General features: G+C 52.9%; 3 protein-coding genes across 10 annotated transcripts in view; 2 read left to right on the forward strand and 1 right to left on the reverse strand.

Moving 5' to 3' along the window:
• The window catches only part of C28H2orf78 (chromosome 28 C2orf78 homolog), an 8,764-nt gene extending 2,365 nt beyond the window's left edge, over nt 1–6,399 (reverse strand). Inside the window, exons 1-2 of one of the 2 annotated variants that reach the window (XM_075911011.2) lie at nt 5,582–6,399; nt 1,475–2,272 (exon numbers count right to left, since the gene is read on the reverse strand). In XM_075911011.2, the coding sequence (XP_075767126.2) occupies nt 1,475–2,192 (718 nt within the window). In that variant the 5' untranslated portion in view covers nt 2,193–2,272; nt 5,582–6,399. Of the gene's footprint in view, nt 1–1,474; nt 2,273–3,514; nt 3,633–5,581 lie in introns of those variants that run through there. The other variant, XM_089773851.1, reaches the window with a different exon arrangement.
• Nucleotides 6,400–14,077: 7,678 nt separating this feature from the next.
• DUSP11 (dual specificity phosphatase 11) lies at nt 14,078–27,513 on the forward strand. Of its 2 annotated transcripts, none has more exons than XM_075910652.2 (10): nt 14,078–14,305; nt 16,042–16,117; nt 17,835–17,966; nt 19,622–19,745; nt 21,627–21,687; nt 22,198–22,244; nt 22,993–23,068; nt 23,419–23,544; nt 23,959–24,003; nt 25,185–27,513. In XM_075910652.2, exons 1-10 carry the CDS (start codon nt 14,238–14,240, stop codon nt 25,447–25,449), a joined length of 1,020 nt encoding a protein of 339 aa, XP_075766767.1. In that variant the 5' UTR covers nt 14,078–14,237; the 3' UTR covers nt 25,450–27,513. The 2 variants fall into 2 exon arrangements, with proteins under 2 accessions (XP_075766767.1, XP_014432042.3); XM_014576556.4 differs by lacking the exon at nt 14,078–14,305 and adding an exon at nt 14,936–15,068.
• Nucleotides 27,514–30,296: 2,783 nt separating this feature from the next.
• On the forward strand, nt 30,297–52,068 carry STAMBP (STAM binding protein). 6 transcript variants are annotated; one of them, XM_075910632.2, is made up of 11 exons: nt 30,297–30,479; nt 31,733–31,801; nt 32,547–32,762; nt 39,214–39,289; nt 41,352–41,447; nt 42,700–43,060; nt 44,565–44,710; nt 45,767–45,904; nt 47,262–47,374; nt 49,115–49,214; nt 50,069–52,068. In XM_075910632.2, exons 3-11 carry the CDS (start codon nt 32,560–32,562, stop codon nt 50,123–50,125), a joined length of 1,290 nt encoding a protein of 429 aa, XP_075766747.2. In that variant the 5' UTR covers nt 30,297–30,479; nt 31,733–31,801; nt 32,547–32,559; the 3' UTR covers nt 50,126–52,068. The 6 variants fall into 6 exon arrangements, with proteins under 6 accessions (XP_075766747.2, XP_075766745.2, XP_075766746.2 ...); XM_075910630.2 differs by having other exon boundaries at nt 30,298–30,479; nt 31,575–31,801; XM_075910631.2 differs by having other exon boundaries at nt 30,298–30,479; nt 31,578–31,801.
• The last annotated feature ends 16,664 nt before the right edge of the window (nt 52,069–68,732 follow it).

The raw sequence follows: 68,732 nt of genomic DNA on the forward strand, positions 1-68,732 counted from the left end.
GAAAACCTGAAGTAAAAAATGAAATGTTTCATTTGTTCTGAATTTTTTTACCAGACAAAACCGTTCAGCAAATTGGACATGAATTCATTAGTTATTTTGGTTGCCTCGAATCTGCATTTTTCACCTGAAAAGTTTCAACCAAAAATTTATACCTGATGACGGTCTTACAATGAGCTGGCTAGTGCCCTCTGGTAGATATACTCAGAACGGCCAAAACGTGTGCCATAGCCTCCATACTGCTAAACAGCTAGTAGACATGTGCTCTAGCAGTGGCATTCTGCAGGAGCAGGAGGATCTGTGTTCTGTGTCCGCTGTTGCCAACAACTGTGAAGTTTCTAGTTGGTTAGAAAGTAGAAGGGCTTCCCTTTCTGCTGTTAAAAACCCCTTTGAGGCACTGTCAGCTCAGGGCATTTGAGGCTGGATCGCTTCAAACATAGCACGAGTGAAGCCACGAGGCTGTGTCTACACTGGCATGAATTTCCGGAAATGCTTAAAACAGAATAGTTTTCGTTATAAGTATTTCCGGAAAAAGAAAAAGCAGGCTGCTTTTCCGGAAAAGCCCTTTTTCCGAAAAGCGTCTGTGGCCAATGTAGACGCTTTTTTCCGGAAAAGACTACTGGGCTGTCTACACTGGCCCTTTTCCGGAACAGTGTTCCGGAATAAGGACTTATGCCCGAGCGGGAGCAGAATAGTTTTTCCGGAATAGCGGCTGATTTTGTACAGTAGAGCATCGTTGCTTTTCCGGAAATTCAAGGGCCAGTGTAGACAGCTCGCAGCTTATTCCAGAAAAGCAACTGATTTTCTGGAATAAGTGGCCCAGTGTAGACACAGCCTTAGGTGTGAAACCATATTCAAACCTGATTGCCTGGCACACTCTCAACTTCTGAAGCATCTTGCCCATTGTCCAGCCAAGTGAGGTTTTTCAGCCTGAATGATCCTTAACCCACTTTTAAACCAGGCTTCAAAACCGGTTTAGGGACCACAGGTCCCAGCCCTGTGTGAATGGCGTCATTGCTCAGGATCGGATCTGAAGCCCAAGGAAGCCAGTGGTAAATCTCCCCGTAAATTCAACAACCTTTAGTTCAGGTCTCGAGACAATGGAGCAATTGAAGTGTGCAAGATTCACCACCCACAGGGGCTGGGGCATCACCCCATTGGGTGGAAGTACATTATAGTAGCAGACATGGGTTACCATTATAAATACTTCCAAGAATCTCTAATACTCCCTCCATGGATTCATTCATAGGCTAATCCAAAACCCACGGAAATACTCCCCTCGATTTCAGTTTGCTTTCGATTAGATCCTCCTATTTCATCATGAATCCTACCAGCAAATGGTCCATTCTCCCTACACCTTGGAGGAAGGTGCCACCTGCTGATACTATGCTAAGGAGTGTGCATTGTGCATATGCCAAAGACAGGGACACAGACAGAAAAGGCATCTGGATGTTCCTTCCCTCGGCTCATTGCTCACCTTTGAAACCTGGTTCGGTGGCCTGGGAATCCCTGGACTGGGCTGAAACCGGATAGTACAGACTGGCAGAAGAGGACGGGCGGGTGCCCATCGGCTGGATGGCTTTCAGGACCAGCACCATTTCACTCGGGGTGTTTGTCGGCACTTTAATGACTCTGCCTCTCTGCACGATGGAGCCGGTCTCTCCTGACCCCTGACCTCTCAGGTCACGGTTGTAAAGGTAAGTTCCTCTCCAGTCCTGCAAAGAAACTTGCTGGCCAGCGCCTTGGCTTTGGGGGCCCTGCACGGACGGAGGTGGGGCTTGAATCTGCATGAAGCGGGCATTTGCAGGAGGCTGCACACGCCCGTACAGGTGGGCCACAGGGCTGACTCTGCTGGCATGGTTAAATTGAGGGGGAGCAGAGGGAGCAGGGTTCGTCACTTCCTGGGCTAGGAGTGTTACCGGGAAGCGTGCAGAGATGGCTGCCGTCCCATAGGAATGACCCTTCACGCCCCATCCATAGATGGCGGGGTACGGAGCAGCGGAGCTGGAGAGCTGTATCTGTGCCCTAGCTCCACGCACATCTGGCCACAGGCCCGTTTCTGGAGGCTGATATGCAAGAGCATTGGTGTTTCCTGGGTTATCTTGAACGGGCTGGCTTGAGCCGGAAGATACGAGCCAAGCTGAGCCTGAGGCTGGTACAGGTGGCCTGGGGAAGTTATGAAGGCTTTCTCCCATTGAAGGACTATCTATCACTTTGGGGAAGCTCAGATGATCAGGATCTAGGTCTTCCGATACTAGAGCGGCGTGGCAGTTCTCTGCATAGAAAAACAAAGAGATGGGTCTCACCTCGCCCCGGTTCCCATAGCAACCACTAACCTTAGACAAGGGCCTGGAAACCTATCCTAAACTCTTCCTTGAGAACTGGAGACCCTTCAGGAGCAACCACAAACCTACATCCCAACCTGCTGTTCAATCCAGGGGAGGGGCTGTTCACTGGGCCCAGCCATCCGTTCGCCAGACATGCCTGGGGCTTCTCTCCCTCCCCAAAGACAGTGACGTCCCTGCAAATTGACAGGGGTGTCACTGAGAGCAGAATTTGGTTCCCAGCCAATAATCCCATTGTTGTCATAAAATGGTTTGCCACAGTTTATATAGGTCAGGAGAGAATTTTGCATCCATGTCACAGTGTTTCTGCCCTCACCGCCAGTCAGAGTCCCCTGCTGTGGTCTGTGTGGGTCTCTCATGTGGCCACAAAGAAGAGATCAGCGGGAAGTCGAGACTGCCTCTGCTTTCACAATGTCAGGGCATCTCAGGAGCAGGGACAGGGGTCGGAACTTCTCTTAACACCGTCAGGCTGTATGTCTCTCTCACACTTGGGACCCACAACCCATCCCTGGCACTGGCTGCTTTCCACTAGTCCTACTCCCTGTACTCACCCCTTTGTAAGCTGGCAACATGAAAACCCTAAGCAACCTCATCCCCGGATCTTTGGTAGCCTTTGTGCTTCCTTCACTTCATCCCCACCACCGACTACTTTCACGTATCCAGAACCCCTGGCTCAACTGATGACGGTCTTACAATGAGCTGGCTAGTGCCCTCTGGTAGATAAACTCAGAATGGCCAAAACGTGTGCCATAGCCTCCATACTGCTAAACAGCTAGTAGACATGTGCTCAATGGCTGTTAGCCAGGGTGGGCCGGGATGGGGTCCCTGGCCTCTGTTTGCCAGAAGCTGGGAATAGGTGATGATTCCCTGCTCTGTTCCTTCCCTTTAGGGCACCAGGTGTTGGTCCCTGTCGGAAGACAGGACACTGGGCTTGGATGGATCTTTGGTCTGACCCAATATGGCCACTCGTATGTCCTTAGACTCTTCCCCAGCATGTCCTTCCTAGCACCGTGCCTAGCTTCACCTCTCCAGCTCGGACAAGGGAGAGTGGTGCTACGGAAGCAGCTGGACCATTCCATGTGAGCATGAGGGAGCTGTACTTACAAACACACCCCGCTACCTATGGATCATGGGGATAAACTCTGGCCCTCTGGACAATACCTCTCCCCTACCTGCCATGACCGAGGGGAAAAGACTAGCACTGTATCGATTTCAATGTTCTTGGAGGGACCAACTCCTTCACAGTCAGCCAGAGCACACTTCCGGTAGAGAATGCTCCGTTACATTGTGAGGATACAAATTTGTTTAGTGGTAGCCCCACGGTAACCCTGAAGATTCTAATATGTCACTGACTGGGAGGAAGGAGAAGTGCAGAGAATGCTACAGTGCAGGGTGATGTTATAATGTGGAGCCTGTTTTCCTGGGGGAAGAGGTGAGGGGTTGCCGCCAGGAAGGCAAAAGTGAATTAGTCAAGATGGAAAATGATCCAGCCCTTGAGAAAAGCTTCAGCAAGACCACATGACTCAGCTTCATAGTGCTATACCCACCCCATGGTGCCATGGCTTCATTTTGCTATTGCAATTCAAGCTAGTTTTAATCTAGCTAGCTCAAAACTAGCCCGGGTGTCTACATGCACAGCAATCACGCCTCCTAAGTGTAGACGTACCCCAGATGGAGAAATTTCAAGCAGTGTCGCCAACCTGAAGCATCCAAAAATCATCAGGTAAGCCCTCCTCCCTAAAAAGTCTCTGGGCTGGCTAAAAAATCAGCAGATTTCGCAAATAATACATGGTCGCACTGCAATCAAGAGTCAAATTCCCATTGACTTCAATTGAGAATCTTCTTCATTTGCCGTCTGACTTTGGAACCATTTGGTTCCATGATATTAAGCTTTTCCTTGTAACTAAAAGAACTAGAATCATTGTCTAGACTACAGGGTCTTGTCAACAAAAGTGGACTTTTGCTGACAAAACTATACCTGCTGCCGCTGAGTTCTGTCGACATAATGTCGACAGAACTCAGCAGTTTTGTTGATGGCTGTAAACCTCATTCTACGAGGAATAACGCCTTTTGTCGACAGAGTTCTGTCGACAGAAGGCGTTATTGCATCTACACTGTCCTTTGCGTCTATACTCTCATGTCGACAAAGCAGCTTGCTTTGTCGCCAGAACTGGATGTAGTGTAGACGCTCTTTGTCGACAAAAGCTTTGTCGACAGTATCTGTCGGCAAAACTTCTGTCGACAAAAGCCTGTAGTCTAGACGTAGCCATATAGACAGACAGACAGACAGACAGACAGATAGATATGATGTTGACAGAGAATGTTGCAAAGGCCAGGACTTTAAAAGAGTTTAAAAAAAGCTAGATAAATTCATGGAGGATCAGTCTACCAATGGCTATTATCCAGGATGGGTGGGAGATTCTGTTGCATTCGCGCCAGATTCTGTTGCTTTAAAAAACACACCACAGTATTGCAAAACCTCTGATCATATTGAGAGGCTCCCGGCCTGAGTGAGCACTCAAGGATTTCAACGGTTCCTGTGGATTCTCAGCTCTCCGGAACACTGGACAACTTCTATTTAGGTGCCTCACTTGAGGCTTCTGAGTTGGAACCTACTGGCCAATAAATACCTCTGCTCCCTTCTCGCATTCAAACTTTCTCATCAGTGATCTGGACGTAAATATAAAATCCCTGAAAAAATTAGCCAACGATGGGCTGAGCGGTGAGCAGCGATGAGTGGGAGACCAGGCAGTCAGAGTGAGCGGGCCACTTGGCAAGCTGAGCCCAGCCATCCAAAGGCATTGGGATGCGTGCAGCCAAATGCAGAGTTATTCTCTGCGAGCAAGGCAGGCAGGCCGTGCCTCAGGATGGGGCGCTGTGTCCTGGAAAGGATTGAAGAATCATAATGGACCAGCCACTTTCCAGGAACTCTTCAGTGTGATGCTGTGGCAAGAAGAGGTGCTTTTCCCTCTGTATCTAGCACTGGAGAGATTGATACCAGGACGCTGCTCCACAGGGCCATCCCTAAGGAGACATGGGGTCCAGAGCAACCCCCCAGTGCCTCAGGCCTGGGGTCTGTCCAGCTCAGTTCCACACCCCACTCTTCCCAAAGTTCAAGGCTGCTCCTGTCTGGGGTTTTGCTTTGGCTCAGATGAGCCAGAGGTGAGGGTTGAATTCTCCTATAGGTCAGGAGTGTTTGGACCAGCCCCCCATCTCTCATGGGCACCCTCGTTTCTTACCATGGCTGGGAGGAGCTGAGCTGCTCCAAACCTCCTGCCACCCCAGATGCCTCTTCTGGAAGGTAAATGCCTTTTCTTTGTCTTCCAAGAGGCATGGCTGCTGGGGGACTGCCCTCTGTCCTTTCTCTTGTCTCTACTCTCTCCTGGTGATCTCCAAACCCATCCGGTCTTTTCCCTCCTCTGCTCATCCCAGCTGTCTCCCCTCTCTTCACCATCCTGCCCCCTTGTCTCTCTCCCTTCCGTCTCCCTGGCACCCAGTACATCACCCTGCCTTGGCCTCCTTACGCCATCCCTGGGCTCTGTCTAATCCACCCATTGCCCCTGGACTGTCCCTCGCTATCGGGCAGGGAGCAAAGAGGCCTAGATGAAGTGCACCAGTGGCTCCGGGGCTGGAGCTAGCTCATGGACGTGTTCTTGGATTTTCACTCCCTGCTGTGCCTTTGCCCCCTCGGCATGTGGAAGAGCAAGAAGCGGCCCCTGTCCTCTGTATCCCGCACCCCGGCGTGGAGCGAGCTCTGACGCTGCGACCCACTTGCGCTCTCTAGACCCAACTGTCACAACATGTCCCACACCAGGTTCCACAACCCGCCCTGGTTTCCCTCTGCTCTAATCCCTCAGTCCCTGTTCTGTCCAGTAAGCCATCCCTGCTGGGCATAGCCCTGCCTCTAGCTGTCTCTGCTGGGGAGGGGTTACATCCCCCAGCCCCTTTCGTCCACTGATCCCCATTTCCCTCAGGCCGGGGCCCTCACAATGGTTTCCCCTGGGATGTGAACTCTCGTTTCTTTCTCACACTCAGCAAACATAATGGGGCTTTCCCCTGCCCCCCCTCCTCCCTCCGATTCCACCTGAGGTGAGGGCCATGGGCTAGGCTAGGGCTGAAGCAATGGCACCTTCCCCACCCTACACCAATGGGCTGTTCCTCTCTGTCCCTTTGAATGCAACTGCTGTTTCCCAACTGCCATGGAACCGTCCACTGTCCCTTCAGCGGGACATTATTCGGCTGCTGTCGTCACCCAGTCTGGTTCCCGCAAAGGCCACCCCGTCCTTGCCGAGGGACTCACCGTTCCTCTTCATTGCACTGGAAGGTGCGTGCACAGTGGGGAGCAGGAGCGGTCAGGAAGGCCCGGCTCGGGGAAGGCAATCCCCCATTACTAACGCCCATCCCTTCCTAAGGACTGGAGTTCCTTCCCCCAGAGAGGTCTCCTGAACGCCACAGCATCATCTGGAAGGAAGGTCCCAACTATGGCATCATTTTCCTCTGCTCCAGTTGGATGTTCTCCTTCCCTAAGACGTTCGCCCTCCTCGACAGCACAGACGCAGTCTGACCGGAGGTGGGGCCACTCTACTGTGTCCCAGGAAGTGTCACCTGTGTACCCCTCTGCCTCCCTTAGGTCTTGCAGTTCAGCCACTCTGGTCTCCAAAGCCCATATACGTGGTCCCAGAGGGCCAGGAGCCAGCCCCTTGCACTGAATGAACACATAAGCCACCTGCCCATAGGGCAGGTAATCAGACATGCTACATTGGGTGCAATAAACAAGATAGCCCCCACTCTGCTGATGGGCTTCTGCCTGCATTCTCTTTTGATCCTTTCTTGATTTTTTTTTTGTTTCGGTTTGAAGAAGTTTAAAGAATGTGAAATGTATCTAGCCCCCTCAAACTCTGCCTGTTTGCCCATCTTTTGTTTCTTATCTTTAGACTGGGGAACCTGAGAATGCATTTGGGACCATAGAATCATAGAACACTAGAACCGGAAGGGACCTCGAGAGGTCATTGAGTCCAGTCCCCTGCCCTCAAAGCAGGACCCAGTACCTAGACCAGGGGTGGCCAACCCACGCTCACAAGCTGCATTGCGGCTCCTGACGGAACCAGGACGGAACCCAGAATCGCTCAGGTCAGTCGTTGTCATGGCTGGGCCGCTGTGAGCCGCATGCGTGCTCACGGCCCGCGCCATTCCGCTCACGGCCCCCAGCGCACTATGCGGTATCCTGCACGTGCAGGCCGGGTCGCACACAGCCTGCACGTACTAGCAGCCGGCTGCTGAGCACAGGCTGCGGCAGCGGCAGTGGCTCCGGGTGCGGCGGCAGCACCAGCAGTGGCACCAGCGGTGGCTCCGGGACCTGGGCATAAGGTTAGTGTGTGAGGGGGATTGGGTTAGAGCGGGGAGGGGAGGTGTCTGGCTCTGGGGAAGGGGGGGGAGAAAGGTGGGGGAGGTGTGCATGGTGTGCCAGCTGCTCAGCGCACGCACCCTAGCACCTGGAGGGAGACGCCCGGCTGTAGTGGCGGCTCTGGGACCTGAGAATTAGATGGGCGGGGAGGGAGATTGGTATAGAGGGGGGCCGGCGCCTGGTTCTGTGCGGGGGAGGATTGGATTAGGGGCTGTGTATGCCTGGCTTTGGGGAAGAGGAGAGAGATTGAGTTGAGGGGGTGTGCCTGGCTCTGGGGAAGGGGAGGAGGATTGGGTTAGAGCGGGAGGGTTCCTGGGAAGGGGAGGGGAAGAGCAGCCAACACTTCCTGAGACCCCGGATCCCCAGATACTGACCCCAGCTTTCTCTGTCCCCTCCTCCTGGCCAGACCCCCCAACGAGTGCCCTGCCCCAGCACCCACCAGCACCCTGCCACAGCACCCTGTCCCCTGCCGCCACCAGCACAGTTGGGGCCACATTAGTGAGGCTTGGGGGGGGGTTGGAGTGGGGTTTTTTGCATATCACTTGTGTGGCCCCGACTGACTTTTCTGTGGGTCAGTGACCCCTGACTCAAAACAGGCTCCCCGCCCCTCTCAGAAATAAAGACAACGCTGAAACGTTTTGTGTTTGACATAATATTTTATTTAAAAATGAAGCCTGGCCAACAAACCCCCAATTGGGGCCAAACTCCCATCTGGCCACAGCATCGTAACACTCCTGCACCCGCCCCAGACTCCAAACTCAGCCCATCATACACTGGAACCCCCTGTCCTGAGCCTCTCACATCCCCAAAGTCCCGCACCCCCACATCCTCAGTCTTTTGCCACCACACTCCTGCACCATCCATACGCTGCAAATCTGTGTCCTGGGCTCATCATAGTCCCTGCCCTGAGCCCCTCATGCACCCCAGCCCAAACTCCTGCACCCTCATAGCCACAAGCCTGTGGGTTGCTCAGCACCCCAACCCTCCACCTGACCCCAACTCTCGAGCCTGGAGCCCCCTTCCCGAGCCAGCATCCTCTTCTCTACTTCCTCCTGCACCCAAATTCCCTCCAAAAGCTTGCACCTCTCACCCCTTCTCAGCGCTTTTTTTTTTTTTTTTTTTTGCTCAACAACTTTGCCCTGGCTCGTCATGCTGTCTTCACTGCTCTTGTGGCTCTTCGTCTGGAACGGGTTGGCCATCGCTGACCTAGACCATCTGTGATAGATGTCTGTCTAACCTGTTCTTAAATATCTCCAGACCTGGAGATTCCACAACCACACTAGCTAGTTTATTCCAGTATTTAATCACCCTGAAATCTAATGATCCTTAGTTCACTTTTAATGGCAACCCCTGTGTGACGTTAATCACCCTGCCTCTGCTCATGAACAACCGCCCTGCTGCAAAGGCCCTGCTGCTCCCAGCTTCCAAATTCATCCCAGCTACACTCAGGCTGGGTTGCAGTTAACATTGGGGTTGCCAAATGGTTTAACCAAAAATACTGAACACCCCTCCCAAAAAAAACACCAGGAAAAAAATTCAATTGAGAAAAAAAGGGGGGAGACCAAAGTTGTTGAGCAAAAACAATAAATAAATTAAAAAAATCAGCATGGCCCCTTAAGAAGAGGCCATCTTGTTTTTCTGTTCCAGCCACAAGACAGCTCCCCTGCGGAACCAGGGGCGGGGGTCTGGTGTGGGGCCCGGTTGCTGAGCCGGTGTCATAGGGTTGCCAGGTGTCTGGTATTTTCGCCTCCTGGCAGGGAAAAAGAATCAGAAACTATCGGACATTTTAGGTGTCCGGTATTTTCTGAAATTTTTTTTACCAGACAGCAGGCGAAAATACTGGACTGTCCAGGTCAATACCGAACACCTGGCAACCCTAGTTAACATTGCTGGAGCCAAGCTCCTAGCCCTGAATATTCACGGTGCTCGAGCATCTCCAGCCCATATCACTCGTGGCCTATGGCCCTGGGGGATTGTGGGTAACAATGGACATTGAAGCACAGCCTGGAGGATTATGGGTAACAGACAAGTGGTTGCTGAGGCTAGGCTGAGCTAGAGGGATTGTGGGTGTAACCCTTCGCCAGATAGCACCAGCAGCAGCCAGGGCTGAGTTCAATAGCTAGGGGTTCCTCTCCATCTGTCCAACACAGAACCCCCACCCAGTAACCTGGGAAATTCACACAACACCCTGAGCGCCTCTGGGAGGCAATGCTTCCTCACTCACACACAGAGTCTGAGTGTAGAGAAAAGAAGTAATGTGGCATTAATTTGGGAAAACACAGCAGCCAACGTTCAGAACCAAAACCATGAGTAAATGTCCCAGCTCAAGTGAGCTGGGCAAAGGCCTTTTCCTCTCAAGCTCTCAAGTCCAGCAATGTAAATGTCCCCTTCACAGGTCCATTCCTTCTCTGCACCCCACTCATAGTTGCTGCCCTTGGTCAGGACAGACCCAGAGTTCAGAGGTGCATTCACAAAGTTCACCTCCCATCCTGATTGTGGGGTGGAGTAGGAAGCATCTCACCCACACCTCTTGCTAGCACCACTCCTCACGCTGTCACCATCTTCTGCTGGATTTGGCTCTGGGCCCAACCTAGTGATTTCATCTCTTAATCCAAAACACAGTCCAGCCACAAGAGATTCCAGCATCTACTGGAGTATGCAAAAAAGACTCTTTATGGAGCCTTTCTTAACACATCATTGAAATAGTGAGGAAAAACAGGTTGAACCACTCTTATAGTTAATACCTTAAGGACATGCACCCAGCTGATCCCCGCCCCATCTTAATCTATAGGGCTCTGCAAGACACATCTCCGTCCATCCAGGTGTATTTACACTGATAGGGTTTCTCCTTTGAACGGAGTTAAACACAGTCTGACATTTCTGCATTCCCAATAACTGCAAGCATTGGTGGTCAGATCTTACAATTCCTGCAGTTAGTGTTAACACAGTTTGTGACCCCCCCCACAACAGCCCAATTGGTTACAATGGGCATAACCCCTTCTAACAGCTGAATATCTAGCAGGCCTAAGCAAATTGAGTGAACTGTATTACATAAACCACATCCAGAATTTATTTCCCATTCCAGCTGGCTGCAAAGGCAGCATGATTCAGACCTAGGCCAGGGGGATTGTGGGTAACAGCAAGGGGGAAACTAGGGCTTGACCTGGAGGATTCTGGGTAACAGACAAGAAGGCATTGAGGCCAGGCTGGGCCCCCAAGGCATTGTGGGTAATGAGAAAGGGGGGGCCTTGGGCAGGACGGGGATTGCCAGCAAGTTAAGGGAATGTGGACTGTATAAATGGATGGTAAGACGGATAGAAAGATGGCTAAAAGGCCTGGCCCAGCAAGTAGTGATCAACGGCTCGATGTCAGGATGGCGGTCAGTTTCTAGCGGAGTGCCCCAAGGTTCGGTTCTAGGACCTGTTTTATTCAATATCTTTATTAATGATCTGGATGAGGGGATTGATTGCACCCTCAGCAAATTTGCGGATGATGCCAAGCTAGGGGGAGAGGTACGCCTGAGGGCAGAGATAGGGTGCAGAGTGACTTAGACAAATTGGAGGATTGGGCCACAAGAAATCTGATGGGGTATGTCTACACTACCCTCCTAGTTCGAACTAGCGGGGTAGTGTAGACATACCCATGAGGTTTAACAAAGACAAGTGCAGAGTCCTGCACTTGGCACGGAAGAATCCCAAGCATTGTTATAGACTGGGGACCAACCAACTAAGTAGTAGTTCTGCAGAAAAGGACCTGGGGGTTACAGTGGATGAGAAGTTGGATATGAGTCAACAGTGTGCCCTTGGGGCTAATGGCATAAAAGGCTCCATTAGGAGGAGCATTGCCAGCGGATCCAGAGATGTCATTATTCCCCTTTATTCGGCTTTGGTGAGGCCACATCTGGAGTATTGTGTCCAGTTCTGGCCCCCCACTACAAAAAGGATGTGGACGCATTGGAGAGGGTCCAGCGGAGGGCAACCAAAATGATTAGGGGGCTGGAGCACATGACCTATGAGGAGAGACTGAGGGAGTTGGGTTTGTTCAGTCTGCAGAAGCGAAGAGTGAGGGGGGATTTGAGAGCAGCCTTCAACTTCCTGAAGGGAGGTTCCAAAGAGGATGGAGAGAGGCTGTTCTCAGTGGTGACTGATGGCAGAACAAGGAGCAATGGTCTCAAGTTGTGGTGGGGGAGGTCCAGGTTGGATATTAGGAAAAACTATTTCCCTAGGCGGGTGGGGAAGCACTGGGATGGGTTCCCTAGGGAGGGGTGGAATCTCCATCCCTAGAGGTGTTTAAGTTTCAGCGGGTATGTCTACACCACAAAGTTAATTCGAACTAACAGACGTTAGTTCGAATTAACTTTGATAGGCGCTACACAGGCAAACCGCTAGTTCGAACTTAATTCGAACTAGCGGAGCACTTAATTCGAACTAGGTAAACCTCATTCCACAAGGACTAACTCCTAGTTCGAATTAAGTAGTTCGAATTAAGGGCTGTGTAGCCACTTAATTCGAACTAGTGGGAGGCTAGCCCTCCGCAGCTTTCCCTGGTGGCCACTCTGGGCACCACCAGGGAAACTCGTCTGCCCCCCTCCCGGCCCCGGACCGCTTAAAGGGGCATGGGCTGGCTACGGTGCCCGTGCCAGGTGCAAGCCTGCCAGCACCCAGCCAGCAGACCCTGCACCTGGCACGGCACGAACCAGCCACCTGCTGCCACCCAGCCCCTCCGCCTCTTCCCGGGACCAGGCTGGTGGTTCCCGGGAGCCTGCCCAGGTCCACAAGAGGCGGGCGCCCACCTGGTCTAGTGCAGAGATCGTGGACCTCATCCACGACCTCCGCACTAGGCATAGGAAATTGGCCGTCTAGGGCAGGATAGCTGCCAGCCTGTTCACCCAGGAGCAGGTTTGCATGAAAATCAGGGTGGTCCAGTGAGACCCCCCGACCCTGAGCCCTGAGCTTAGAATGGCTGTACTGGGTCAGACCAAAGGTCCATCTAGCCCAGTAGCCTGTCTGCCGACAGCAGCCAATACTAGGGACCCTGGAGGGGATGGACCAAAGACAATGACCAATCCATTTGTCTCATGCCATCCATCTCCAGCCTTCCACAAACAGAAGCCAGGGACACCATTTCTACCCCCTGGCTAATAGCACTCCATGGACCCAACCTCCATGAATTTATCTAACTTCTCTTTAAACTCTGTTATAGTTCTAGCCTTCACAGCCTCCTGCAGCCAGGAGTTCCACAGGTTGACTATTTGCTTTGTGAAGAAGAACTTTCTGTTATTAGTTTGAAGCCTGCTACCCATTCATTTCATTTGGTGTCCTCTAGTCCTTCTATTATGGGAAGTAATGAAGAACTTTTTTGTATGCACCCTCTCCACCCCACTCATGCTTTTATAGACCTCTATCATATCCCCCCTCAGTCTCCTCTTTTCTAAGCTGAAAAGTCCCAGTCTATGTAGCCTCTCTTCATATGGGACCTGTTCCAAACCCCTGATCATTTTAGTTGCCCTCCCCTCTCCCAGCCTCTCTCTTCCCCTCTCCCACCTCCTTTTCCCAGTCTCCCCGAGTTTTGTTCAATAAAGAGAGTTTCTATTTTTGAACACACGTGTCCTTTATTTTGTACATCAGGAAGGGGGGGGCTAGGGAGGGGTAAGTGGAAGGAGGTGAGGGAGGAATGGGGTATGAACTCCCAATGGGGAGGACTGGGGTGGTTCTGTGGGCTCCTTGGGGTGGAAGCTCTCCTGCAACCCCCCGATTGACCTCCCCCCCGGATGACAGCCTGCGGCAAGTGCAGCCGGGCTGATGTCCGAGTGCTGTGATGTGCCGAGTGTGGGCACTCAGGGCACTCCAAGCCAGGACTGATTTGCAAGCGGGGAACCCCTGAGAACTGTGTGTCCGGGGTGGGGGTCGGGTCCCTTTAAGCACAGCCCTCGGCTAGCCTGAGACAGCAGCTCCACGCTCTAAGTCCTAACCTGATGCCCTGCCGGCACTGCTTCCGGCCAGCCTTAACCCCGGTTCAGGGTCCACTCAGTGTGGACATGCTAGTTCGAATGAGCAAAATGCTAATTTGAACTAGTTTTTAGGTCTAGATGCGCTAGTTCGAATGAGCTCAGTTCGAGTTAGCGCTGTAGTGTAGACAGACCCAGCTTGACACAGCCCCGGCCGGGTTGGTTTAGTTGGGATTGGTCCTGCCTAGAGCAGGGGGCTGGACTTGATGACTCCTAAGGGGCGGGTCGGAGGGGCGGGGCTCCCCAAGGGGCGGGGCTAGCTGAATGGCTGGGCAAAGGCCGGAGGCGGGAGGGGGGCGGCTGTGATGTCAGAATGGGCGGGGCGCGCGGCCGTGCGCGTGGCGGGGTCACGTCCCCGGCGTGAGGTCGCGGGGCCGGAAGCGCCGGGCGGTTCGGCGGCGGTCGCGAGCTGGCGGGGGCTTGGGCGTCGCGGCCCGGCCTGGGTCTCGGGCGGGCGGCGCTGAGCGGCGGGGCCGGGCCGGGCATGCGCGGGGCGCGCCGGGGCGCAGCCGCTGCCATGCCGGGGGGCAGCAAGACCCGCCTGCCCGACAGGTGAGCCCCGCCCCCGCGCCTGGAGCCCCGCCCCCGCCTGCTCGGAAATACCCCCCCCCCCCGCCCAGGGGCGCGTGGTGGCCTCCTCCTGTGGGCGCGTCCCCGTCCTCCCCCCCCCCCCGCCTCCTCCTGTGGGCGCGTCCCCGTCCTCCCCCCCCCCGCCTCCTCCTGTGGGCGCGTCCCCGTCCTCCCCCCCCCCGCCGCCTCCTCCTGTGGGCGCGTCCCCGTCCTCCCCCCCCCCCCCGCCGCCTCCTCCTGTGGGCGCGTCCCCGTCCTCCCCCCCCCCCGCCGCCTCCTCCTGTGGGCGCGTCCCCGTCCTCCCCCCCCCCGCGCCTCCTCCTGTGGGCGCGTCCCCGTCCTCCCCCCCCCCGCCGCCTCCTCCTCCTGTGGGCGCGTCCCCGTCCTCCCCCCCCCGCCGCCTGCTCCTGTGGGCGCGTCCCCGTCCTCCTCCCCCCCCCCCGCCTGCTCCTGTGGGCGCGTCCCCGTCCTCCCCCTCCCCCGCCTGCTTCTGTGGGCCCGTCCCTCCCCCCCCCCCCGCCTCCTCCTGTGGGCCCGTCCCACAGGTCCTGGCCATCCGCTTTGCAGGTGGGATCCGGGACCAGAAAACCTTGTTCCCTGAAACCACTGAGCTGGGAGCTGTTGGGATCGGGCCTGTTATGCGGGGGGGGGGCGGGTACGTGCGTGTCCGTCTGTCCGTCCCCTCCTTGCTCTTCAGCTGCGTCCTCCCTGCCTGTTATCCGGCAGGGATGCGAAAGGTTAACCCGTAAGCTCTTAATCCGTGATACTGACCCGTTCTGGTTAACCTGTAACTGGTGGGAGCTGGAGCCACGGGGCAGGGGGCTCTTCCAGCCCTGTGGGGGGGCCATGGTGGACAGGGGCTGCTCCAGTTATCTGTAGAAGTCCCTGTCCTCTGCAGGCCTGGGCGCCCCACAGGCGCTGGACTAGATTGTCCATCTTGCCTACGCTCCCTTTTGTGCCCACGAAAGGTCATGATACCATCTACATGTTTTGTTAGCCTGTAAAGTGCTACCAGAACATTTATTGTTTTACAATGTTTGCAGAATGTCTGGGACTGATTGTAGAAGGCTGGACATGCGATAGTAATGGAGCCTTTGTCCTTATGTTTCTTTTGGGAGGGTCTCTGTGAACTGTATGAAATCATTGGGCTGATTGTGCTCTGAAACCAGGACATCTATAGTTTCACTTCCACATTTATCATAGGCAAGGCTCAACAATTAGTGTAATTTGTTGCCTTTGGCGAGTAGATTACAAGCTGCGCAGCACTGCTGGCGAGCCCTGATCTTAGGTAACTCTGCCTTCAATGCAAAACAGTGCCTAAGTGGTTTGCCTTTCTGATGGCTACTTTACTACTTGTACATCTGTCCAGAACACTGAGGGGGGACTGAAAGAAATGTGACTTTGCGGGTTTTAGTTTGTGCCCTTGGCAATAAACTGATTTTGCAATATACAGTAATGGTGTTACAATTTGCAACACTAATATCAATAGCTGGGTGTAAATAATGTTTAATGGGACTAAATCAGTTGATGTTAACTGATCTGAATTTGTTGACACAGAGAAATTGGGATTTGGTAATAAATCTGTATTAGTTTGCAATAAGCCTTGCCAGCAGGAAGTAAATAAAGCCCTGTCAAAAAGAGACATAGGATGAAGACAGACTGTAAAAAGCAAGACTCTATGGGACGTCATGGTCTTAATCATATCATCTCTCTTTTAGATGGACTGACTACCTCCCTCTTGGACAAAGAATGCCTGGTACTAGGTTCATCGCCTTCAAAGTTCCTTTAAAAAAGGTAAATATGGCCTCTTTGGGGATCTTTTTGGATCTGCAGTTTTTAACCATATCAGAAAACATGGATTTAGTGATGTCACCGCTGGGATTTTTTTTCCCAAAGATGTTAGGGTTGGTTGTGTTGCGGGGAGAACTTTATTTCAAGGAAGATATCTGAAAATTAAAGTGATTCAGACCAGGTCTACACCACAGAATTCTGTCAGTTGGGGATCACACCCCATCACAAACAGAGCTGGCCAGCAGAAGCCTCTAGTGTAAATGCAATTATACCAACTACACTTCTGTGGTATAGCTTGTTACACTTGTGTGGGGCAGTTTTGATGCCATTACAAAGAGTTTTGCAAATACAGCTGAACCCACACAAGGAGTGCTTTGCCCATTTGGAGTGCTGTTACTCCCATATTAGTAAAGTGCTCCTGGTGTAGCCATGGCCTAAATTTAATTTATGTTAAGAGAAAGATTTGGAAGATAGAACTTTAGGGGATATAAAATAAAAGCCTGAGGGGACCACAAACCTTAAACTTCAGAAGATGTAAGCACAGAGTTAAAGCTACTGCAGTGTCCTTTGTATTGCAACCATTGTTCTTTGAGTGACAGTTTGTGGAGGTTTCTCATCAAGTTTGTTAAACATGAGTGGCCAGTTATTTAGCAGTAGTAGCCATAGGTGATTTTATATGGTATGTTTAGGCACAGCAGGGCTGGGGTTTTTTGGTATCCTGCTATAAAGTAATGTGAATTCCGTGTGTCTTTTGGATGAGCGTCAGAGAGCTTCTTGTAACAAATCTGGCATAAATGTGGCAATCTTCATAAAAGCAAATTGTGCAGCCATTATTGTAGTTGGAGTTTGGGTATTAAAAATAGGCCACGGCTGATGACATATCTGCTGTGTGTTAAATTTAGCCATTTATCGGTATGGTGCTGAAAGATCTTTCTCCATTATAAGGACAAGTTTCTAATCGCTCCTTTTGAGTGTGCAGAACTGTCTAGGTCTGTAATCCAGTCTGACCCACCTGGAGTACCCAACTACTAAGGTGTTTTGTCCCCTTTATATCAATATAAACAGTAGCTGCTATTTATCAGAAGTATTGGATGATTTTGCTCCCTTGTTGCCTCCCTTGCGTAGCATCTTGATTGCTATAGAGATGAAAATCTCAGCATGTGCAAAAAATAATTTCTTTACCATGCTTGCAGATTTAAAAATGTGTAAGACAATAAGCTTGTGAATACTGGCAGATGATCCTGTGACTGGCCCAAGTAGTAGCATTTAAAGGTGAACCTTCACCTCTTTAGATGCATTTCTCTGCCAGTTGTGTATCCTCTTGGAATTACTACCAGATGTGTCTACATGTAGAGAGCCCCAGTCCCCATAACATGTGGGATTCAGTTCTTGGAACACAGCTGAGTCTGGTTCTCTAACAGTGGGGAGAAGATTCATTCAATAGATGAAGACATCAAGGCTCATCAGTAGTTAATGTATCTGCTAATACCTGAGGTCTCTTCCTGTCTGGTACCTACATTCTGACACCATGTACCTTTTTAGGGGCTTCACCATTGTGCTGTGGGTTGGTGGATGATTTAAGTCTTTATTCTGGTGATCCCTGGAGTGTGTGGTAACTCTCTCCCAAAGTTGCTGTGAGATTTTATGGTTGTAAAGTGCCTTGAGAGAGGCTGCCACAATTGTGCGGTGTATACTATTCAGTATTGCTATTTCTTGCCAGAGTTTTGAATGGAGACTTGCCCCAAAAGACAGATTTTCTCCTTATGACCTCCTTAAGAAAATTAGAGAACAGAAAGAAGAACTTGGCATGATCATTGATCTGACATACACAACACGCTATTATGGACCAGAGGTAAGTTAGGCTGTAAAAACTATCCTACCTCCCACTATGTCTATTCCCTTGCTGGTTTCCTGTGGGACAACGAACATGTTGCGTATCCCTTCTGTGCATTGGATTTCCCCCTGCTCAGAGGCACTGGGAAGATTAATCCATTGAAAATTGTGAGATTCCGAAACTGAGGAAGGGACAAGATTGTGCTTTTGTGGCTCTGAAAGCAGGATCAGGGCCTAAGAATCCACACTACGCCCAAATCAATGAAGCAGTCCTCAAATTTCTCTGTATATGGTGCACTCTGTAAATGACCACATATTACCGTGTTTTGTCATTTAACTTTCACAGCACTGCTAAACAAGCTTTCAAAATTCAGTTGAAATTATTATTTATTGGTGGCATTAATTAAAATACTGCTCCAGCCCTTCTCCTACATGCACTTTATGTTTGTAAAAGGTAGATGTGTAAGACTCCTGGGACAAACAATAGCAAAGGAATATGTTGGTCAAAAATATTTTTGACCTCCGCCCTATAGTGACAGTTGTAAGTGGGCTATCAGAGCTAGTATTTTGATATTCGTTCATGAATCACAGTTACTAAACGTGGCATGTAATGTCTCCATAGTGTAAAACTACTCTAGTTCATAACTCTTTAAGGTGTGTATTTTTACAGCCCTTACATGAGTTTTGGTTCACTGTTAGAATTAGTTCAGGAAAATTTTACTCCATACATTTATACATAATTGTATTTAAGCGCTTCTAAGAGACACATGGTATATCTGACTACATAGTGCTGTTATAACATACCCAAGTTACCATAAAATCTCGAGTATAATGCACTTTTTTTTTCTGGGTCAAAGTCAGGGTGCGCATTATACATAGCTGTTATTTTTTAAAGTTTTATTTTGACTCCCACACAAGGCGAGAAGCCGGTGGTGCCTCCAGGCTGTAGTGCCCTGGCTCCTTCAAGCTGCGCCCGGGGGCCCCTGTGGCAGGCTGGGAGTGGAGAGCGAGCTGCAGAGTGCGTTGCCCCCTGGGCGCAGCAGGGCATGGGAGGAGAAGGCGGTGAGGCACTCTGCTGAGGGGCCACCAACTTCCCTGGCCCGGGTTGTCCTGGCCGGGCCATCCCCTTACTCTTAGCTGCAGCTACCAATGATGGCCGGGTCCAGGCTGTGGGTCTGGCGGAGCCTCCACTTGGAGAGGCTCTCGGAGGACGTAGCTGTGCCTGGGGACCCCCGCGGCTGGCGCACGCCGGGCGTGGCGCACAGGCAGCTGTCTGGGGGGGGCCCCTGCGGCAGGCGCAAGCTCGGTGTGGTGCATGGGCAGCCCAGGGCCGGCTCCAGGAAGCAGGCGAGGCTGGGCTTGGTGCTGGCGGACCTGTTGGCAGGAGTGTGGATCTATAGGTGCGCATTATATATAGGAGTTCAGTTTTTTCCATGATTCTGACATTGGAAAGCTAGGGTGCGCATTATATATAGGTGTGCATTATACTCGCGATTTTACGGTATTGCGGAGGACTTCTCTTACCAGACTAAAATTACAGAGTCACCCTTTCGGGTTTAGTTTTGGAACTATAAAGCAGTGCTTTTTGTAAAGCATGTGGACCCTTTCAGTGAGGGAAACGTTTTGTTTTATGCTCCATATGAAAATGTGCTCGATTTTCCTTGTTTTTTGTAGGAGCTACCAAAGACACTGTGCTACTCCAAGATCTTGACAGTTGGACATGAAGTACCAGATAACGAAACTATTTTTAAATTCAAATGTGCTGTAAAAGAGTTTTTACGGGAGAACAGAGATAACGGTGAGCATAAATTGCTTCTGATTCTTACCTGATTCTCTTGATTGCAAACTCCATTGTAATAAATCTTTTGAGCTAAAATGAATTCAACTTAGATTTCAATGTGCTAGAGAAATGTTCTGGTATTCTTTTACACAATTAGTTCCCTGCATTGGGTAACCAGTGTAAATGTTGTCTCCTCTTGGTGCATGAAGATCCAAAGAGGGTGTCAAGGAAGCAATGCCTATTGCCATTGGTAGCAGCAGTAACATTGGATTCATGGTTAAGTGGACACTAGGGATGGGAACAAGTAGTCAACTACCTGATAAGCAGGAGCTTATGAGGTAGCACTATCGACTACTCGATCTGTCCCCCCTCCCCTCATCCCCCTTGCCGCTCTGCACTCTTAAAGGGACAGAAAGGAGCTGGCTCGCAAAGACGCTGACTCAGTCTCTAATCTCCTGCTGGATCTCAGGACAACATACCCCCCTCCCCCGCTCCCCTGGTGAGCAGCCAGTCCAGAGGGGCTCAGCACAAGTCCCCCACCCTCCTCCCACATCCTCTCTCCGCTGCCACTCTGCGTTCTTAAAGGGATAGAGCATCTGGTCTGCACAAGCCCCCCTCTATCTCCCTGCTGCCACTCTGCATTCTGAAAGGGACAGAGCAGCGGCAGTAGGTCCCTAGGTCTCTAAGCACAAGGCCCTCCCTCCCCCCATTCCCCCATTGTCGCTCTGCACTCTTAAAGTGAGAGGGACCCTTGGGATGGGCTGCCACTTCTTTGTCCCTTAAAGAATTCAGAGTGGCAGTGGAGGGGGGCGGGATGGGGGGTCTTGTGCTGAGACACCCATGGGACTAGCTGCTGCTGCTCTGTCCTGTTCAGAAGGCAGAGTGGTAGTGGGGAAGGGGTTGTCCCGAGATCCAGAGGGGGACCAGAGTCTGAGCCAGCATCTTTGCGTACCAGCTCCTCTCTGTCTCTTTAAGAGTGCAGAGCGGCAGTGCGGGAATTGGGAGGACTTGTGCTGAGCCCCGGAAGTGAGCGCTGTAACTGCCCTTCCTTAACGGTTAATCAAGTAGTCGATGGAAATTCCATCGACTGCTTGACTAGCAAATTAATCGCTACTCCACATCCTTAGTGGACCGTGTGCTGTGCATTAGTACAGGCAAGAACAGTGAGGTTTCATCTAGTAGTAAACAAATTTTTGGACAAATTTGTAGGTTCCGGCAATTTGAAACGACCGTCAAACTCACAAATTGCTTTGTGTAGTCACAAAATGGTTAGAGGACATGGTGGAGCTGCTGCCACTTTAATATTAAACTATTGTGCTAGCACACTTAGATGGGGTGTGGCACACCCAGGTTCGAATCCCAGCTGTTCAGCAAATTTGAAATGGACTGTTTAGATACACCAATCATTTTTTAAAATGTCAGATTCAGTTCAACATAAACTAAGGTCTGTTCAGTTTTTTGGTACTGCTGTCAAACCAAAAAATCAATTGGTTGCCCAGCTCTAATTTAATTTCTAAAGCATCACTATCACTGCAGATCTGCATATGAGCCTTATGTTAAGCATTAACCCGGATTTATGCTCATAGAACCCTCCTGGAGGGTTGTTCTTTATACTGTCGTTGTTTCTTGTATGATGGGCCCATGTTTTCTTTTAAACAAGATTTGTGACTGAATCGTGACCTTCCTGGCTTTTATAAGCAAGTGAATAATCAGGGATAAGTAGCCATGAATGTGAGCTTGTCTTTAAGCACTGTTGTAGACATGTTAATTTATGTTGGTGTAATCTGTGAATGACTAAAAATGTAATCAGATATGCTTCCTTCTACTTTCTGGTGCATGCGGCCTGCCTAAAAGCAAACCCAGGGTTTTTAATATAAACTTGAATTTCCTGTCTCATAGATAAACTCATTGGAGTTCACTGCACTCATGGCTTAAATCGAACTGGTTACCTTGTTTGTAGGTGAGTCATCTTAAACTCTTGTAGCTAAATGGGAATTTCTCTGGAATCACAAAGGATGGGAAAACTATTTATCCAATGTCTGCCTCTCTGTAGTTAATCCTGGACTAACATAAAGTGCACCCGTATGTCAAGGGCCCAGTGACCCTATAAAGTTCTGGATTTCTTGAACATCCATAATGGAGAGTTCTCTGGACAGATTAGTATAAATATACTTATAGACATGTAGGATTTTTTGTGCATGGTTCTTGGTATTGTTAGAATTTTACCTCTGTCATAAAAGCTGTGAGTATTTCATTAGCCCACGAGCAGGGAAACTTTTTTGGGTTGGGAGCCGCTGACCTACAGGAAAATCAGTCAGGGGGGTGCATACATGTGAGAAGCACCAAAAAAAAAAAAAAAGCTCTAGCCCATCATGGCCTGTAAATACACATGCTAAGAAAAGCATCCAGAGAGAGAAAGGTTTGTCTTTCATTCTCAAGCATTATTCCTGTATAATGTTGCTCTGTTCAGGTACCTAATTGATGTTGAAGGCATGGACCCCAATGTCGCGATAGAGTGTAAGTATAAGGAGATTACCTGTTTTTCCTGTTTCTTTTATGGGGCGAAACAGTGGCTTATGTTCAAAAGGTGCAAGGCTCTAGGAGAGGTAGGAGGTTGGCGCTCTGACCAGAGTGCACAGGGAGAACTTTTAAGAAGTTTTGTAAGATAGGGAGAGCAGATGGATATGTGGAAATGAGGGCAAAGAGGAAGAGGTCTATTATGACAATGGATTGATTTTTGCCACTGTGCTCATGAAATCCATCTTAAGCCAGACTGACTTCCGTGAATCTCTGGGTTGGATAGCCAGGTGACTTATGGGTGAGTGTGCCTTATAAATTGGGTAGTGTTCTATTCCATTGCCACTCCATCTCACTATATCCTTATAAACAAGAGAAGACTTGCTCAACCCTGTGCGTCCTTCATGCAACCATGAGTTGTCATCCAGGGGACACTAGAAATGGAGTTACACCTTGATGATTTAAATGATCACTCTTCATTCTAGTCTGCATCTCTCTTCGGTGCCTTAAATAACATCTTCCTAATATCCTCCCTTCCAGTATCTCCGTGCTTAACCTGTGCTCAAATGACCCTAACGAAATGACTGGTAGTGAGTTGGAAGTGTTAAAATCATTCTCAAAATTCTTTATTGCTGCTAATGCAGTGTGTGCCTTCAGTGCTTTGCCAACATACGATCTGTCCCTGAGAGACCCTCATGTAAAATGTGTGTTAATGGTGCCTTGCAACTTAACTCTGCCCCCTTCGTAGTGTTCAACAGGTCACGAGGACATTCTATAGAGAGGAAGAACTATATTGAGGACCTTCAGAAGGGCCCCATCAGAATGTAAGTCATTGCTTCTATATTTCAACGTTATGTATTAGTATCTGGGTGCTAAAATGAAGAATGGCTCACATCAGCTATGGAATGGACCCGAGTAGCCTTTTTGAGCCTGTTTGCTGATGAGGAAGGATGGATCAGTGGATAGGGAGAGGAACGGGAGGCCAGGAGATCTGGTCTCTATTCCAGATTCTGGTGGTGACCTTGGACTAGTCATTTGGCCTTCCAGTAGATCAGTTCCCCCATCTTTAAAATGGGATCGTGTGTATTTGTTACTGAGACTGAAAAGAGCATTGAAACTTCCCTTAATGTTTCTGTATAACCGAACTGAGCAAATGGAATCTTTTTTGCTTAAGGAACCACGATGCAGATGGACGAGCATTTGACTTGATGAAAGGACAAAGCAGCACTGCACCAAATGTAGATTTCCAAGTAGCTGCCCATCATCCGTATGCAGAACAGCTCCCCCAGGCAGACAGCAGGTCAGTATTTAGTTTTTTTGTCTCAAACATCAGGTACGGCTGAGAGGGTTAGATCAAAGGGAAAGGTATCTGTGAAAGTGACCAAGGCGGATAGGAGCACAGGACCGCAAGCCGGGCTTTCGTGTCTGAATCTTAGACAAAAAGAGTTTTAGGACCAGGAACTGGGTTTAGACTCAGCTGCTTAGACTGGTTCAGCCATAGTATGGACAAGGACTATAGATCAGGTTTTCTTCTGTGGCAGTTATTTAAACTTATAGGCACTGTGCCGGGATACATTGTGGGAGGAGAAGAATAAATTAATGTAGGAGGAAACACAATAGTTTTACTACTCTGATACTTGAGCATGAAGAACGGCCTACCCTAAGATTCAGACTTCAGCGACTTATAAGGCTGTAATTCTTTTCCTTCTCTTAGGCTCTTCCCTTCTTGGCGAGGAAAGAGAGGAAAAAGGGAACACAGGTAAATAGCTTCCTCTTCACTCGTGGGTTGTAGACATTTGCACTTTTTCCTGTCCAGTGTCATATTAATGACCTGATACCACATTTGCAGCTCCCACCTGTTAAGTGATCCTCACTAGTCCGTCCTTCATGGCAGAGGGTCTAAAGGTGAACTCCCACTTCCTAAAGTGTAATGCATTATTGGGAGGAATTTACTTCTTCCTTAGTTTGTGATTTGGGAGTTTCAAACAAATCTGGTTGGCTTTTGTAAACTGAAGGAGATAAAAGTACAAGAATGCTCTTTTAAGAGATAATCTGTTGCATAATACAGAACTGAACCTTCCAGTGTAGGGTTGACAATCAAATGAAAGTGACCAAGGAAATGTTTCATAACCTTGAATTGCTTCTGCTGGGCTAAAATATGGGGGATAGACAGGATATTCCTGCATTTAGGACTAGGAATGTAGTAGGATAACCATGTACACGGTTACCCAATAAGCCTGGGTTTATTGGTTACTGTGAATGGTTACATGCAGGGAGCCCCACTCTCAGGGAGCTGGCTACCATCCCACACTGCTGCTCTGTGTCAGAGCCCTCAGGGTGGGGCAGCGTCTGGCTACCTCGGAGCAGGGTGGGTGACGGGAGCCAGCTTAAAAGCTGGTTCCTGGCATGTACCGGCTCCCAGGGCACTGACTGGTGCCCTGTGCTGCTGCCTCTGTATCGAAGGCAGCAGCTTGGGGTGGCAGCTAGCTCTCTGGGAGTGGGACTGGCAGGCGGGAGGCAGTTCACGCCAGGAGCTGGCTGCCGCCCCAAACTCCAGGTTTGTGTAATCATGTAACCACTGAAATGTTCAGTGGTTACATTGTTACCTAGTTACCTGCTCTTTAACATTCCTAGTTAGGACAAAGCTGGATGGGGTGGAAGGAAGGAGAAATATCTTGACACAAGTCAACTGTAGAAGAGGAAGACCGGGGTAATACTTACAGTAAGCTAAAGAGGAGGTCACTGCTTCATATTTTCAAAAGATCTTAATATTTTTCCTCTGAAGATCTATGTAAACGCAAAGAACTAAGATAGTCTTAACATGATTAATAGGCCCTGTAATTGATGCCTCACTGGTGCAGTTTTATCTCTAGAGTAGCTTAAAGCTTCAAGGAATGAGACCTCCTGAACAGGTAAATAACCTTGATCTTTCTCTTTCAGAGCCCTATACCCTGTCAGGAATTTCCACAGAGTTTATGACCATGGGAGATCATCTTATTCCAAGGAATGCACCCCTACAGCCAACCTGGCCCAGCAAACACCTTCTTACAGCGTGGGGCCTGTCAACTACCCTGTTCAACTACCTTATAATGAACAGTACAGTGGTTACAATGGACCATACTTTCCAGGGCAAAATCCTCATATAGAACAGAAAAAGTATAAGCAGAAAACATCCAGACTCAAGAGGAATTACTATACAAATTGATGCGAGGGGCTCATCGGGTGAAAGAACTTGGTAGTGCGCTATCTGGAGTCTGCTCTGTTATTTTTTTTTATCCTAAAAACTTTATTTGAAAATGAGTCTTTTATTCTAATCCTTTGCTGTGGTGCTGATCACTGGCCAAGAACCCATCAGGAAACACAAAGGAAGGACTCATTCATTTTAATATTGAGACTGTTTTAAGTTTTATTTTTTCCCAAGTATCTTCGTAACAAAATCCCATCTTTTTACAGGATTGAAATATTGTGACATCCGTGTTTAAATTACTTACCCAGTTCTAAATGGACACCCAGGATAAATACGGATCTAAACTGAATAGGTGGTTTCCATGAGAAATGTCATGTGCATTTTTTAACTCTGAAAGAATTGTGTGTTAAATGTAACACCTTCTCCTGCAGCTGTATAGTAATATCTGCAAGGTAACCAAGGTGAAACTGAATAGTAGAGCTGGCCAGAGATCAGCCTTTCCAGCCCATAAAAGATGAAATTTTGCATTTTGTTTGTTTCCCAAATTTAAAAAAACTTCATGGGAAGGACAGACTATAAAAAAAAATCCATTTTGGGAAGTCAATGCAGAATTTTTTGGCTTGCTGCCTAGCACCCTTTGAAGTCTGTTTTCTGGTGGTTGGTTTTCCATTGCAAGATCTATCTAAATTGATGTGTCCACTGAATGTTTCACTTTTCTTTTGCAAAATGCCAATTCATCAAAATCCTTCAGCTGGCAAACTTTGGACCAGTTCTACTTAATAGCCTAAATTTCCTTTGTCTAAGGGGAGCAAAATCTAAAACACACAATCCTCTTCATTTTACTGTTTTAAGTGTGTTTTTTAACCTTAATATTCCCAAAAATGTTTTTGAGGACTCAGTGACCCTGGGAAGCTGAAGTTTTGTAGTTCAGATCCAGCCCATCTTGAAACTAAATGGCAGCACGGTCTTTGCTCCTTGTCCACTTCCCATGAGACAGGTGTATGTTGCAGGCCACCATGGTTATCACTCTGTGTGGCCATCTTGCAGAGACTCCCTCCTCACCTCAAAGCTGATGGGTGTGGAGGCACGTTGTCATTTATATCCATGAAACTTGCATTAACTCTCCCAGCTTTGTGGAGAAATGGAAGCTGAAAGCCCTGGAGATCAGTCAGGCACCTCTTTCTAGCAGCATTAAATTCACAGCAGATTGCTAGTGCCCATTTAGTGAGGCTAACATAATGGTCCCAGTTCTGTGAGAATGTGGAGCAGATTGTGTCACTTAAGCTTTGTCCTCATTGGTTATAAAGGAGATTTCTTTACGGCAAGATAAGTGCAAGATTGTTCTTACTGTACCATCGTAAGTGGAGGCAAGGTACTTGGAGTGTTTTCTGAGAGGTGGCCAGGCGAGGTCTGCGCTGTACCGCTACCTGGGGCTGACTGTTGCTGAGTTGACCTCTTAGTAAAGCTGAAATGCCTTGTCTCCAATGTGTGTTGTAGCAGAACAGGTGATGCAACCTTTGTGTCAGGGAAGAAAAGCCCTAGCCAAAGTTTCTTCCACCAGCAACAGGATTCTGAACCCAGCACACTGAAAGCTGCTCTGGATTCAAATGTGTGCTCCAAGGTCATAGTCCTGGAATAAAAGCAATCAAGTCTCCTCCCTAACCTGAGAGCTTCAAGTGGACAGGATTGCATGTGCCTTGGCCTCTTGACTTCTTTCCTCATTCAGTTGCTGGCTGGTGTGAAGCCCTTCGCACTTACTCTCTGATAAAGATGTGGGAGAGAAATCAATGCAGTCTGCAGCTTTCACAGGAATATTGGTTCTTGTACTTGAGTTAGTCACATCTCTGTGGTGGTATTAACTGCTGCAGTCGGCAAAGGTATGTTTTAAATTGAAAGTAAAGTTGAAACTTCATAAAGAGTGTTAATGAGCTTCTGCTCCTGCAGTGCTTTATAAACTTGCTGTGGATTTTATAAATGACTCTACCTGGCTGTCCCTTTGCTTGCTATTAAGTGCAGCTGCTGATGGGAGAGGGGGTTAACTGGCAGCAGCTTGCAATAAAATTTACTGACCTCCTAAACCAATCCACCTTTGCTAGTGTTGTTTCTATTCCTGGGTCTGTCTCTGATTTGCTGTTTGACTCAACTTGCCTGTGCCTCTCTCCCCCCCCCCCCCCCATCTGTAAAATTGGTCTGTTTCCCTATATATACTGTTGTAAAATAATTTTATGAGCATTGGATGGAAGGAGTTAAGCAACTAGTTGAGGACTCACAATTTTTGTAAAGAATGTTGGTAAGTACTGTTTACTGTGTAGGACCGGGGTCACCAACTGGTCGATTGCGATAGACTGGTCAATGGCGTTCAGGCCCCCCTACTCTCCATTTCCCCCCCACCCCTTAGAAGCCCCACTACCTACCTCCAGCATAGTGCCGGCTTCCCCTGGGGTGGACGGAAGTCCTGCCTGCAGCTTTGCGCCACTTCTGGGGGTTCCAGAAGTGCACCAGCTGCTCCCCCCCACAACTCTGTGGCGTGCTGGGCGTGCTGCAGGAGGGGGCATCGGCCCTGGAGGAGGAGTGCTGCGGCTTCCCCATGCTGCGGGAGGGGTGAGTCGAGCGCAGGGGTTTCCCTGTGCCGCAGGAACAGGGGTCGGCCCTGGGGTTTGGCCCTGGGGCAGGCACGTGCAGGGCTTTGGCTGCGCTGCGGGAGGGCAGTTTGGCCCCAGGTCAGGTGTGCGTGGGGGTTTGGCTGCGCCGTGGAAGGGGGTTTGGCCCCAGGGCAGGTGCCTGCAGGGGTTTGGCTGCACCACGGGAGGCACGCGCCAGCTTCCCTCGGGGGGAAATCCTGGGAGGAGGCGGGTGCAGGGGACTCTCTGCCCCCACTATCCCCTATTCCCTCTCCCCACTCTCCAGCCTCAGAAACCTGTCCCCACTCGCACCCTTTTCCCTCTCTCCTCCTGGCACCCTGTCCCCAGCCGCAGAAACCTGTCCTCACTAGTACCCTGTCCCCTGCCCTCCCAGCCTCCACTCCCCAGCCTCAGAAACCTGTCCCCACTGGCACCCACTCCCCTGCCTTCCCGGCACCCTGTTCCTTCTCTCTTATCCCCAGCCTCAGAAACCTGTCCCCACTGGCGCCCTGTCCCCTGCTGAAGCACCCAGTAGCACCTTTCCCCAGTACTATGTCCCCTGCTCTCACCAACACAGTTGGGGCCACATTAGTGGAGCTTGGGGGAGAGGAGCTTGGAGAAGGGGTTTTTTTGCATCTCACTTGTGTGGCCTCAACTGACTTTTCTGTGGGTCAGTGAACCCCTGACTCAAAACAGGTTCCCTGCCCTTCTCAGAAATAAAGACAATGCAGAAACTTTTTGTGTTTGACATAGTATTTTATTTGAAAATGAAGCCTGGCCAACAAACCCCCAATTGGGGCCAAGCTCCCATCTGGCCACAGCATCATAACACTCCTGCGCTCCCCTTTCCCCCAGACGCTACATCTGAGCCTATCATACACTGGAACCCCCTGCCCTGAGCCCCTCACATACCCCAACCCAAATTCCTGAACCCTCACATGCAGAAGTCTGTGGCTTGCTTAGTACCCTAACCCTACATCTGACCCCAACACTGTCTGGTCTGGGGCCCCCTCCCTGAGCCAGCGTTTTCTTATCCACCTTCGGCATCCAGATTTCCTCCCAGACCTTGCACCTCTCGCCCCTTCCCACACCCAAATCCCTCATTCCCACCCCGGAGCCTACACATCCTGTCTCAACCCAGAAAGGGTAAGGCTCGACTGCAGGAGTTTTTCAGGATTCTGGAGAGATCTCAGAAAAACTCTTCTGCATCCAGGGATGCATTTGTTCTTCCACTTCTTTTAGTGGAAAAGTAAACATGATCTTTCGGTCACCCCTATATTCCTCTTTCCATGAGGAATAAGGGGGCTTCCAAAAGAAAGGGGTTTTCTGACATTTGATCCAGTCTAGACAGGCCAAATGTTGGAAATTTCTTCCTACAGAAGAATTGAGGGAAAAACCCAGCAGTATAAGGGTTGGGGATAGCAAGTGATGGAGAGGAGGAGACTAGAGAGGGTGGGGCTTCAAGGAAGGGGCGGGGTGGTAGATCTTGGCTTGTTCTGTCATTTAAAAAGTGATCTTGGGTGTAAAAAGGTTGGAGACCACTGATGTAGGAAAATAGGATTATGTTATAAGAGCATGATACAATTTTTAAAAAATCTGCATTTTTGTAAGGAAGACACTTCCCTGATGAGCTTTAAGCCATTGTGACCAACACTGCCCTCCCTTTCAAGGAAAGAATGTGTCCAGGGCCTGGGGCGAATTCAGCATGCACATTTTTAGTGGCTCAGTATGGTACAAATCGAGTGGGCGTGTCTCTCGCGTGCAATCTGTGTCTTGTGCTACAATCTTTCCCATGCGTTTTACTGAGCTAGGGGCTAGTCTGCTCTGTACTGAATACGATGCTCATGTTGCCCTCGGCGGCAGTATGGGGGGGGGTAGGACCAGGCCTTGCCCTGCTACCTGGCTCGGGGCTGGAGTGGAATCCAGGGTTTCTAGCGGGGGGGGCCCAGCCCCTGCTGCCTGAGTGCGGGGGGGGGGGCTGTTGCAGGCAGTGAGGTAGCCACTGGAGAGTGATCTGGGCAGGAGCAGCACCTGCCTCCCTGGAAGGGCCGCGGCCCCTTTAAGAACTTGCCCCTCCCCTCACATCGCGTGATGCCTGTTATGATTTCACTTCCTGCCCCCTGCCTGTACCAAGATGGCGGCCTCCCAGGACTTCCGGGCCGGCCGGTGACGTCAGTTTCGGCGAGAGGGGAAGAGGCCGAGTCGCCAAACCGGATGGCCCGGATGTGGAGAAGCCGTCTGATTGGCCGTTGGGAGCGAGGCCGGGCAGCCGGCCGCAGGCCAGCATAGAGCTTATTCCGCAGGGGCGGGGCCCGTAGTCCAGAGCGAGGCTGAGCGAAGCCCGCCCACCCGGAAGTAGCCCTGCTGGCGCCTGGCCCCCCCCCCTTCCGCGGGTCAGCAGCTGCCTCCGGGAGCCGCGCGCTGCAGGTCGGGCCCTGTCCGCGGGGGGGGGGGGGGGCGCTGAGCAGACCCCGCCCCGCCTCCGCCTCGTCTCTGGGCTGCAGGAGGCGTGACACCCCCCCCCCCCGCCCTGTTCCTGGGGGGCGGGGCCGGCCCGTCTGCGACTGGCCCCCCCTCGTGCTGCCTTGCGAGGCGTGGGGGGGGGCTGCCTATAGCCCCCAGCCTGGGCCAAGGGCCTGGGCGAGTCTGTGGGGCGGGGTGCGGTAGCCCGAGTGCCCCCCCCCGGGTAGGCGCCCCCCTCACCGGAAGGGCGGCCCAGCAGCTTTTCAGATTTCTATGGGGGGGGCTGCCCCCCCCAAGGGAAAACCGGGACAGGCGGGGGGGGGCTGCCCCCCCCAAGGGAAAACCGGGACAGGCGGGGGGGGCTGCCCCCCCAAGGGAAAACCGGGACAGGCGGCAGTTCGGGCCCCCCAGCCTGGGGGCTTGCCTGGGCTGCGCAAGCTGCGTTCGCGTGGGGCTAGCTGGGCAAGCCTGGCGAGAGAGCAGGGAGCCGGACGCGACCTCTTGCAGCCCCGGGACAAACCCCTTGCCTGCTCGTGGTGGGTGGCTCCGGAACTGTAGCTCAGTGGGGCAGGGGCGATTCACGTGCGGGGGAGGGAGGCTTTCAGTGAATTGAGACTCCTCCTTTGGCAAAGTTGGATGAAAGACCTGATCTATCGGCAGCTCGCAAGGTGCTGATGGGAATTAGACCACTAGTGATTTCACTCTAAGTAGATGCTGAGCAGGAGAGGGACAGATGGTTCCTCTCTGCTCCTGAACAGTGATCTTCCCTTGTTCTGGTGTGATGGAGCTCAGCCCTGAGCAGCCTTATGGCATGTAAGTGTCTTCCACCTGTCTTATGTTTATCAGCGTATAAGATGTTTATTCAGGGCCAACTCCTACCGCTCTTATTTAGGAACAGTTCCCATTGTTCACTAGGAATTTTGGCAGGCTGAGGGTTACGAACGGCAGGAGCTGAGGCCCTCAACAGTAAAGCTGGAAAAAATGCAACTTCTTTTGCCTCCAACTCTTAGGGTTCCCCAGGTCCGGTTGTCTCTAATCAAGACCTTTCCCCTTGTTTAGTAGGAGGATGCAAGAAACCATAATGCAGTGATTGTGGCAGTCTCCTTGCTGAGGGATTTACAGGATGTTACAGATTCAACACTATGATTTCACTGAAGGTTTAACCCATAAACTGTCTAATTCCCAGTGGGTGATCCCTGGAAACTGTCTGCTTTTAGTAATTCAGGTGGCTGGCCCTTTCTGCTCTCCAACGGGGTGAGGTCTCCATCAACAGGAAGGTGACACAGGTAAGAATTCTTGTATGAAAGCATTCCATTCTACCTTGCTTCCTGTATTCTTTGTAGTGCTCTGTGCTTGCAGCCTGCCTCAGACTCCTGAAATTATCATTGGGAACCAGAAAGGAGGAAGGTCACTTAATAATGTGATTGAAGAGAGGAATCTGGCACCATTAGGGTGAAGAGGATGTTTGCAGGAGCCAGGTGGGATCTGGTGCGGAGTGAGTTGGATAGGGTACTGTGCTTTCTGGTAGTTAGAGGGAAATTCTGCTGATTCTTGCTGCTGTTTAGGTATCGTGTAGTCTGTGGCAGTGATTGCCATGGAATCGGATCCGGGTGAGAACGTATCACTTACCTGTATCAGATGCTAATTTCTTAAAGCAAGTGGGAATAGGTGACACTTCGTCAAGTGTGTTAAAACACGATTGGTGAGCTGTTTAAAAAGGTACCTCGACAAATATCCTGACATGGGGGAAATTGAGGCCTCCACCTGATTCCCCTGAAATCACAGATAATTTGAATCGAGGGTCAGATAATCCTAAATGAATTCCTGCCCCCAAATCCAAAATGCATGTCCCTGAAAAGCGAAGCTCTGAAGGGAGCTGTGCTACTCCTAGGGCTCCTCCTTGAGGACTGATCAGCCCACACACGTTCTCCTTTCCTTGGAAAGCCTTTCCCACCTCCTTGGATCACCTGCATATAAGAGACTAGGCCTGGCTAACGTCTAGTTCATGCATTGGGTTTATTCTCTCTCTAGCCCATTGGCCCTTATGCCGGACCACACAGATGTCAGCCTCCTTCCGGAGGAGCGCGTCAGGAGACTGACCCAGTTGGGGAGCTCTGTGGAGGTGAATGAGGATGTCCCGCCACGACGGTACTACCGCTCTGGGGTCGAAATCATCCGCATGGCGACAATTTATTCCGAAGAAGGCAACATTGAGCGCGCCTTCATACTGTACAACAAGTATATCACGTAAGGGCTCCTTTGCTTTGCATTGGGACAGCTCATTTTACGCTCTTTGGGGGTGTTGGCATGTTGTCTTGTACATTATAATCCAGATAAATCACTGGATTAGGAGTTGGGAAAGCTGGGATTCCAGGCTTTGCCACTTGCTCCCTGTGAGACCTTGGGCAAGCCCCTGCCCTGCCTCAGTTTCCCCATCTGAAGAATGGGTTGAGAGCACTTTCCCATCTTTGCAATGAATGAGAAGCATTACATACGTGCCAAGTATGGGTATTGTTGATTGGCTAGACTAAGGGAGAAGTGGTCAGCTTTAAAGCCCGACATCTCCCAAACCATCTAGGCTAGAAGCATTCTCTATCACCGGGAAGCTTGAGTTAACCCTGAGAGCTGAACGGATGTGTGGTTGCTTTATCGCTCCTTTGGCACTCCCCCCGTTTGCCCCTCCTCGCTCAATGCCAGGCCCCTGTCTCTGACAATACCCCTTTACCCTAAAGCAATTCTCTCCTGCTCCCTTGCCCTGTTAATGCCTTTCTCCTTCGCTTTGGATGTTCATTCACCTCTGACTAGGGCTGTGAATATTTAAACTGTGGGGGCTAGAGCAGTTCTCTGTCTGCCACAGGCAGGGACTGCTCCAGCACCGTGGACAGGAGCTTCTCTGACCGGGTTTCTGAGCGGTGTGCAGGGCAAGCAGGGGAGCCTGCCTGGGGTTCCCCACTAGCTCTGTTGCTGGATCCGGTGGCTTGGTGGGCCGGATGCAGCCCGTGGGCCGTATTTTGCCCAGGCCTGAGTTAACCAGTTAACCGATAAAACAGGATTTTACATCCCTGCGTTACTGGCCAATGAGTAGAAGCCAGCAACAGAGCCTGTGTTCTGGGCTTTAGGACAGGGTTGGGTGTTGGGGCTTCCTTCGTTGGAGGAATAGCAGGGGGGAATAGCGCTCGAGAGTAGCTTACCTCGTCTGTGACTGCGGTGTAGCTCTGCTTGGGGCAGAGTTGAGATTGGGGTCAGTGCTTATCGCTGTCCCAGGTCATCTGGGAAATGCCCTCTCCTCATTAGTCAAGTGCTGAATGTTCTGCTGCTGAGGTGCTTGGCCTTTGCTCATCCTGCTGCCAGGAAACCGGGTCTGTGAGCAGGGGCCTTTCCCAGAAGGTCCACACACGGCAGGGAGTTGGTTTACCCCTTCCTGGGGTTTGCTTTTGTTGGCAAAGAAATGAACTATTGGAAAATTCCACTTAAAAGCAGCCTGTCTGTCTGGCCTGATGCTCATGCTCCTCCTTCAGGACTGCTTGGCGCGCATGCTAGATCCCTTCTCCCTACAGTGAGGTGGGGATCACGAGTCCTCTGCCTCCGTGAACCCATTTCACCCTCTCAGCACCTACCAATAAGGCGGAACGTGTCCGGCAAATGCTGCAAGCCTGTTACAGGGTTAAAATGTTCCCTTTAAAGTCACAGGTTGGACTCGGTTATGTCCCTGACCTGTCAAGACTGTACTCTGCATGGCAGCCATCTGGTGTGAAACATAATGGTGCCTCCCCTGGATAGGCAGGGTGGTCTTTGCACCCCTTTTTTGAGCCTGGTGCATTGTGATCCTTACTCTCTGCTCTGGATTGGCAGGGAGACCTTCTTCCTTGGCCCCATCTTGAGATGCCACCAGCTCCCCCCTTGCTGCCAAGCCATACAGAGGGGCAAAGGCCATCTCGCGCCCTGCAGAGCACCTCTTGCCATGGAGGTTTCCAAACATCTCGCTGTTGGGCGATGGCTTCTCTCGGCACTGGAGAGAAAGCTGGCAGCTGCTTAACCCTGTGCCGGCAATACACCTTCTGGGAGTGCCTGGGATTTCTGCCAAGAGCTAGAGACTTACCTGAAAGACTGTGCCCTTATCAGTGCCTCCCTGGGGACGCTGGGTCAGTCTGGACGTGTGCTGAGCGCTTGCTCCCGCGAGGCACTGAGCCGTCCCTGTGAGTGGAAACCAGCACCAGAGCCTGCGGTCTGGGCTTTAGGACGGAGCCTCCCTGCCATCGGGGACTTAGCTTTGAATAGTCCCTTCCTCTTCCTGCAGAGCCCTGCCTGCTGCTTGGGCGCCTCCCATCTGCTTGCTAACCCAGCCGGGCCCTGCTTAGCTTTGCCGTTCTCTCGAGCGGTGTCAGGCTGGCCTGTGGAGGCAGCTCTCTGGAGCGTGTGATCGAGGGGATTCTCTCAGGTGCCTAAGGGGGTTAGGCTCCTTTGCAAACTCCAACTTCCATTTATTTATGCACGTCCCTGAGTCGAATGAGGGATTTCAAAGAGAGGGCCCGTTCCCCCAGCGCGTGGTGGTTACCCGCCGTGCAACTCCTTGTCCTGCCGGCACTTGCCTCTGTACAGTTTCCTTCACCTGACCTCATTACATTCAATGCATTTTTCTCTGATTAGCCTGGACTCCAGCCTCTTTCCCCCCGGTGCCCCTTCCTGAGCTTTTATGGACATGGCTGTGAGCTCTGGGGGAGGCTGGTGAGTGTAAAAGCAAGTGGAATCTTTCCAGCTCCGTCCCTTGCACGCTGCTGCGTAAAGCTCCCTTAGCTAAACAAATGTTCTAATCGCTTCTCCCTCGTAATGGGAACAGACGGTGGGTTCCCCCTGCAGGAGCCTCCAGGTTCATGTGGCGTTGACATGTCCCTGAAAGCTCTGGGCAGGGAGAGCTGGGTTCCCGCAGTCTGCTGTCCCTGATGCTTGTGCATTGAAAACAGCCTTTCACGCGACCTAGATTTGATTTCCGGGCAGGGCTGTTTTAGCATCTCTGACAATAAGATCTGGTCTCTTGGTCTCGCCTGCTTCGGTGCTGTTCTGAAATGGCTCCATTGACTTCAGTGGGGTTCCTCGGCGCTTGCATTGTGGTAAAGATGCCCCAGTTTAGCCTTCTGCATTCGCTCCTGTGTCAGCTAATCCAGCAGGCGAAGGCAGAGCGAGATGCGGGTTGGAGGCAGCTGCGAGGCCAGGCCAGGCTAGCAGTGAGTCGCGCGTTTGTCACGAGAGTAATGAGCCATCAACACGACTTCCCTCGTGGCAGGCGATTTGCCTTGGCGCTCAGGCTGAGAACCAACCTGTGGAAAGATCTGATCTCGCCCAAGCGGGAGTGAGGGGCTTGAGGAAACAGTCACAAGGTGATCTCTGGCCTGGGGAGGGGATGCACCGAGTGGAGGATCTTAATGGTCCTTTCTGGCCTTGAACCAAATGAATCACCCCTGCACTCCCCGTTACTGGGCTGGACTCCCCCGTTCCAGCAGTCCTGTCAGTGGTACCCAGAATTTGCATTGCTAGGGAGCAGTGTGTCCCAGAACCAATGGGATGTGAGGGGTGTGACTGCTCTAGCCAGGTACCCACAGCAGCGCACGCATTGGCTCGATTCCATTTCTCTAATCGCACAAGTACGTCTCGGGCCCCAGGCCGCCCTCCGGACAGGGCGCCCTGGGTGGAGCGCGCTGGTGTGACTCTGACCCCCATCCCCTTCCCGCAGCTTGGGGGAGGGGAGGCAGTGTGGACTGACGTCCCTGGGTCCGAGCAAGTCTCTGGCTGCCTTTGGCGACGGGCACAAGCTAGAGCAGAGTGTTTCTGCCTTGCCGGGGGCTGCCCTGGCACAGAGCAGTCTCAGGATCGGGCACCTCCCCACTCTAGTCTTGGGCTGGATCGGGGCTGAAATGCCCACTCAGTCCAGGGCCGCTCCGTTCCCTGGGAGAGCGCTGCATCCTGCCTCGGGGGTGGGGCGCTCAGACTCGCGGCCTTGCTTTCCCCAAGCCCTTAAGGCCGTGGGGAGATCTGCAATGCGGGGGGCGGGTCCATGCTTTGACGGATGTGCAGCTCTCAGCCCTCTCCCCTCCGGGCAGACCCAGGCCTGGGAGCACTTACATAGAAGTTGGAGACTGGGTGTGCACGGGGAGAGGAGAAGCTTGTGATTGGCTCTGCGCTGTAGGAGCCTTAACTCTTGACTGTCCTGCCTTTGACTTGTAGCCGTGTGTAGCTCCTGCTGACACGGTGGGGCCGTGTGTCTGCTCCCCTCCCCTCCCCGCCCAGCCCCCCATGGCTGGATCGCAGGCAGCTGCTGTCTCTGCCGTTAGGCCTGTAGCATGAGCAGTGGTGGCTGGTGCTTTTACGTTCAGAGATCCTCGCTGGTCCCCAGAGAAGCCTTTCTGGGGAGGGCCTCTCTGTTGGGCTCCAGCATTTCAAATCCCCAATCCGATCTATTGGCTTGGAGGCCATGGCTGACTCGCCCCCTTCTGATATGTGCACGCGCCCCGCGAGGGAGGCCAAGCCGCTCCTGTTAACGGTGGTTCCGCGTCCGCGTCCCACACCCGGGTTTGCCGTTGGAATCCTGGTCCACCAATGGATCCCGGCTTTAGCTTCAGTGCAGTTCTGCCGGGGCCTACGTGGCTCCAGAGAAGGGTGCGCTCCCACCTGCCCAGGGCAAATGGTGCTCCCAGCCCAGCTGGTGGAGGGCATGGGGCTGCCTGGGCCACCTGATCTCACGCGGAGTTCTTGGTACGTTCCGTTCTCGGCCTCTCTGCTGAGCCTGCGGATGGACGGTCCCAGCTGGAGGGCGACTTACACTTTAGGGGCGACGGACTGAGGTCGCCAGTGTAAACCAGGCGGTGGCAAGGGATTTGGAGTTCTGGCTGGCCTGGCTTGGATTCTGGCTGGCGAGTGAGAGGGAGGGACAGACTCTGTATCCCGCTGCCAGGCCCCTGGAACTCTGATCTCTGCTCCTGATCTCTGCTTCTGGCCATATTGCCCGGGAGCAAAGCAGCGGCTTCACCCTTTGCAGGCAACGCCGTTGTTGGCAGCTGATTCCAGGGCCCTCGCCTGCCCCTTGGCCTTACCAGTACACCTCCAGAGCAAAATACCAGCCCCCCAGGGCAGCACGTCCCAGCCTCTCTCTCCAGACTCCGGCTTGCCCTGCACATGGAAACCGACTGTGTAGCTATCTCTGTATGTGCTGGAACCTGGGGGTCTGGGTCTCAGAGTCCGAGCCAGAATGTCCCCACGGCCGGCTTCAGCGCCGAAGCACAAACCTCAGTCTGTAGAGGCAGGCCAGCTCCCCGTGAGCATCAGCTCCCATGTCCCTCTGATACAGGGGCAGCAGCGTGGTGGGCGGGCCACATGTGAGAGTACATTGTCACATCCCTATCAGCTATACCAGCGGCTCTCACTGAGGTCCGCAGACCCATGGGGGTCCAGGAGGGTACTCCAGGGGGTCTGCAAGTCAGCTCCCCCCCTCCCTTCCCCCAGTGCCTCCTGTGCTCTGCAGGACAGCTGTTTCACCCCATAGAGAAGCACTGGCCAGAAGGGGGGTCCTTGGGTTGCTAAGTGTAAGAACCTCTGTGCCATGCTATAGTTTGAACCCAGCGCCTCTCTTGCCGTCTGGCAAGGGGACAACTTTTCTCCACCTCTTTTATGGCAGCCTTTCAAGTATCCCACCTCCACTTAATCTCCTCTTTTCCAAACTAAACACACCCAGTTCCCTCAGCCCTCCGCTCCTATGGCTTGTGTGCCATTCCTTGGTCATCTTTGGGACCAGCCTGCCAGCTCTGATTCTAAGGAGGTCCGGTCGGGTCCACTTGTTTCTTTGTACCACATTTCCTTGCACCACTGCTTAGTCCTTTCTGTCCCTCGTCTGAGTATCTGCCAGTCACCACTGATGCACAACCGCCCTGCGGAACTCCTTGCTTAGACCAAAAGTATAACTGGGCTCCAAAGAATTGGCAGTTAGCCTGTATGGTCAGGGACATAACCCCATGCTCTGGGTGTCCCGGGGCTGCTGGCAGCTTGGACTGGATGATGGGCTGGGTCAGTCAATAATTGTCCTGTTCTCTTCACTTCCTCTCTCTTCCTGGTTCTCAGCTAATTTTCATTCCAGTCAGTGAATGGAAAAATCAGCTGATTCTACAGCTGCTGCACAGATGGTTTCGTTCCCTGTTGCAGGCCCCGAGTTAGCGAGATCGTGAACCTCACTGATTTCAGTGGAACAGCGTCCGTGCTTGCGTGTCGCCCTGAACCAGGGCCACCGTGACTACTCTGCTGTATTCTTGGGCTGTTTCATTCCACTCCAGTTTTAAAGGAAGTTGTTGTCCATTGTCGTCATTTAATGGACGTTGTTGTTATTGCAGAGTGACTGGGAGTGTTTATACAGCAGCAGGAACAGGGGTGCCCTGGTCCATGACCGGGCGCTTTGAGAGCATAGAGTTCAGCGTGCCAGGTGCTGTACAAAGGGGGTCTCTATCCCAGAGAGCTGGGGAGGAGGTTAGTCTTTGGACATTTCTAGTGATGAGGAACGACCAAGCTCCGCACTGTTCTTGAGCACACGCGCGGGGCACAGCAGCTGGGAACGGAGAGAGCCGCTCTGTGTCGTGGTATGACCGCTGCTGTCCTCCCTCCCCTTCCTGCGCCTCGCAGCCACTGTCTGGAAACGCCATCTTTCTGCTCTGCCTTTCAGGCTGTTTCTAGAGAAGCTGCCGAAGCACCGTGATTACAAAACCGCCGTCCTCCCTGAGAAGAAAGACACGGTGAAGGTGAGTCACCGCTCCAAGCGGTGTTCCCGAGAGGCGCGCTCAGGGATTTCTACGGGAAACCGTTTAGATCAGTGGTTCTTAACCTGGGGTGCGCACACCCTGTGGGGGTGTGAGATGCCCTTTCGGGGGGTGCGAGACATGCCAGATTTTTATGATCTTCCTTAGGTTTAAAGAGCTGACCTACTTCAATGATTTTTACTAAGGGGTGTGAGAACCAAAGGGGTGCAGGCTGCAGTAAGGTTAAGAACCACTGATTTAGATCCTAGATGTTGGAGCTAGAAAAGCACCTGGAAGGTCACGTGACCGGTCACCCTCCCACTGCTGGGTTATTCCCTGTTCACTGGTCAGGGAAAGGGAGAGGTGGTTTCTGTGGAAAACTGCCATTTATTTTGGTCGGAAACTTCACTACTGAAAAGCCCCAAATGGGAATTGATTAGGGAGCTAGAACAGCTTCTGTGTGATTTGGAAATCCTCCCCCAGTGCCTTATGGGAGTTGTAGTTCATGTACCGTTTCCTCATTATCGGCCAGACTTGCAACCCTGTTCCCTGTGCTACACTCAGTGGGGTTGTCCTGCCTGCCCCCTGCTCGCTGACGGAACGGGGCTTCTACCCCTCCCCGTGGGAGGTGATCCCAGGTGGGCAGGGCTTGTTAGAAAGGGTCTTTCCCGACATTCAGCCTAGCTCTTCCGGTGTTGTGGTCCGTGGGTTGCCGTGCTCTCCTCTCGCTCCTCGGTGTTCATTGGCCCGTGTTCTTACATCGGTGCCTGTTCATCCCCCCAAGGCCTTGTCCACGCTTGGGGCCAGCACCCACCAGTGGGGTCACGGCGCCAGCATGGGGGAGGGGTCTCCCTGTGCTTTAGGAAAACGTGAGGGGCGTAGCTCCCAGGGCTGGGAACCCAGCTACACTGGCAAGTGATGGCACCGAAACGCTCTCGCTAAGGGGGGGGGAATCACTCCCGGAGCGCGGCAGAGTTTCAGCGCAGTCACTTGCCAGTGGAGACAAGCCCCGATCGGCACCTGAGTACTGTTGGCTGTTGTGAAGCCTGCGCTCAATGAGTCTTGAGCACGGATGCTCCTACGTTTTGGCTCTGAGGCGGGGGGAAGGAACGGCCGACTCGGTGATCCCCGCGTGCTGTTGAATTCAGAGCACGCAGCACCGTGGTCGGCCTGCGGGCAGCCAGCGGGCTCCTGTGTGAGGCCACAGATGTTTCGTTTACCGTTGCCGAGGTGCCGGATTTCACTGGTTTCCGTCTGCATCATTTTTTTCCGACCTGTGACGCGTGAAGCCGGGCCTGGGAAGTGGGGTGCATGCGGATTGCTCACCGTGACTGCGAGCGCTTCCTCTGCGGCCAATCACAGCGCTGCCACGGGTCAGTGGGCCGAGCCCACTAATTCTAGCTCCGTGAGCGCGGCTGCCCGGTCCCAGGAGCCCGTCCTGGTGACAGCCATCGTGCAGCCGCTGAGATGGAGGAGGCCCCTCGTGCAGCCCACCCACTAGCCCAGGTTGCCCGGCGCTAGCTTTGCACCTCTGAGTAGGGCCCCAAATGACAAGTCTCTGCAATGGCCCAGCAGTGCAGCCAGGGTTGGCACACGGGACTTTCCGAGTGCCGGTCTTGTGCTCAGGCCACAGCGCCTATGGATAGAGACCCTCTAATCGGGGCCTGTCTCCTCCCCAGCCTCGTGCAGCTCCTTGGGGTGCAGCTGCACAGGTCTGGTTCTCACTGTGCCCATTGGGGCAGGAAGCATGGATGCCCCCTCCCCACCCAGCACCCAGTTAGGGGGTGGGAAATGAGGCCCCTGCATCCTCGCTCTGCCAGCATGTGATCCCGCTGGGCTGTGGGGGGACACACCAGCAGGACGCTGCCACTCCAGTCACATCTCTGGGTTGAGTGCTCCTTTCGCAGACTCCTGCCTCCCTGTCCCAGCCTGTAGCTTCACCTCTCCCAACGCCCCTTCCTGCAGCGCAGCTGGGAGCGCAATGTGCTTTGGCTCTGTGCCGGGCGCCTGCCCCCATCTAGGCCGGCTGCCCTCGTGACCTCGCCCTCCTTTCCCCTCCCTCCAGAAACTCAAGGAAGTGGCGTTCCCCCGCGCGGAGGAGCTGAAGAAGGAGCTGCTGCAGAGGTACAGCCGGGAGTATGCGGAGTACAGCGAGCGAAAGGCAAGTGACGAAACGTCTGTGCCGCCAGGGAGAGCCGGGGGCTGGGAGCCGGGTTGCGCGAGGTCGCGTTGTCACGGTGCTGGGAGCGAGGTCGCGTTGTCATGGTGCTGGGAGCGAACTCGCCGTGTGCGCGTTGCGGCTGCCTCGTCCTGGGAGACTCGCGGCTTCTTCCAACGTCACCTCTGTGTGTCCTCCCTGCCGGGCCCTCACGCCGGGAGGAAAAACTCCCCTGCAGAGTCCATCAGCCCAGCCTCCTTCTCCCGCAGGTCGCTCCTCAAGCCTCCCCTTGGCTGGGAGGCAGGGAGAAAGCTGCCAGGTGACAGCCGTTAAGAATTGTGCACATCCGATTTTTTGTTACCCCATCTGCCCCCCTCTCCCCTCAGCCTCATTGTCTGATCGGCGTGTTCAGACCGAAACCGCTCAGCTCAGACGAGGGATGTAAAATCCTGTTGGAGCGGTTAACCGGTTAAACATTATTTAACCCGTTAACTAATTAAAGGGGAGCAGGTAGGGGGCCGGAGCAGCCCCCACCCATGGGGAGCCCAGGCCCCCTGTGGTGCTGGAGCAGCCGTTCTTCCCACGGCAGGCAGGGAGCTGCTCCAGCCTCCACCCATTAAGCAGTTAAACGTTCACATCCCTAGTCCAGACGCGCTTCACGCAACGGGGATCAGAGCCGGCTTGAAGCTGGATGTGACAGCCAGCTGGGATCCATGGGCCAAAGCTCCAGTGGCCGCCTGCACTTGTTGAGCATGGCTTGCCCCTGCGGGGTGTGGCTGTGTGTGGCAGCTCATGTAGAAGGAAAGCTCATGTACGGAGGATTCCTTCTGGGGGGATAATCCGGGGCGGGGGGGGGGGGGGCTTACCCCAGCTTGCTTTGATCCGGCTGCAGCAAGTCTCTGCACCCCTGCTCTCCCCTCTGAATCTTCCCCCGCACCATGGCATGAGAGTTTTTTCTTTTGGGGGTGTGTGGGGGGGGGGCGGTTGCTTCTCAGTCAGGAGCCAGGTCAGCGAGGTGTTTTGGTTTTTGCTTGCTGAGAGCCAAGTTGGAGTTTCGGGGGGTTTTGGCTGCTGCTGTTGCTTCTTGCTTGGGTGTGGCGTCTGACCGATCTTTACTTTCTGTGGGTTGGTGGCCCCGGCTGGAGTGAGGTTCCCGCCCGTGGTCTATGGGATTGACTGTGCCTTGCTCCGTTACCCTGTCAGTGCCGGGAGCCCCAGTGACCTGTCCCTTGTCCCTGCCTGTCTCCCCTTGCAGAAGAAGGAGCAGGAGGAGTTTGCCCGTAACCTGGCTCTGCAGCAGCAGCTAGAGGAGGAGAGGCAAAGAGTCGCCCAGATGAAGCAGCAGCAGGCGGAGCAGGAGCAATTTCATGCCTTCGAGGAGCTGATCCGACGCAAGGAGCTGGAGAAGGAACGGCTGAGAATCCTGCAGGAGTTCGGGAAGCCTGACCTCACTCCTGAGTCTCTGGGGGGACCTCTGATCCCAGGGGTGGAAAAGCCCCCAACTGACTTAACCCCAAAGATTCTGCCTGCCGGCCCAGTCGCAGAGGCGGTGCTGCCAAAGCTGCCGGTGGTGGACAGATCTCTGAAACCCGGAGCTTTGGGGAGCCCAGAAACCAGTTAGTACATTTGGAATTAACCTCCCCGGTCGGTGTTGCGGGCGTTAACCTTCCCCCTCCCCCGTCGGTGTTGCGGGCGTTAACCTTCCCCCTCCCCGGTCGGTGTCGCGGGCGTTAACCTTCCCCCTCCCCCGTCGGTGTCGCGGGCGTTAACCTTCCCCCTCCCCCGTCGGTGTCGCGGGCGTTAACCTTCCCCCTCCCCCATCGGTGTCGCGGGCGTTAACCTTCCCCCTCCCCTGTCGGTGTCGCGGGTGTTAACCTTCCCCCTCCCCCGTCGGTGTCACGGGCGTTAACCTCCCCCCTTGGTGCCACTGGTGGCTGTATTCTGGCTGTATTCTGGCTGGAAGCTGGAATTAGAGGTGTCACAAATGGTGTCAGACTCAAGAAACTAACCAAACACACGTGCACATAATGTATTCAGGACCCGTCCCTTTGCGCCTGCCCCGGAAGAGCAGCTGGTAATGGTGGTGGCTGCTTGTGCTGCCCAAGAGGGTCTCTGGAGTAACCCTAAATAGCTTCTTCCCCCTTAAGAGGCCTCGGCATTTGAACCTGGAAGTGGCTGAGCCCTCTGGCCCCTGCTCCAACACAGCCCATCAATAGGCCTGTTCCGCTTCAAGCAAAGTGCTTTGCAGGGGTGAGCGCCAGCTTTCAGCTCCTCGCAGGACTGAGCTCTAGCTGCACCCACCTACAGGCTGTAGCCGCGCTCCGATCACGGGCCGGAGTCTCCTCTCGGCCACTGGTGGGAATCCCCAGTGACCAGAGATCAAACTTTGGAGCCAAGTCGGTGCTGCTTTGCCGTTTGTTTCCCTTTGGCTTCTCCCTCCATCTTGACAGCATCCCCAGAAAGGCTCTCAGGCAGGTACCTCTGTTTCAGGGCACAGATGGGAGGAGATGTTACCGAGCCTTCCTGTGCATGCGAACTGGGAGGCACTTCAGTGGAGTCACGCGAGTGTGAGGTGGCGGTGGGGCCCAGCATGCTGTTGTCTAGATGGTGTTAACCCTGTTGGTCACGGCTGTGGGGCGCTGCTCTCGATACCAGAGCAGCAGGGAAACCCAGGACGTTTTTCATTTTTTTTTTATTTTTTTTTTTGTAACTTCCCATTTTAAAGAGAGTCAATTTGAGACTTACTGGGCTGCCCGACCTGCTCCCGGAGCGATGGCAACTGGCCGTCACTCCTTCACAACAATGTGATTTACCCACACCTGCCTTCTGTTCCTGGCCCCATCGCTGTAGGAAGGCCTCTCCCCATCTCTGTGCCCCTCTTTCCCATCTCCACAGTGGGGAGGAGAACGTTGATCTGCCTTTGGAAAGCCCTGGGAGAGGGCTCAGCACGGCTATGCAGGCGCTAAGGAGCAGCCATGCTTCACAAAGCGCAGCGCTGTGACCCTCGTTTTATTTTTAAACCTCGGCCCTGAGCATTTGGGGCCGAGATGATTTCTCCTCCTCCTGGGGTATTAACCTCTCCTGATGTTCGTGGCAGTAAATCTTGCCTTGTGTTCACAGCTGGCCTTCCTGTCCCCGCAGACATGACCATCGAGGGCCTTCGCCATGTCGTCATCCCCAAGGAGCTGTGCTCTAAATTCCTCCAGGTAGCCGATGCCAACACAGCCAGGGGCGTGGAGACGTGTGGCATCCTCTGCGGGAAGCTGGTAAGCTGGCATCCGATGGCAAAGCCATGTCGATACCGTGTTGCTCCTTTGGCCCCTTGGCCTCCCAGACAAACCGCTGTGGCTTTGTCCGGCGCTGGCTCTAAAGCCGGCTCCTATGTTGCTTTTGAAATTGGCGTTGCACGGGACTGAGGTTGGCCCTGCTCACTCTCACGTCCAGGATGGCACAGGACGTGGCTTTCCATTCATTGCACCGGCGCTGGGAGCTCAGCCCCACCCAGTCAGTCCCTGTGTGGGCTAGAGTCAAACTGACAACCTCAAAATGACAAGGTTTCTGGGGGACCCGGGAGTGGCCGGTCCCTCCTGGAGCATTGGGTGCAGCCCCTTGGTGACTGCTTCTCCTCATCCCGTTGATAACTTCGTCCAGCTTAACGTCCAGGCGGGGTGCGACGGGAAGGTTTTTACAATAGGGTGCGTGCCGAAGCTTTCTGGCTGCCTAGCACTCTGGCAAAAGGACACTAGGCCTCTGCTCCGGGGTCGGGCCCGTAAAAAGGCCTAGGGCCTTGTGCAACCTCATGGAAACCTACCGGTGCCCTGCTGGGCTGCTCTGTCCAGCATCCACTGCCCCGTGGGATCAGACACGGAATCACAGAAATGCCAGGCTGGAAGAAGTCACCTAGCCCAGCCCTCTGCACTGAGGCGGGACCAAGTCAGCCTAGACCAGTGTTTCTTAAGTCGGTGGTGTGCCGCAGAGAACAACAGTTTAAATGGCCGCCCTTAAAGGGGCAGACAACTTTTTTTTTTGGCTCAACAAAAAAAAATCCCCATTTAAAAAAAAAAAAATGATTTGGTGTTCCTCAGCCTTAAAATGTTTAAGCAACACTGCCCTAGACCATCATGTTCTTAAAAACGCACGGCCTCCCTTGGTAACCTCTTCCAGAGCTTAACGCCCCAGACAGCTTTCCCTGACATCCAGCCTAAATGTCCCTGGCTGCCCATTACGTCGTCTCCTGCCTTCAGCGGCCTTGGAGAGCAGTTGAGCCCTGTCCTCTGGTGACCACCCTGCCCTGTAAACCCCCCTCCCCCGCTGTCTTCCAGCTGCGGAACGCGTTCACGATCACGCACGTCATCGTCCCCAAGCAACACGGAGGCCCCGATTACTGCAACACGGAGAACGAGGAGGAACTGTTCCTGATTCAGGACCAGGCCGACCTCATCACGCTGGGCTGGATCCACGTAAGTGCTGCCGGGAGCCAGCGGGCCTGGCCTGGCAAATGCGCTGGAGAGGGGATAGGGTTGTGGGGGAGCATCCTCTGTGGGGTTTCTTCTTGTGCCACAGCTGGAGGTGAGACGCTGGCCCAGGTGGTTCATGCTCTGATCCAATCTGGCAAACCCTATTGGCAGCCCCCCGCCCCCTTTAAGTCGTTACTTTGCCCCAAACGGACTGTGCACAGAAACAAAATCTTGGGCAAGTTCCTTCCCTTCTCTGGATCTCACCCTTCCCCCCTTCAGGGATGTGGGTGCTGCCCCTTTAACATTTGGTCTTGAGTGGAAGGTTCCCCCTCCCGGCACGCTTAAGCTGCGTGTTCTGTCCCAGATGCTCAACTTCCCTGCGGAAGCTCCAGCTCTGAGCCGGGTGCCTCTGCTTAACCCGGCTGGCAGTTCCCCGGGACGGTGCTTTCCTCAGCTTTGCTCCCAGGCATCCATATGCTGCCCCCGCCCCGGCGAGCCAGCTCCAGATCCCCCTCCTGCAGGGCCCAGTCTGGGCTCCCTCCGCCTCGGAAGCAGTGCCCAACACCAAGCAAAACACCTTGAGCTGCGGGACACTGTTTCCAATGGGGCAGCTGCCTTGCCAACTCTGGCAACTACTGGAGAGAGGCCGGGAAGCCCCCAGGGCACTAGCTTCCCAGCGTCCTCCCTCTCTCTCTCCAAGAGCCAGGGGACCTGCAGAGAGCACCTGCCTTTTCCTCTAGGGAAGAGCGAGGGTTGGGAGAGTTGTTCTAATCCCATTCAGTCCACCTGACGCCAACCGATTTTCATTGTTTTAGACGTTCCAATTAAGGATGCCAGGATGAGAGACAAAACCAAAGGTCCTGACGGACCCCAGGACTGTTTTGGAAGAGCTAAGGGGTCAGATCCAAGGCTTGGGCCAAATTCTAACTGACCCATTTCTTTGTGTGGCCCCTGCAGTCATGTCTGGATCCTAGAATCTCACCCCTTTTACTATGGCTGCTGAATTAAACAGCTAACCGCTGCCACCCCAGAAGGGGCTGCATTTTGTTAATATGTGTGAGGATTCACATGTGAAGGTGCGAACATTAGAGCTTGCAGTTATGTCTCAGAGCTCACTGAGGTACAGGGTTTCCTCGGCAGCCTACCCCCTTCTCTGTGTCTTTCTCGGTCTACCATCAGACAAAGAAGGGGGGCGTAGTTTGAAGTGGGTGTTTGGCCGGTCAGATATTCTTAAGGTTTAGCGCGGTCCTGCTCTGCTGATCGAGATCATGGAACAGAAAACCTGCCCTTTGTTAGTAGTTGCTGCCGGTTGATCTGTGGCCTGGCTTCTTAACCCTTTCCTTTGTCTGTGTCCGTTTAGACTCACCCAACACAAACAGCTTTCCTTTCCAGCGTGGACCTGCACACGCACTGCTCCTACCAGATGATGCTAGCCGAGTCCATAGCCATCGTGTGCTCGCCAAAATACCAGGAGTAAGTACCAGAGTGTGTTTGCTCCCCAGGCATTATGTTCCTGGGCAGTGTTACGGGAAGATGACAAGAGGGGCTTTTCCCAAGTGCTGTTTATTAGGTATATTACGGTAGTGCCTTGGAGCCACCAGCACGGAGCAGGACCCGGTTGTGCTGGGGGCTGTACGAAGATGGTCCGCGCCGGCAGTCCTGGTAGGCCATGTCTCCACACCCAAGCTGGGCTGCTTTCGCAGGGTCAGTTAAAATAGCCACAGCCCCCTATGTGGATGCAGTTAGAGAAACCTTCCTAATCCTAGAACAGTATCCACACTAGATCCAGCTGTATCAGTCCAATCGCGTCCTCCCCCCTCCCCCCACCCCCCCCCAGTTGTCCCAGCGCAAATGCCGCGTCGCATGGGCAGGAGGCCTTCTGTGCCCATGTCTCCTAGAAACCGGCGTGACTGGGAAGCGGCTGAGCTGCTTGTGCAAATCCCCCCCATAGGTCTCGCTGGAACTGGCTGGAAGCTCCTACGGAATCACACGGTGGCATTGGGGGTGGGGGCTCGGGCATAGGGCTCTGGAGTGAGATTGCAGAGCTCTAGGGTCCGTCCCCAGCCCAGCTACACACGCCCCATTGGACCTGCCCCCTCTCTCTGGCCCCTTGTCCCCATCGGTGCAACTGGGAGGATTCCTCTTTCATCTGTGTGGGCTGCAAGCGCTATGGGGCGGGGTCTGTTTCCATGGAGCCTTCACTGCAGCGGAGGCTCCTCGGGGTAGGTCTGTGGACTGCGTGTTTCCAGGACCGTGTCTGAGCGTCCGCGCTGCATAGAATCCTAGAACTGGACGGGCCCTCGAGAGGGCAAGTCCCATCCCCGGCCCTACGGCAGGACCAAGCACCGTCTAGATCGTCCCTGACAGGTGTCTGTCCAGCCTGCTCTTAACCGTCTCCAGTGATGGCGATTCCACAACCTTCTAGGCAATTTTTCAGTTCTTAACCACCCTGACAGTGAGGAAGTTTTTCCTAATGTCCAACCTAAACCTCCCTTGCTGCAATTGAAGCCCCTTGCTCCTTGTCCTGTCCTCAGAGGCCCAGAAGAACAATTTTTCTTCCTCCTCCTTGTGACACCCTTGTAGGTAGTTGAAAACCGCTAGCATGTCCCCGCTCTGTCTTCTCCTTTCCAAACTAAACAAGCCCACTTCTTTCAGCCTTCCCTCCTAGGTCCTGTTCTCTAGGCCTTTCATCATTCTCGTTGCTCTTCTCTGGGCCTTCTCCAATGCCTCCATCTTTCTTGAACCATGGTGCCCAGACCTGGACGCAACACTCCAACAGGGCCCTTATCAGGGCAGAGCAGAGCAGAAAACATGGCATCGTAAACCTGGGCTGCCCCTTTGTCCTACAGCCAGTGAATGCGCCCACCCTGCCCTGTACCAAGCTTCTGACATGGGTCTGCAGCTTGAGCTGCCTCCGCCCTGCACTATGAGCGCTCGGCCCTGTGTCTCGGCGGCTCAAACCCGCCCCTCCGGGTGGCCCTAGGGCTCCCCAGTGCTCCCTGACCAGAGGCAGGGAGGTTAGTGTGTGGATGGCAGGGGAGGCCGGGCCCAGAATGGAGTCAGGGTTTCCAGGGCAGTGTAGACAGACCGTTGGTGCTACCGGGATCCACCTAGGACACAGTAAAGCACGAGGGGGAGGGGCTGGTGTCTGTGGGCTTTGTCGTTAAGACGTCGGTAGGAAAACGAGTCGCTCAAAGCAGCGTATCTCTGCAGGACGGGATTCTTCAAGCTGACGGACCATGGCCTGGAGACGATCTCTTCCTGCCGGCAGAAGGGCTTTCATCCGCACAGCAAAGATCCACCCCTCTTCACCGTAAGTACCTGAAGAGAAGGGCCACTGAGAACGGCAGCTTGTTCAATGGATCCCTACGTCTTAGCGATGCTGCAGGGCTGGGCTGCAGTCGGGGGGAGGAAGGGGCGGTGACGCCCCCCCATGGAACATGTGGGAGCCTGGTCTGGGATAATAAATGCAGGGCTGGGGGGGAGCTGGACTCCTGGGTTCTGTTTCACACCCTGATTGGCGTGCTGGCCGTTGGCAAGTAGCCGTCCTGCTGAGGCCGTGGTGAGAGCGCTTTGAACGCCTTGCTAACGGGGGCGGTCGTCAGGTTTGTCCACGGAGCAGCTTTAACTCTAGAGCTTGTTCCTGTGTCTCAGGCTGTCTTGCCCCTCCTCTAAGGGAGGCACCATGACCCAGTGGACAGAAAATAGGGACTCGGGGCATCAGGGCTCTACTGCCAACTCTGCCAATGACTTGCTGTTTGACCTTGGGCAAGTCACTCCATCCCCTCTGCGTCTCAGTACTCCAGCTAGAAAATGCTGCCTCCAATTTGTAAATACTTCAGCATCTACCGATGGCGGGTGCTTTAAGTGCAAAGTAGAACTTATTCCTGGCAGAAGGGATGGGTTGATGAGTAGGACACTGGACTTGGACCAGACAGACCTGGGTTCAGATCCTGCTTCAGCCTCGGACTCCCTGTGGGACCTTGGCCAAGTCACTTAATGTACCGGGGTCTTCCCTCCAGATTGTACAATGGGGCTGCCTGACCTCACAGAAGGTGATGTAAGACTCGCCTCCGCTGACGGGGATCGTCCAGTCAGGGCCATAGGCGTAGGGTCGATGGGCTGCAAGGGATGGGGATGTTTGAACAACTTTCCTCTTTCTTTCAGAGCTGCACTCATGTGTCGATAGCTGAGAGAGACGTGGCGCTGATGGATCTTCGATAATCCCACTGCCTTAACCCACCTCTTTGCCAGGGAAGATCGAACTTGTAGGCCGAGGGAAGCTTTTCCTCCGTAGCAAACGATTTCCACCGGCCAAAGTGATTTTCAGTAGTGGCGGTGAGGGTGGTCATCTCCTCTCGGACGCACGAGGTCTCTGCCACCCCTCTGGTGTCGGGGGATGGTGAGATTCAGGGGGAGGGAGGATTAATTTGGATTGAAAGGAAAAGAAAAGAAAAAGCCAACACTACAAGGATTATCTGCTCCAATAATCAGTCCCTCTGCGACCCTTCCAGTGAGGTTCATGACGACAGCTGTGGCCCTGAGGCTTGGCCAGGGGATGGGGGTGACTGGAGAGCCCTGGAAAGGAAGCTCGTGCCAAACTCGGATCCCCAAAAACTTCCCCCCTTCTCTGTGCCCTCCACAGCTGATAAGTGCCCCATGGATTGCAGTGGGCTGTAGATCAGCACGTTTGTTAAGCCGCAGGGGGCCTCAGGCTCGCACTGAGCTCCCTTTACAGTTGCGTCCTCACCGCACTGGGCCTCCCGTGTGCCGAGAGCATCATGAAATGGGACCTCAGGATGGGTCCCTCAAAATGGGACCTCCCCTGTGGTGCAGCCACTCCAGGTTAGCACGGGAGTGAGGAGCAGCCCCACAGCAGGCCGTGCGCTCGAGAGGAAACTGGTTTCAGTTGCGCAGTTGCCATAAACAGTGGGTTAAATCTTCCAAGGGACAAAATGTAATGGGTGTGGGGAGAAATGCGACCCTTTGTTTTCCTACGGTTCCAAACGGGCACTAAGGCTGGGCTTTGTTCTGCTTCGGTAATCGCTCAATGTGGACGTAAGAGGGTCATTTCTTATGGAGGACTCGAGCAGTAGGAAAGTCCCCTAGCTCAGCTGTGCTGCCCAGGTGAGGCCGCTTCTGGTGGGTTGACACCCAGCTGGAGAGATGGAACGGCCCTGTCCTGCTTCTAGCCTGGGAGTCCCTCGGTAGATTAATTCCTGCGGTAGGAGTACCGGAACTGGTACTGAGCGTAACCAATCTAGAGACACTCCACGTGGGGCTTCTTAGCTGGGGGACGGCTGCATCCCCTTTCTAGGTCCGTTTCCCAGTCTGTAGACCGGGAATGATGAAATGGACCGTATCTCTGTCAACCGCTTTGAGAACTAGCGACGAAAAGCGTCCTGCAAGGATTGTGCTTCAGGAGCGGCAGGCCTGTTCCCAGGCATGTGGGGCAGGGTACCCCGGAGACCGCACTGGGCAAGAAAACACTTAGAACCTTGCCAGGCCCGGGTCCTCATTCCGTCCTTCAAACACCCCTGGAGATGGGCCAAGTTGGGATCCAAATGCCTCCCTGTTAGGATTCAAGTGATGCCTCGAAGAATCTTCTCTCCATCTCCATAACTTCTCATTGCTGCTGCCTGACTTCTCCCTAGAAAGTCATAGCAAGTTTAACTCGGGTCAAAGTTCACATCCCCATGAAGTCCGGAGATGACCTGTTGTGTAGCATCCCTGAATGCCAGCCACAAGTGTGACACTTTGTTCCTGTCAGATGCCAAACTGTGACTCTTCTTTCCCCCGTTGGTTCTGTCCCAGTGTCTGTTAGTCTCGAGAGAAGAAATGGAGATAACCAAGTATTAGGCCCTGTTCCCGCTTTCTAATACTCTTCGTGCAGTCTAACTCTCTGATGTGTTAGATTAGCAATCAGCATTAAGTGCTAACAAGCTGGATTTTCTGCCTTGGAGTGAAAGACTTTAGGCTTTCATTCTGGAGTAGCTGACGGTAGTATGCGAGACATTAACCTCTTATGTTTGGGATCTCGTTCCTTTATCGACGCGTTTGGCTTTTCATCTGGAATCTAATATGTGCCCTTACTGACATGTTTTGCTGTATGATAATTGGCAAAAAAAATTCTTTGGTGTACAGTTTAATACAGATTGGAAATATTATTGTGGTGGGTGTGTTCTGTCATTAGTCATCCACCAGTCGTGTTCTGAGCTGATTTAACCTTTTTTCTCTTGGGCTACCAAAGGAGGGAGGGATTCCTCTTTTTATAGGTGCGGAAGTGACTTGTCCAGCATCCCACAGCTGGAGGGTCCTGGATTCCTGCTGTGTTCTTGCTCCGATCGTGAGGTCATAATTGGAAATGGACCCTTCCTGGCAACCAGAGGGGAGAAGAGCAGAGAATGCTACTGGGCCTTGCCCTTCCTTACAAATCCCATGTAATTGGGAATAGTTTAGAGCAGGGTTTCTCTCTTTCTCTGAGCTCCCCTCTCCGCCCCTAACATTATAAAAGTCCATAGCCCACCTGGCTTTCTGCTGATCCAGTGGATGAAAAGCCATGCTCAATGGAGAGTTACATAGTTACCCCCCCCCCCCACACCCACACACACACACACTTAGGCTACGTCTACACTGGCCCCTTTTCCGAAAGGGGCATGCTAATTTTACAGGTCGTAATAGGGAAATCCGCGGGGGATTTAAATATCCCCCGCGGCATTTAAATAAAAATGTCCGCCGCTTTTTTCCGGCTTTTAGAAAAGCCGGAAAAGAGCGTCTACACTGACCCCGATCCTCTGGAAAAAAGCCCTTTTCCGGAGGATCTCTTATTCAGTGTAGACACAGCCTTACAATATACATGCATCTGACGAAGTGGGTCTTTGCCCACGAAAGCTTATGCTCCTACACTTCAGTTAGTCTATAAGGTGCCACAGGACTCCTCGTCGCTTTTGCAGATTCAGACTAACAGGGCTACCCCTCTGATACCTTACAATATACACACGCATAAGATAGGCACAGAAATCAAAAGCAGCCAACGACAGGAAACCCTCGTCATTTGCAGTGGATGTGTTCTGGGCCCTGTGACTACGCAGTACTGTGAAGAGCGAGTCTGTGACTACCAAGGGGTTCCTGTATTATTTTTGTTTTACTGCATGCGCACCCCCGGCTGCGTGGCCCAGAGCTGAGTCGCAGTACTGACAGCTCTCCTTCCCCAAGCCCTGCCACCCAGGGCTGCCGCCAGGTTTATTGTGGCAGACCTCCTGAAACTGATGCATGGAGGTCCACGAGTCCTACAGAGCCCTGGCTAAAAACCACTGGGTTAGCACCTGATTCAGTTACTCTGACATGGGTCAGTGGCCCCGTGTTCCCCGTGACGGCAGCAGACTAGTTGGAGGAGAAAGGAACCGTCCCTCGGGGGTAAGAGGATCAGACTCTGGCCCCGTTGTGAAGATGGCTGGGCTAAGATGTCTCGTCTGCAAGCTGGAGACCGGTTCCCGGAGGGGAATGGAGAATTGAGCCTTCCCTGTGGGGTTGGATTTTACACATCGGTGTTGCAGAAATGTTGCCGCCTTGCCTGTGTCTGCCAGGTGACTAGGAGCCCTTTGAGATTCCGCTTCAACGTCCTCCCGGGCTTGCAAACTGATTTCTAGCGTGGCGCTCGCTTCTGTGGAGACGTTGCCTCGTCGCTCCCTCCCCATCTATTCGTGGCCCCTCTTGGCTCCCTGGGAACAGCCACAGCTGCAGCCAGGGCCAAGTACCATGGGGGAAGTGGTAGGGGTGTAATCGGGTAGTCAATTAACTGATCAGCAAAAGCTGCTGGGTTAATGCCCCAGACTACACGCAGAGACCCCACCAGGATGTTTTTTAGCAGCCTGGCTCAGTCCTGGCTTGCGACGGGTCCGGGACCCACCCCTGCTGCGGCTCCGCATTTAAAGCATGTTCAGAGCCAGGTGGAGTTCTGGTTTGCACCGAATCCGGGAGCTCAGACCCTCCCCAGACAGGCTGCTGCCGCCTTGTTAGAGCAGCAGCGCAGGACAACAGGCAGCCGGTCCCCAAGGGGAGCTGGTTTTTAAACTGGCTCCTCTCCTGGACTAGCTCTGGCCTGGCACCCCACCTATCAGAGGCAGCAGTGAGGAGTGACGGGGCTCCTCAGGAGTGAGGCCGGCGCGCACTGGCTGCTGGCCCCGCCCCCGGGGACTAGAATAGTCGACTACCCAATAATTCATGAGGTTACTCGACTACTCAACTAACCACTATTTAACATCCCTGAGAAGTATTAAAAACACTAGAAAGACAGGAAGCGCGCTGGAGATCAGATGGGGGTGGAGGGGCCTTTTCTTCACTTCCTTCTGGGCCCTGAGGATTCCTTTCTCTTTCCTCTGCCAGCAGCTGGGATGAGTCTTGCCATGCTGCCGGCTCTCACGGCCTGAAAACGACTTGGATGCCTGTCTGACCTCAGGCAGGTTTAATCTGGCTGTGGAGAGATGCAGCTAAGAGACCATTACAGTGCTCTAGTCTGACCACCTGTGGTGGCTTAATTTTGGAGATGTACCCATTTTACAGATGGGAAAACTGAGGCATGGAAGAGGGCAGTGACTTGCCTGAGGTCACCCAGCTAGTGGCAGAGCCAGGAATGAAACTCGGATCTCTTGAGTGTGTGTCGAGTGATTTAGCCACACTGCCTTTCTGCTCTCTCAAATGCTGTGAATCCACTCTCCAGAGGCTTGAATTCACATAAGGCACAGCACTAAGGTGCTGCCTCATGGCCTAGCAGGGGGCAAGTTGTCTTTAAAACACAAAGCATTCTCCTTGCTTGCTGTTCGCCCACTCCCCGGCCGGTCTGTACCCCTTTGCCTCCAGCAGTCCCCCTCAGTTCTCATTGCAATTAAGCCCAGTTCCAGGTGGTGTCTTTACTGCTCTGTCATCCAAGACGAGGAGCTGGCCAATGACGTGTCAGAGACCGGGAGCCTCCCGGGCAGCGAGATATTTGGGATTCCTCGTAGCATCCTCCTGCCGGAGGCCTGGTGTGTGTCAGTGCCTGGATTCCATTCCGCCGGCTGCAGGATGCCAAGTGCGAGTGAGCCTGGGAGCTTGATTGGCTGCGCTGGCCGACTGTTTCCTTATTAGGCTTTGGTCCCAGGACAGCCGGGCTCCGGGGCTGCGCTCTTCAGCGTTCGGAGCTGGATTTTAAACAAGAGACTCTCTTGGAGGCGTTAAAACTCCTGTTAAGGATGAAATGGCCCTTGGAAGGGGCCATGTCTCCACTGGGCCATGCAGTGTTTAGCCTTGGGGGTTATAAGGCTGCTCTCAAACAGATCCTCTCGGTTGCCCTCAAATTGTCGTCCTTCCCCTTGCTGCTACGCACCGGAATCCCCGCTTCCTGTGGGACTGGGACGTTCCCAGCCTGCTGGCTCGAGGCTCTGGAGCCGCCCTGGGAGGGATCCAGTCTGCCCCGTGCCTTCGGCTAGCCCAGCGCTGCTGCTGCTAACGCTCCAGGGGATGAGGACACAGTGGGCTGAAATCTAAAAGCTACTTGACCTGAGTCAGTGGCAGGGATGTTTATGGTGATGGTTTAAGTGGGCTCCAGAAAACCTCCAATGGGCGGGGCAGCTCTTTTGTAGAGGAGAACAGCTTTAAAGAACTTGGTGGCAATGTAGCCTAGTGGCCAAGGCAGCGTACTAGGACACATAGGCTAGGTCTACACTCACGGCTTCTTGCCAGGGCCGCATTACGACTTTCGTGGGCCCTTTCCTCCATAAAAAAAAATTAACAATTATTTTTTATAGAACTTTAAATACTTCAACTTTTTTTTTTCTGTTTTAGGCACAATTTAATAGATTTTCGTGGGCCCTAAAAGTTTCATTTTTTTCTGATGTGAGAAAAAAATTAAAACATTTTCTTTGACCCTAAAAATTCGGTTTTTTCTTCTTCTGATTTTAAAAGAAATTAAAACATTTTCGTGGGCCCCTAAAAGTATCATGGGCCCTAGGCACTGCGCCTACTGTACCTAATGGATAAGTCGGCCCTGCCTCTTGCGCCAGAAATATGCAAATGAGGCAGTGTGGAACTGCAATAAAATCCCTCTTGCGCAATGCCGTTATTCCTGAAAATAATCGGTGTAACGGCATTGCGCAAGAAGGGGTAGTGTAGACAGCACCTTCTGGCGCAAGAGCCTCTTCTGCAAAAAAGGCGGCTTGTTAGGTATGCAAATGAGGCTCGGCGATATTCCACGCTTAGCCTCATTTGCATATTTCTGGCACAAGAAGCTGCGAGTGTAGACATAGCCGTAGGGTCTATTCCTGGCTCTGCTACTGATGGATCGTGTCACCTTGGGCAGATTTCTTCAGTCTCCGTGGTTCTTTCGCCTCCTACCCTTTGTAGGGTTGCCAGGTGTCTGGTTTTGAACTTTCTGTTCGGGAAACATTGAGAAAATAGAACTGTCCGGTATTTTCTACATAAGATGTAATGCAGATTGTGATGTCATGTCAAGTGTGTCCGGTATTTTTGTTGAAACCATCTGGCCACCCTAACCCTTTGTTCTTGTTGCTTTAGCTCCTATGGTCTGTAGGGCAGGGACTGTCTCTGTGCGGCATGGGTCCCTGATCTCAGTGGAGCCTCTAGGTCATACAATGTTCTTGCTCAATTTAAGAGGCGACTTGGTACCACAAGCCCAGGTTAGTTTCCGAAGGTGGATGTTTCTGGGCGTTTTGGGGGTGGGAAACCAGTGTCACACTGGATCAGGTCTGGCTGCTGGAAAGGGAAGGAGACGAGAGATCACCCTGGACTTGCTTATGGGGGTCAGTGGTGTAGACCATCGTTATTCTGTGTCTGATGACTGCCAAAGCCAGAGCAGAGGCGGAAGCACTGGGCTATCTTAGACTTGATTTTTAGTAAGGCTCCCTCTGCTGTGGAATTCGCATAAGCAAATGAGAAACGTGGGCCAGGTGAAATGACTCTGAAGGTGGGTGCACAGCCGATTGCAGCAGGGTGCTTGAAAAGCAGTTCTTGGTGGTGCACTGCCGAACTGGGAGGGTGTAGCAAGCGGGCTCGTGTCGGCGTCTGTCCTGAGCCTGAGTCAATATTTTTATTCATGACTTGGGTAAGGGGGGAGGGGGAAGTGCTTACACATTTTGCAGCCTACATGAAGCGGGGAGGGGTTGCGAGCACTCTGGAGGACTGAGAGCGAGCTCAGAACGACCTTGACAAATTCCAGAAATTGGCAAGATGAAATCCAGTCAAGATGATTGCAAAGTAGGACACGTAGGAAGGAAAAACCAAGGGCCCGCCTAGAAGATGGGCCCGGTGGTGATACTGCGGAAAAGGATCCAAGTGTCACAAAGCAAATGAGTCCCCAGCGTGATGCAGTCGCAACACAGGCTAATAGCATTGGGGGGGATTAATAGGAGTGTCACAGGTCAGCAGCCACGGGGTAATTCTCCCACTGCTGGACAAACTGGAGAGAGGCCAGAGGCCAGCAACAAAACTGATGAAAGGGCTGGAAAACCTGCCCTCAGAGGACGATTTTAAAAACCTGTTTAGTCTCGAGAGAGAAGCAGACGGGGGGGGGGGGAGGGTGGAGCGAACCTGATAAACCTTCAAATCTATGAAGAGCTGTTACGAAGTGGGCGGGGGTGGGTTGTTCTCCATGCCCACTGAGAGTAGGACAAGGAGGGCGGGTTTGCTCTGCAGCAAGGGAGGTTTAGGTTCGATATTAGGGAAAACTAAAGGGAGTTAAGCTCTGGAACAGGCTTCCAAGGGAGGTTGTAGAATCTCCGTCACTGGAGCTTTTTAAGTGGAGGTTGGACGAACACCTGTCCTGGATGGTTTAGGTTTGTTTGGTCCTACCTCATCGCAGGGGGCTGGACGTGGTGAGCTCTTGAGGACCAGTCATAGTCTTAGAGAATCAGAGCCAGTTTATTTCTAATAAAAACTGTGTTGCTGGTTCAGCAGGGTTGGGGCACTGTCCCTTGGATGCAAGTCCTGTGGGCTAAAGATGGAGATGTCCGTGGTCTTCCCCAGCATAGTGTCTGGGCAGCTGGTAATCATTAGTGGGTCTGACCCTGGCAATGCACCTCCTGGAAGCTGCTTTCCAGTTGCAGATGTGGTGGTTGTGTTGTGCTTGGGAACACGCACTGTTCCCAATCAGAGACCAACCCAGTGGACAAGGAATTTCAGGTTAACATATCGAACGTCTAAAGCAGGGCTCCTCAGCACCTGGCCCAGGCCCGTTGGTTTGCAGCCCATGGTGCGGTTTGGGTTGATATGCGTTTTAGTAGTTAAATTCCTGGCCCGTCATTGATTATTAAAAGTGCTGTCATGTGGGTGGAAAACGGGTAAGTATTGCATTTTATTAATATCAGCAGAACTGACTTAAATAGGGCCTGCGTGTTGTGTAGACTTGCCTTAATCTTTGAATTCATGCCCGCCAGTGTTAGGGTTGCCAGATGGTTTCAACAAAAATACCGGACACACTTGACATTCCATCTTATTTAGAAAATACCGGACATTTCTATTTTCTCAATTTGTTTCCCAGACAAAAAGCTAAAATACTGGACTGTCCAATTCAAAACAATGGGAAGCGACTGTCTAGGAAGGAGTACAGCAGAAAGGGATCTAGGGGTTATAGTGGACCACAAGCTGAATGAGTCAGCAGTGTGATGCTGTTGCAAAAAAAGCAAACATGATTCTGAGATGCATTAACAGGTGTGTTGTGAGCAAGACACGAGACGTCATTCTTCCGCTCTACTCTGCGCTGGTTAGGCCTCAGTTGGAGTTTTCAGGTATCTAAAAGGGTGTCATAAGGAGGAGGGAGAAAACTTGTTCATCTTGGCCTCTGAGGACAGAACAAGAAGCAATGGGCTTAAACTGCAGCAAGGGAGGTTTAGGTTGGACATTAGGAAAAAGTTCCTAACTGTCAGGGTAGTCAAATACTGGAATAAATTACCCAGGGAGATATTGAAGAGTAGGTTGGATAAATGTCTATCAGGGATGGTCTAGACAGTATTTGGTCCTGCCATGAGTGCAGGGGACTGGACTCGATGACCTCTCGAGGTCCCTTCCAGTTCTAGTATTCTATGATGATTAATTACATTGTCCTTCTTTAATTCTTTACTCTCCAAATTCACATCAGTGCTCCATTAACTTGCCTGGGATTGATGTCAGGCTGATTTTTCTATGATTATCTGGAAAGTCCTGTTTGTTCTTTTTTAAAATTGACACATTAGATTTCTGTAACTTCCCTATGCTCCAATTTTTATTGAAAATCCACATTAACAGTCCATCAATCTCCTTAGCCAGCTCTTTTAAACTCTTGGGTGCAAGTTACCTGGACTAGATGATTTAAATCTATCTAACATGAACATCTTCCTGAGATACTAGTGGAGTGGAAAGAGTGTTACCACTATATAGAGCTCATCTAGACTACGCGGAAGATTCGAAAGAAGATCGGCAGGAATTTACATATCTTCTTCTGATCTCTCTTTCGAAAGCAGAGCTTTCGAAAGTGAAAGTGGTCAGGACGCAGCTTTTTTGGAACCCCCCCTTTTTTTGAAAAGCCACTCTTCCTCAAAAAATTAGGTTTATGCAGCTTTTCGAAAAAGGGGGGGTTGCCAAAAAAGCCATGTCTCGACTACTTTCACTTTGGGAAGCTCTGCTTTCGAAAGTGAGATTGGAAGAAGCTCTGCAAATTCCCACATAATTTGTACACCCTCTCTTGAATTGTCTGCGTAGTCTAGACATAGCCATAATGACAGTCTTCTGGGTTTTCCCCCCAAATACAGAACAGAAATATTTATTGAACGTTTCTGCCTTTTCTGCATTATTACTGATAATTCTAATATTTCCAGCTAGTGATGGACCAATTCTGGTGCATTGCCAGGATTCTTTTTGTTCCGAATAATGTTTTAAAAATTCCTTGCTGTCCTTAATTATATTGACCGTAGAGGCTTTTGTGTGTCCCTTTGCTTCCCTTGTCAATTTTCTACAATTCCTAACTTTTATGTATATTCATTAATATCAACGTCTCCTTTTTTCTGTTTGTATGCTTTTTAAAATTTGTCTGTATAGCTGCCTTCACTTCCTCTCTAAACCGGCTCCATTTTTATTCAGTATGGTCGTCTTCCTCAATTCTGGGTCAGGCGTCCCCATTATTCACATTTTTCAGATTTTAAAATCTTCCTCCTCATTTGGCTCATAATAGTTTCTAACTCTGTGAAACTGGTCTTGTCAGAGCACCAGGAATATACGCATCGGGTCTTGATTGGTTTTTACTCTGCTTATATATTAGAAATCTAAGTAATTTTTCCTTGTCCCTAAGTACCGTTAATTTTTAGCAGGTGTAGGGCCCAGGACGATCCCCCCCCCCTCTTCCCATCCCTGCTTTGCCCCACTCTTCCCTGTCTTCCCTCCCCCTGATATCTTTCAGGAAGTTTGCAGAGGTAAATGCCACACCCTCTTCCACCCATCCTCCCTAAGTGCGTCTCAGTGCAGAGGACAGTGAATGGGGTGGGAGGGACCCGTCCTAGCAGAGATCCTTGGAGGAAAGTGAAAGGCAGCTCAAGGCGAAGCCTCAGGATAGTCTATAGGGTGGTAGGGTCTCCAGAGAGCGAGATCCTGAGTATCTGCAGACCCCACGGCCTCCCAGAGCAGTTCTGGCCGCTCGGCACAGCTGGGCATTGACCCACGAGAGAAAGAAACCAGTGAGAGCGCAGGCGCCAGGGGGCTGGGATTCTCCCCTGCAAGAGCCACCCCAGGGCGGGTTTTCGAGGCCTCGGCAGCTACAGCTGAGCCCCGGGTTGGCGGAAGGGCTCAGGGCCCAGTGGGTCCGGGCCAGGTGTCTGTTTGTCAGACGTGATCCGCTCCCAGCCGCGGTGTCGCTGGGCTGGTGTCAGAACCACAGTGCCCCCGGCACGCAGGGCTCTTGGGGAAATCGGGCTGCTCATCTCAGCGGCCGGAGGGGGAACTGGGTTCTATCGGGCCCCTCCTCCGCCATGCCTGGCTTCCCTCGACACGGGGGGGGGGGCCGCCAGGCAGCCGGCAGGGCAGGTGTCCAGGGGAAGTGGGGGAGGGGCTGGTGTCTACAGCAGAGGTCTGCCCCCCCTCCTGCTCTCCCCACCCATCGCTCTGGGGAGGGGGCCAGACCCCCGCTCTCGCCGGTGGAAGCGGAGCGATGTGGCCGGGGAGCAAAGCGAGCAGGGGCCCTGTTGCTCTGCTTCCCCCGTCCCTGCTGGTGAGTGCAAGGGGGCCAACCCCCCCCCCCCCGGCCCTGTTAGTCCTCTGGGGCGCGTCACTCCGGGCAGCGGGCTGGGAAAGGGGTGAGGGTGGGGCAATGGCGGGAAGACGGTGGAGCCTAGGGCAGAGAAGTTGTCACCGCCCTTGCTCAGCCTGGGGGGGGTCATGTGGCCGATGTTCCCCCCCCCCCACTCCGGCTGAAGGGTGCATGCTGGATGCCACTCAGGGGATCCAATCAGGGCCCCTCCAAAGTTCCCAGCATGAGCTGAACAGCGTGGGCCAAAGCCCCCGCCCTGGGCCTCTGTGAATCCGACCTAGCTGGGCCCCGGTGCCCTGCGAGCTGTGCGCTCAGAAGCCATTCAAACACCGCCCAGCTGATGAGCAGAGCGCCCACAGCTGGGTTCTGTGTCCGGGGTGGTGCACATGGCCACATGCCTCAGTGCACGTAATTATTCTGCACTTGGATGAAAAAGATGGGAGGGGACGTTGCTAAGTTCCACCAGCACTGCGGATGAACAAATACCCCCCTCGGGGCTAGAGGAGCGTCCAGCCAGCCGTGCCCAGCTGCTGCCTCCTGTTAAAAGCTCCCCCCTAATGTCATATATGGCAACCCTCTGCCTCAGTGATGTCACCTTTGGATGCTGTTCAACGTAACCCGGCATCAGCAAGTCAGCGGCTGTTTCTCAGAGCGGCCGTTAATTGCAGGGCTGCGTCTGCCTCTCTCGCAGGCCCTAGCTGGGCCGGGGGGAGGCCGGCGGTTTGCAGGGGGGCCTGGTGGGCTGCTGGGTTCCCCAGGCGGTGGGCGATGGACTCGTTCGCTGTTGTCTATTTAGTCTAATGCTGGTGGAGCAGAGCGGCCCCCTCGCCTGCCCAAGAGGCGGCTTGCAGGCGGCAGGGGAATGAATTCTTCCTCCTTTGCAGCCTCCTGCAGCGCTCGCGGCTCTGGGCACGGGGGCGGGGCACGGCACCCACCGGGGAGGAGGGACAGGACCTGGCTGCTGGGGCACATTCCACACCTAAGCGGGCTAGAGAGTTACAAGCATCCCCAACGCCCCTGAGAGCTGGAAGCCAGGAGAGGACGAGCTTGCCGGGGGTCGGGGCAGGCAGGTGGGGGAGTCTAAGATTCAAGCTTCTTGGTTCCTGAGGCTGGGAGGGGGGGTGGGACTTGTGGGCAGACTGGGCTCTTGTTCTGCTGTTGACTGGCTGTATAAATAGCGGCAGGTTTGCTGCCCACCTGAATACTGTGTACAGATGTGGGCTCCTCGCCTCAAAAAAGATATTTTGGCCTTGGAAAGGGTTCAGAAAAGGGCAACTAAAATGATTAGGGGTTTGGAACGGGTCCCATATGAGGAGAGGTTAAAGCGACTGGGACTTTTCAGTTTAGAAAAGAGGAGACTGAGGGGGGATATGATAGAGGTCTATAAAATCATGAGTGGTGTGGAGAGGGCCAATAAAGAAAAGTTATTTATTAGTTCCCTAAATAGAAGAACTAGAGGACACCAAATGAAATTAATGGGTAGCAGGTTTAAAACTAATAAAAGAAAGTTCTTCTTCACACAGCGCATAGCCAACCTGTGGAACTCCTTGCCAGAGGAGGCTGTGAAGGCTAGGACTATAACAGAGTTTAAAGAGAAGCTAGATAATTTCATGGAGGTTAGGTCCATAAAAGGCTATTAGCCAGGGGATAGAAATGGTGTCCCTGACTGGAGATGGCTGGCACGAGACAAATCGCTTGATCATTGTCTTCGGTTCACCCCCTCTGGGGCACTTGGTGCTGGCCAATGTCGGCAGACAGGTTACTGGGCTAGATGGACCTTTGGTCTGACCCAGTACGGCCGTTCTTATGTTCTCCCTGCTGGTGCCCTGGATAGAACCACACTGATCTCCTAGGCCAAGGGAGAGGGGGGTGAGGCTGTAACGAAGGTTTGCTGGAGCCTTAGAGGCCCGGGGTCCTGGCATTCCGAGCCCCAGACCCTGCTCCCCTCTTGCCCCGGCTGGCTTGTGCTGCAGTGAAAGGAGAAGAGGGCCCCACTGCGCTCGGCGCTGTATGTACATCTAGGAATAGGCAGCCCCTACACAGGCAGCTGAACACAAGATGCACACAGGCGGAGCGGCTTGAGGAAGGCCTCACAGTGAATCCGTGGCAGCAGTGGCAAGAGAGCGCAGGCAAGGGGGCAGTAACAGGTGTGGGTGGGCAAGGGTCTGTGGCCTGTGCTCAGTGTTCCCTGTGTGCAGAATAAATGTTCTGTGCACCAAGGCATGTGCAGATGTGCACCACCAGTAGAAACGCACGTGGCCGGCTGTGGGCACTGGGGTGCTCTGCTAATCAGCTGGTCAGCACCTGAATCTCTCCTGGGTGGCCGCTAAGGATGAAAAAGAGAAGCAGATTAGTCGACGACTCACATTCCCTCCTGCCCCTAGGCAGAGGCAGCAAGGGGTGGGGAGGGAATCCTAGAACCACAGAGCTGGAAGAGACCTCAGAAGGTCACGTCCAGCCCCCTGCTCTAGGCAGGACCAATCCCAACTAAATCGACCCGGCCAGGGCTTTGTCAAGCCGAGACTTAAACACCTCTAGGGATGGAGCTTCCATCCGCTCCCTAGGGAACCCAGCCCAGCGCTTCCCCACCTGCCTAGGGAAAGAGTTTTTCCTAATATCCAACCTGGACCTCTCCCACCACGACTTGAGACCATTGCTCCTTGTTCTGCCATCCGCCACTACTGAGAACAGCCTCTCTCCAGCCTCTTTGGAACCCCCCTTCAGGAAGTTGAAGGCTGCTCTCAAATCCCCCCTCCCTCCACGCTGCTGCCTCGTGTGAGCGGCCGCGAACGGGCTGCTCCCCGCTGGGACCCCCCACGGACAGGGGCTGCTGGACCCAGCGCGAGCAGGGACTGAGCAAGGCCGGCTTGCGCCAGGTCCAGGAGCTACCCCCGCTGCGGCTCTGCCGTTTAAATGTAGTAGGAGCTGGGCTGCCTGCCCACCCGCTTCTTACTATTTAGACTGCAGAGCCACAGAGCGGGGAGCTTCCGAGTAGCCCTCCCTCATCGCCTACACACTTAGTCGATGTATCGACTCCACGATGACCCTGGCGCCCGCCTCGTAACATCCTCAGGGGCCACCCACGCGTGGACACAGCCTGTGGCGGGCGGGGGTCAGACGCCCTGGTCTCTTCTGGCCTTAAAAGCTGCGCGTGTCCTGACTTCCAGGCCGCTGCCCTGTCTCGGCCAGGCTGGCTCATCCCAGGAACCTCACTAGGTTCCTTGCAGCTTGACACTGGTTTTTACCTGCTGGGCAGAGGGCAGCACGTACCCTGCAGAGCCAGAACCCAGCCCGGCCTTCTCCGCCCTTGGACGTTTATTCCCCCTTCCAGCCTCTGTGCCCTGGGGAGTCCGCAAGAGCCAAACTTTCAGAAGAGGCTGCTGATGGGTGGTTTTTTTGTTTGTTTGTTTTTGTTTGTTTGTTTTTGTGGACACCACAATTGATGTGGGGTGCCCCACAGGAGACACGGGGCCCTGCTGTCTAGGGTCTCGAGCTGGGCTCCCCAAAATCCAGGCAGGGGAAAGATTGGGCCCTGCCCATTCCCTGCCTCAGTTTCCCAATCAGTAAAGCAGGCTCACGCCTCGGCTATGACAGCAGCTCGGATTGCTACTTAATCAGAGACAGAAGTTTTTGTCCCGAGGCCAGCAGCCGGCTCTCCTCGCTGGGAGCTCTGGCTGCTCCCTGCCCTCCTGGAGATCGTCTCTCCTCTCCCGCCCTGCTGCGCTCACTATGCGGGACCCTCCTCTCTCTGCAACGGGCCACGTGCTTCCCTTAAAAAGGCACCGGGGAGTTTCTCTGCCTCTGGTTGGATCTTGTGCCGGCTGCGTGGGGCTTCATTCTGAGTTTGCCAAGGGCTCGCTGGGGCACTCGGTGCAAGGCAGAGGGGAGAATGGAGATGGGGGGGGAGAGGCGTCCCTCCTGGAACCAGGGCTGGCTGGGCAGGCCACATGTCTGCATGGCGGGGAAGGCGCCAATTCCAGTGTGACTGGCGGCTGGACGCTTGCAGGGCCTCTGTGCCCGGTTGCTCTGACGGGTTTCCTTTGTGCTGCGTGGAGGGGGAAGAGCTGGTGCGACCTCTGTGGCGATTGCTCCTGCTCAGGAGATTTTCTTAGTCCATGTGTGCCCAGGGTCTGATCCCGCCAGGGTCAGAAGAGGCTGGGTAGCTCACTGGTGCACCTGGGTTACTGAGGCCCAGGGGGTGGGGTTAGTATACCCCTGTGCAATGCAGGCTTGGTTCCCTCAGCTTGTGCATTGGGCTCCGGAGGTCCCTGGTTCAATCCCCACGTGGGCAGCCCATGGGTTCTCCAGGGCTGTGTCTAGATTGGCCAGTTTTCTGCAAAAGCAGCTGCTTTTGTGGAAAAACTTGCCAGCTGTCTACACTGGCCGCTTGAATTTCCGCAAGAACACTGACTTCCTACTGTCTGAAATCAGGGCTTCTTGCGGAAATGCTATGCTGCTCCCATTCGGGCAAAAGTCCTTTTGCTCAAAGCTTTTGCACAAAAGGGCCAGTGTAGACAGCTCGGATTTGTTTTGCGGAACAGCGTCTTGCCAATCTAGACGCTCTTTTCCGCAAATGCTTTTAACGGAAAACTTTTCCGTTTAAAGCATTTGCGGAAAATCCTGCCAGTCTAGACGTAGCCCAGGTCTTTAAAGAGCAGCTGAGCAGGAGCCTTTCTGCTCGGGAAAGGTGACAGGTGGGCAGCTTCTGGGGCTCTGTTCCCCTTCCACACCCCTGGGGAGGGGAGGGCAGTTCAGACTGGGGGGTTTCTCCTGAGACTGGTGGCAGAAGGGGGCACCCCCTAGTCTGTGAGCTTTCTGGGGCAGGGCCCATCCTTTGGTTCTGTGGCTGTACAGCACCTAGCAGATGGGCAGCTGTTGGCATCTGGATGGAGACTCTTCACACACCGCACACACTTCTTGCAAACCCCCCCCCCCCCCCCTTGGGTTCACACAGGATACTGTGCACCTAGTGGTGTGGATGGCGCTGAAGCACTAACCTAGAGATAAATTGCTCTGGGGTCAATCCACTGAGCCCTGAGACTGGGTTGCTTTTGGGTTTTGTGAGGTTTGTTTGGTTTTTTTGTATCCTATTAAAAACCTAGCTCGTGGAGATCTCTTTTCATTATTAGAGCTTCAAGCATTATCCAAAGACAAGAAGAACCATTACCCCCATTTTACAGATGGTAAAACTGAGGCACAAAGAGGGGCTGTGTCTTGCCCAGGTCACCTAGCAGGCCAGGAACAGAATCCAGGTCTCCCGTCTCCCAAACCAGATGTCCACCCGCTAGACAACGCTGCCTCCCTTTTAACGTTCCGGAAGAGCTAGCTGCCAGCTTAAGTGCTTCACAAAGGCAGCATGTCCCTCTGCTTTGTGCGGAGTGCTAAGTGTTATTTATTACACCAGCTGCCCTGCTTTTCAATTAGTTTCAGATCCCCTGAACTAGCGTCACTGTCCATATGCTGCAGCTCCTGTGATTTAAAAGCAAGCTCTCTTCGCGTGAAAATATTTTGACTGTGGCAATTAACTTGAATCCTCGTCTGGCAGAGAATAATTAGTGTCAGCGTTTAGGTGGCCAACACCACCATTTCCCGGACCCAGAGCTATTTATAATAGAAAATAACATTTTACTTCCCCAGGTGTTTTTCTTCCAAGGATCTCAAAGCACTTTCTGCATGTTAATTAACGGATTGACAGCAATGCCAGGAGGGCTGCTGGGAGCTAAGAGGTGGCCCTGATTTACCAATGCAATAACAGCAGGACTCGGGGTCCATGACTCTGTTCTCCAAGAGGCTGCTCTAAAAACTAGACACCGTCATTTCCAGTGACTTGGAAGCAGAGTTATTGCAGCGAGTTACTTTACCTAAATGGCATTTATTGGGCAGTTGTGACCATCCGCCTTGAATGAGGGATGTTAACAGCTACTCGGTAAACTAAGCAATCACCTATCGGTTAATGGTCCCGGTTACCCGCAGTAACCCCCCCACCCGCATGCGCTGCATTTTACACGCAGACCAGCAGGCTGGCTTAGTCCCAGCCCACCGGTCTGAGTTTTAAATAGGGACTGGAGGGAAGCCTCCTGATACAGAGGCAGCAGCCCGGGGTGGCAGGGGCATGGTCAGCAGGTGAAGGCAAACCTCAGCCCTGCCCCTTCTGCCTGAGGCCCCGCCCCTGGAGCCAAGCTCCGCCTACCCCAGCCCAATCCCTCCTCATCACCTGCAGGGCCGGGGCTGCCCAGCCCTCCCTGGCAGCCGAGGAAGCCAGGCTGCTGCACCGTGGCCCCAGCTTTCCCAGCGGCCAGGGAGCCGGGCTGCCGTGCCACGGCCCCAGCCTTCCCAGCGGCAGGGGTCTGTAGGCAATTTTGCGAAGGCTGAGCCTTCCCTTGCCTACATTATTGGCTGCCCGTGGGCAGGGGGCTCCCTGGAGCACTCGCTCCATCCCCAGGGAAAGCACCAAGTAACCATGTAACCGCTAAGAATGGTTGTGATTACACGATCGTTAAAATAAACGAGTTCTAACCTGCCTCCCTTCCACCCAAAGAAACGACTTCCCCTAGAACGTCTTCTGATAGGCCAGCTCTCTGAGCCGCTGCTGCTTGGAAAATGCTCCCTCCTTTACTTAAACTAGGGCCTTCCCATCCCCCTGACCCTGAAACCATTCCTCTGCTGGTCGGCCCAAGCCGGGGCGGGGTTTGGCCTTGGGCCAATGAGGGCTTTAAAATTGATCTATCGCAGAGCAACAGGGATTAAAATGGGAGCTTTGTATGACCGGAAAGGGGAAATTCCCAGCTGTTCAATGAGTGAGTCAGGGATTGCATCTAGGCCTGGAAACTTGTCTGAGGTTAAACCCACTAGTGTGGTGACATTTGCATTCAGGACAAAACTATTCTAAGTCATGACCTTACCCCTGTTCTTCCCCTCAGATGTCCCCTCTTAGACTCATAGACTTTAAGGTCAGAAGGGACCATTATGATCATCTAGTCTGACCCCCTGCACAGTGCAGGCCACAGAATTTCACCCACCCCTCCTAGAATAATCCTCTCACCTTTATCTCAGATATTGAAGCCTTCAAATACTTTGAAGACCCCAAGATGCAGAGAATCCTCCAGCTGTGATCTGTGCCCCATGCTACAGAGGAAGGCGAAAAACCTCCAGGGCCTCTGCCAATCTACCCTGGAGGAAAATTCCTTCCCGACACCAAATATGGCGACCAGCTAAACCCTGAGCATGTGGGCAAGACTCACCAGCCAGACACCCAGAAAGTTCTCTATAGTAACTCCTAGCATCCCTCCATTGACCTATTTCCCACTGATAATGAATGGTCAATTAGTTACCAAGATCATGTTATCTCATCAAACCATCCCCTTCATAAACCCACCTAGTTTAATCTTGAAATTAGATAGATCTTTTGCCTCCACTACTTCCCTTGGAAGGCCGTTCCAGAGCCTCACTCCTCTAATGGTTAGAAACCTTCATCTAATCTCAAGTCTAAACTTCCTACTAGCCAGCTTATATCCATTTGTTCTTGTGTCCACATTGGTATTAAGCTTAAATAATTCCTCTCCCTCC

The sequence above is a fragment of the Pelodiscus sinensis genome, chromosome 28 (genome assembly GCF_052426305.1).
Source record: "Pelodiscus sinensis isolate ZL-2025 chromosome 28, ASM5242630v1, whole genome shotgun sequence".
Classification (NCBI taxonomy): domain Eukaryota; kingdom Metazoa; phylum Chordata; order Testudines; family Trionychidae; genus Pelodiscus; species Pelodiscus sinensis.

What these genes read in the sequence shown, in the direction of transcription:
- DUSP11 (XM_014576556.4), top strand. Translation starts at nt 14,962, where the DNA reads ATGCGGGGGGGGGGCGGGTACGTGCGTGTCCGTCTGTCCGTCCCCTCC. An exon ending in ACGGGAGAACAGAGATAACG is followed by an intron (nt 19,746 to 21,626) that starts GTGAGCATAAAT and finishes CCTGTCTCATAG; the next exon opens with ATAAACTCATTGGAGTTCAC. An exon ending in ACTGGTTACCTTGTTTGTAG is followed by an intron (nt 21,688 to 22,197) that starts GTGAGTCATCTT and finishes TGCTCTGTTCAG; the next exon opens with GTACCTAATTGATGTTGAAG.
- STAMBP (XM_075910632.2), top strand. Translation starts at nt 32,560, where the DNA reads ATGCCGGACCACACAGATGTCAGCCTCCTTCCGGAGGAGCGCGTCAGG. An exon ending in CTGTACAACAAGTATATCAC is followed by an intron (nt 32,763 to 39,213) that starts GTAAGGGCTCCT and finishes TCTGCCTTTCAG; the next exon opens with GCTGTTTCTAGAGAAGCTGC. An exon ending in AGAAGAAAGACACGGTGAAG is followed by an intron (nt 39,290 to 41,351) that starts GTGAGTCACCGC and finishes CCCTCCCTCCAG; the next exon opens with AAACTCAAGGAAGTGGCGTT.